This window comes from Ursus arctos, unplaced genomic scaffold, assembly GCF_023065955.2.
Source record: "Ursus arctos isolate Adak ecotype North America unplaced genomic scaffold, UrsArc2.0 scaffold_12, whole genome shotgun sequence".
Lineage (NCBI taxonomy): Eukaryota > Metazoa > Chordata > Mammalia > Carnivora > Ursidae > Ursus > Ursus arctos.
In genome coordinates, this window is record NW_026622786.1 from 20,274,708 (window position 1) to 20,346,796 (window position 72,089).

A 72,089-nucleotide genomic window follows, 5' to 3' on the forward strand; every position below is an offset into this window, starting at 1 on the left:
TTTCAGTGGATTTTACTCTCCCCTTCCAGTGACTCAGGACAAAGACTTGGGTCATCTTTGACTCCTCTCTTCCTCTCATACTCCATATCCAATTTTGTCATAAAATCCTGTTAGTTTAATCTACAAAAGTTATCCAGACTCTGACTGTTTCTCACCCCCAGCAGGGCCACATGCTGCTCTGAACCGTCATCATTTCTTACCTTGAATACGACTAATAGCTTCCTAATTGGAAGTTCCCCACTCACCTACCATTGCTCCCTTATAGTCCATTCTCGTGAGAAAAAATAAAGATATCCTTTGTTGTGATTTGATATTTGTATATATTGTGAAGTTATCGCCACAGTGAGTCTAGTTAACATCTGCCACCACATGTAGTTACAGAATTTTTTTCCTTGTGATGAGAATTTTTATGATTTATTCACTTTAACAACTTTCCAATGCACTACAGCCTTACTAACTGTAGTCACCATGCTGACATTATATACCCATGACTAATTTATTTTATAACTGGAAGTTTATACCTTTTGATGCCCTTCACCCATTTTGCCCATACCCATCCTCCACCTCTGGCAACCACCAATCTGTTCTCTGTATCTATGAAGTTGGTTTTGGCTTTTAATTTTTAGATTCTATACATAATTGAGATTATATGGTTCTTGTTTTTCTCAGTCTGACTTAACTTAGCATAATACCCACAAGGTCCATCCATGTTGTTGGAAGTGGCAAAATTTTGTTCTGTTTTAATAGCTGAATAATATTTCATTGTATGTATATATTACATTTTCTTTATCCATTCATCTGTCAATGTACACTTAGGTTGTTTCTATATTTTGGCTATTGTAAATAATGCAGCAATGAACATCGGAGTGCATACATTTTTTGAGTAGTGTTTTGTTTTCTTTGGACAAATACCTAGAAGAGGAATTACTGGGTTATATGTAATTCTATCTTTTAATGTTTTGAGGAATCTTCATACTGTTTTTTATAGTGGCTATACCAATTTAAATTCCCACTAACAGTGCACAGTGGTTCCTTTTTCTCCACATCCTCTCCAACACATGTTATTTCTTGTTGTTTTTATAATAACCATTTCAACAGGTGTGAGGTGGTATCTCATTGTGGTTTTGATTTGCATTTCCCTGATGATTGGTAATGTTGAGCATCTTTTCATGTACCTGTTGACCTTCTGTCTGTCTTCTTTGGAAAAATGTCTATTTAGATCCTCTGCCCGTTTCTTTAATCATATTGTTTGTTGTTGTGGGCTTTTTTATTTATTTGTTTTTGTTTTGTTTGCTATTGAGTTGTATGTGTTCTTTACATATTTTGGATATTAACCCTTTATCAGATATATATGATTGCAAATATTCTCTCCCATTAAGTTTATTGTCTTTTCATACGGCCGCTTCTGCTAAGCAGAGATGTCCTTTCAAAATATCATGTGACTTATCTGCTCAAAATCCTATTGTAGCTTCCCTTTCTTCAGCATAAAAACCAGAGGCTGCTGAATGACCTATATATTGGATTGAATAGAGTCCTCCAAAAAAATGTATGTCTATTTGGTGTTACAAAACATGACTTATTTAGAAAATGTCTTTGCAAATGAGATCGAGTTAAGATAAGGTTATAGTGAATGAGAGTGGGCCTTCATTCGATAATTGGTATCATAAGAAAAAGGAAATTTGAACACAAAGACATACAGGGAGAACACCATATGACTAGAGTGATACAGTTACAAGCCAAAGACTGTCAAGGACTGCTACCAATCACCAGAAGCTAGGAAGAGGCAGAGGATTCTTTCCTACAACCTTGAGAAAAAGCATGATTTTGCACTTCTACCTTCTAGAACTCTAAGAGATTAAATTTGGTGTTGTTTTAAGCCATCCAATTTGTGCTAATTTGTCAGAGCAGCCCTAGGAAACTAATACAACTTAGAGGCCCTATGTAATCTGCACTTCCTATCCCCCGACATTATTTCTTGCTGATTTTCTTCTTGATTACTCTGTTCTAGTTACCCAGCCTCTCTACTATTTCTTATATGCAACAGGCCTGATGGCACCTTAGGCCAATTGCACTGCCTGGAACATCTTTCTGGAATGCTTTGTGTTAGGTGTCTGCACAGCTAACTCCCTTGACTTACCTGTTTCAATCCATTGACCAACTAGAAGACCATGGAGCATACCTGATCACCCTATTTTAAATTGCAGTTATTCCCAAGTCACATAAAGCTAATTATCAAATTTCATTGATGGCTTTGGCTTATGATATTAGTCAAAAAATATTAAACACCTTCCAAGAGATTAACATATAAATAATGACTGCTATTTTTAAGTACTATGAAGACCTCTCTCTTGTGTACACCACAGAGTATACACACACAAAAATATTCGTAGCTCAAGTAGTAATCAAATAATGTGTCACTTCCTGATGAATAAGAATTCATAGAAAGGAAGATCTCAGCAGGAGCAGGATGAAGTCAAAAGATTGTTGGGATTGTGGGACTTTGATGGATTGCTTAAATTCTCTGGATATATATTCCTCATACTGAGAAAAAAAAAGGTGGAACCAGATGATCTCTAAAAAGTAACCCATCCCTAACAATTTATTATCAACTCTTTACCCACTTAAAAAATTTTTTTGCTTGTAGTAATAACTGTATTTTCTCCAGTAGCTCACATTTTGTGTTATTACAGTTACATATTCATGTCATAAATCCCTTCTATTAATTTAAGTTTAATTTCCCCATGAGTAGACATTGTTCTAAATGTTACCTTCACAATATAACGTTATGAAAACCACAAATCCCTTAACTGCTTAAAAAAAAGACCCTCACCATTCTTGACAAAATTATGTAAGTCTTTGACAACATTTTTGTTTTATAATCCCCAATTCAATTATAAAACTACCAAGAAAAAGGCAGTGAGGCATGGGGCAGTGAAGAATACAATATTCCACTGGGAAAAATAAGGCATAGTTGTTCTGTTGGAAGGGAGAAGACATTGAAGGAATGTTCAAATACTGAATAAAGTAGCTACTGAAATATATCAAATATATCAAATAATGTATTTGTTTACATGAAAAAACTAGAGAAAGCATGTATCAATAAGATTTTAAAATGACAAGTTGGAGTAGCAGTCTTAAGAAAAAAAGAAACCATTTGGAAAACCCAGGATAGCAACAGGAATCACCACCAAGAGCAATTTAAAATAAAATCATGTAGTTTGCCTAACTCAGATCCACTTTATCCTTCAATTAATTTCATGCTCTTCAAAATGATAAAATAATGATCTCAGAGTGCCCAAATAATTGAGTGCTCTTGAGTTATGTGGAATAAGATTACATTCTTTGTTCTTTTACCCTCTTCTGAAATTGGTGTAATGCTTGTGAAAAGATACTCACTTGACAGTTCTAAACATGTAAGCCCTCCATTAACCCAGAAAGCAAGCATGGAATGCAAAGGAGATTCCAACAACTTCGTATCAGCTGTGTGCATGCTAAACACTGCTCCTATTGGACTACTTGTAAAGTGAGAAGTACACACAGTTCAGAGGCCATTCAGCTCTTTCTTCGTTGTCGGTATATTCAGGGATGAAGCTAATTAACCATAGATTTGTAAAATTATTTCAGCTCAGAGAGAATCTCCAGAGATACATTCTTTGGTATAATGGTGAATTAGCTAAGGAATATTAACTTGCTTTATCCAAGTTAATAAAATTAATTGACCACTCTTTGGTCCAATATTATTTTATCTTAAATGACATGTCTCTGTTTCCATGATATACGACTTCATTACTCCTCTGGTCTATGAATTATCTAAATATATGGTATGGGAAAAAGAGGCACTCTAAGCTGAAAGCTACTGTTCAAGTAAATTGCATTTTTAAAATACATTTTTAAAGGTTTTACACTCAACATCCACGGGCTACCATTGAGACCTGCGAAATGCAAGAAATATTTGACAGTTATATCAAATAAAGATAACGTATGTCTTTGTAAACCTCATTTTTAAAATGATAGTTAATGTGAAAAAAAAATCACACAATTTAAAAAAGCTAAGTACAAAATCCATTATGCATAAGCATAATTCCCAGGCATAAGCAATATTCCCAGATACAAAAACATGTCCTTGAAATATAGTCCACACTACTTTAATAAGGCACAGACTGTGACAATTTTGTAAAACTTAGGGACAAAGCTCCACAGATAAGAAAAAGTCTCCATAGTATCAGCCTCCATTTGTCACTTAATCCATCCAACTTTCCAAAATATATTTGAGGTTCTAGCATATATTAGGCTCTAAGCAACACTATGTGGAATAAATTAATACATCTCTAACAAAATACAGGATGTCTGATAATTTATGACCAATAAACTGTTAAAGAAATTATCTTATATTCACTTCTACTAAAATTATTTTCATGATTTTTATTCAAAGCTCTGGGTTAATTAATAAAATGAAAAAAATGTAGAAACAGTATTTAACAATTCAAAAAAATTGTTAATCCCTGCCTTTACTGGGCTTACGGTCTGGTGATAGAGATAAACATTAAACAAATGAATAAGTTAATATGTAATAAATCAATACCAATTAGTACAAATAAATCTATGAAGAAACATAAATTAGGATAAAGGATAGAGAGAATGTATGAATGCTATTTTACATGGGATAGAGGAAAGACAATGGAGCAGATATTTAAATTAGAAGAAGGAGCCATAGACATATCGGGAGAAGAACATGACAGGCAGTCCTGAAATCAAGAGTAAATAAGCCTAATGTATACATATGTCTTAATTACAAAACTTCAGTTAATGTGCTGGTGGCCTTTTAGAGCCATATGTTAGTTAAATACAAACATTTTATGGTGAAAAAAAGAGTGCAAATTTGCTCATCACTGGTAAAAATCAACTATATATAGTATATACTCAGTAAACAGTACCAAACCTGAAATCTCTACACTGTTTTAGAGAATATAATGCTTTTACATATAAAGTGATTTCATCACTTACTGGGCATTTTGATATAATATACAGCCTTTAGGAGTTTTGAGTCAGGCAAATGTGAACTCAATCCAGGTTCCATTATGTGTCTTCGCATAATTTAGAGCAAGTAACTTAACTTAATATGGTTTCAGTTTCTTGGCCAGTAAGGGAAGGAAAATGATCTCTATCTTTAATCAGCTATTTGTTTGTTCATACATTCATTCATTTATACATTCATTTGTTCAATCATTCAACACATACCTATTAATTGCTTCCAACATGTCAAGCATCATTCTGGCCATGGGGATACAGTAGGAATGCTGGCATGGACTTTGGAAAAAGATCACAAGGAAATAATAATTAAACAAAGAAATTTGTAGTGTGTCAGGTGGTGATATGTGCTAAAAAGAAAAATAAAACGGAATAGGACAAAATATTTGGGGCATTCAAGTATTCAAGATAATGTTGTCAGGGAAGCCTGTCTGACTGAATGAGAGAAACCTAAAAGTAATGAGAGATCCACCTTTGTGGAACCATCTAAGGAAAAGTGTTCCAAGCACAAAGAAAGATATAAATGTAAAGTTTCTTATGATTAATCCAGCAAAGGGCAAGTGATAGGAGGTAAGAACAAATAGTCAATCTGGAGACAAATGATTCATAGACATGTAAACTATGATAAGAATTTTGGGTATAATTCTGAGTGAAACTGAAAACCATTATAAGATTGTAATCAGAAAAGTGATGTGATAAGTCTTCAATTTTAACAGGAACTCTCAAGTGGTGGATGAAAAACAAGCTTTAGCAGTGGCAAGCTTAGAAGGAGGGGTCTAGCTAGAAGTTTTGTTCTAATCCAGACAATAGTGATTTCTACAAGTTTGGGATCAGAAAAGGTGGTAAGAGATGGCCAGGTTATGGATATATTTCAAAAGAGGTATGTGCAGGATTTGCTGACGAATTGGCTATAGACTGTGAGACAGGAGTCAGGAATGACTCCAAGATTTATGGTCTGCTGTAGGCTAAATTAATGACCTCCTAAATATCTCCTAATCCCTGTGAATTAGGAAACTGTGAACTGTTACTTTATATGCCAAAAAGGACTTCACGGATGAGATTGAATTAATGATTTTGAGATGGGGGAATTACCACAAATTAATTGGGGAGGCCCAACGTATTCAGAAAGGTTCTTTGAAGAGAAACTCGGGAGGAGTCAAAGAGAGGATGAAGTACATGCAATGACGGAAGCAGAAGGAGAAAATGCTGTATAATACAGGACCAGGAGCCAAGGAATGAAGAGAAACTTTAGAAGGTGGAAAAGGCAAGGGAATGGCTTATCCCCTACGGCCTCCAGAAGAAAACAAAACAAAACAAAACAAAAACCTGCCAAACCTTTTCAGATTTTAAAAGTGTTGACTCATTTTCAGATCTGGAACTGGAATAGAATAAAAGTATGCTATTTTAAGCCAAAAAATATATAGTAATTTGATACAATGGCAATAGGAAACTAATATGTGGCCTAAGGAACTGACAGGCTAGAGAGGGTAGAAGACAAGAAGAATCAGGTTTAGAATCAGTGTTCGGAAATCACTGAGTCTGGATTTGAACATTTGTGATGACTTTTAGATATTAAAGTGGAGATGTCAAGTAAACTGCTAGTTTATATATATACAATACAGGAGAATTCTCCTTACTGAAGAAATAAATTAGGAAGTAATCAGTATATATGTCCCATAATTAATCTATAGGCTTGAGGAAAATCACCCGGGTTATGAGTATAATTGGAAAAAAATATCAAAACACTGAATCCAGAGATTCTTCAGTTTAGAGAAAGAAAATTCAGGGTAATTCAGAAAAGCGGTAGCCAAGGAGTAGGCAGAGAACAAAAGATCAGTGTTCCAAAGGCCAGATGGAGAAAATATTTCAAGGAAAAGTGAGCAATTAGCTGTGTTAAATGCTGCTAATAGACTATAAAGAAGGACTGAAAATTGACCAGTAAGTTTAGCAATATGGGAATCACTGATATATTTGATAAGCTCTAAAACGATGTCATTTTAAGACCTGTTTCGGTGAAGGTAAGGAGCAAAGCCAAATTGATTTGGGCTCAGGAAAAAATAGGTGGAGAGAAAATGGAGGTACTGGTCAGGATGCAGTATCCTGCGTATGCAAAATGGAATGGAATCCAGTGTACAAGTCAAAGAATGGACCTTAGGAAAGAATATGGGTAGTTTATATGTTATTGTAAGGATTAATAAGCTAATAAAATTAAAATGCCCATATGTTTATACAAAATAGCTGCCCAATGACATGTAGATATTATTATTAACATAAGAACTCCCTCCATAAGCAAATGAGTTGTGTTAATGTGGTGCCTGTTTTACAAAAAATAAAAAGAAAGAAGAAAGAAAGAAGAAAGAAAGAAAGAAAGAAAGGAAAGAAAGAAAGAAAGAAAGAAAGAAAGAAAGAAAGAAAGAAAGAAAGAAAGAAAGAAACTGACTTCCATTTAAATTAAATGAATGTCCCAGGTGTATTACACTAACTAAGTTTCCAATATACCTTATAGTATGGGCAGAGTAGCGTAATGGAAAAATTGTTGTTCATGAAAGAGATGACTTGGATTTGAGAAAAGTTTTTGTCATTTACTAATAATGTGGTGTTTAAAACTCAATTATTACTTCACTTCTTCATATATAAAATGGAGCTAATGATATCGCCACTACACAATGTTGCTAAGGTGATTAAATAAAATCCTGAATGTGAAAAATTTTATCCACTGCACAACAGTTCAAAAACAGTATCAAAAATCTGAAACAAATCTCTTCCTCAGTTGGAGAAATATTCTTAGAGGAAATGAGTCTGGAGTTTGACTTTTATTAAAGATTGACTATTGGAAGACAGATGAAGAAAGTGATTCAAATATAGGAGACAACGGGGGCGCCTGGGTGGCACAGTGGTTAATCGTCTGCCTTCGGCTCAGGGCGTGATCCCGGCATTATGGGATCGAGCCCCACATCAGGCTCCTCTGCTATGAGCCTGCTTCTTCCTCTCCCACTCCCCCTGCTTGTGTTCCCTCTCTAGCTGGCTGTCTCTCTCTCTCTGTCGAATAAATAAATAAAATCTTAAAAAAAAAAAAAGCTTTCAAATATAGGAGACATCATGAAAGCAATTGTTTGACACACTAGAGAAAACTGTGTATGAGCACCAAAGGTGAAAGGGAAAAGTAACAAAAAAGGCATGGAAAGTCAGACTGAGGTATTTACTTTGAATATTTGAGAAACACAGGGACAGAAGAGGAGACACAGCAGTTATAATCCAGACATCATTCCTGGAAGATCAGCTAATAATAGATTGAAGGAATAGAGGCCAGTGATGCATACATTAGATTACTACAGGTAAAAGGAGTGAAGGGCCATATGAGAGGGTAATAAATTTAAAAATGATGGGGTACATTATAGAGATTTAGTCAGCTATCCATCAAGCTGGCAATTCTTTAAATTCTCACTAGAAAATACTATTTCTTTTAGTTTCTTAATTAGCATTCTTCCTTTAGAGATTTCACTTCCTACAGAGTTTTCATTCAAGTGGGAAGAAGGAATGTGGATATTTGAAGCAGCTTCTCTGCACGGTTGAGTCCTGGAAGACACTTTTTGTAAAAAACAAAACAAAACAAAAAAGACAAAACCCACCTTAAATAAAATAAGCTAAATAAAAATTAAAAGTGCCCACAATCACAAGAAAAAGTCCCAAGTCCAGACAAGTGGAGCCCAGAACAATATAGACTAAATTCAGAGGATGGAGAAGAGGAAAGAGATTGTCTGAGGCTTTCCATTAGTTTAAGGCATTAATGGAATGAAGTAAGAACTCAGAAAGCAAAATATAAAAGCTAGCAATTTCTGGAGTTGTCTTTATTATTAACTTGCAGTATTGTGAAATTTAGATCAGACACATTCATATGCATTTCAAATAAAGGATGTTTGAACTGCATGTCTCCCGCTGAAGTTTGCATCATTATGCAAATCAATCACCAAGTAATTACTGCTCATGTTCTAAGGTCTCTGCACTGTTTTTCTTCACAATGATGAGTGTTCTAGGATTACTAATGTTAAGGGAAACAAAGACTAACATTTAAGGGCATTTTAAAATTAAATGTCAAGAATACTTAGTAATTTAAATTATTCTCAATGTATAGAGAGAAAAAATGACACACAATAAGCCTCTTCGCCCATCAAAAAAGAAAAAGAAAAAAAACTATCATTGTGCAACAGGAAGGGAATGCTGCTGTTCCAAAGGTCTAAATTAGACTTTCTACTAATGGCACCCACGCGTGGGTTATTGTGAGGATCAAACAGTAAGATCTGCATAAAGAAGCTTAGTATAGTATTTGTTCTATAGTAAGCACCCAATAAAGTTGATCATGACTGTTCTTATCAAGATATATTGTTTTCTTGTAACAGATTTTTATTTCCCTCAAAAATAATGATAGCTTTGTGTCCAGACATGTTTAATTAATATGAGAAGGAAATTTGATGTCTGTGTATTTCAATATTTTTTGGAGTTGATTGTTGTATATTTCCCTCCTTACTACCAATGAAAGCTTCATGTGTATCCATCTTTTGGTAACATGTTTTAAAGCTATAATGATCACATTGTGCAATAGGATAGGATGTTCCATAATATTAAGAATTCTGTATAGGCTATATAAGGTGAATATATTTCATTAACAGAGATTGTGCTAAATGATGGAAGGCTTGGATGCAAAAGTGAAGTCTTCTTTAAAAGAGTTAAACTTGGGGTGCCTGGGTGGTTCAGCCGTTGTCTGACTTTTGATTTTGGCTCAGGTCATGATCTCAGGGTCATGAGATTGAGCCCCTGGTCAGGCTCCATGCTCAGCCCGGAGCTCAGTTTGGGATTATCTCTCTCCTCTACCTCTATCCCTCCCCCAGTTTCCTCTTTCTCTCCCTCTCTCTCTAAAATAAATAAATAAAATCTTTTTTAAAAATGTTAAAAAGAGTTAATTGTTTCGATAGCTTATATTATTTCTGAGAGACTTACCTTAATTTGTTTATAGTAACTATAAAGTTTTTTTTCCCTTGATGTATTAACTATATCAAATGTGTTTCCCAGTGTATTATAAATAAAGGCTTTTCTTCTGGAAATCACCCTAGGAAGAGATTGAGCAATTCCCTTCAGCAGGAAAAAAAAATAAAATAAAACTGGTTAAATGATTAAAAACAAATTTAAGGATGCTGAGAAATGACTAAAAACATGTAGCAATTCAAAAAGAAAAAATTCCTCAGAAAAATACTCAGAAAAAAATTCCTGCTGCATTAGATAAAAAATGAGTCTCTGACATTTTAGCCTAGTGGTGCTCTCATCTCATCAGTTTGGTGAAATCCCACAGATTTACTTGTTGCAGGTCATGGATTCACACCAAAATGGCTAGAAGAGCAAGTAGGAATTCAGTGAGAATTTCTCTGGGAAGAAAGCCAGAGAAGAACTGAGATGATAAACTCTTCAAATATCCTTGGCTGTCAGCTAAACTAAGACTATGCAAGAAGGCCTTAGAGAACTCAGTGAAAATTGAAAGCCTGATGAGACTGTGAATTTACTGTACTGAATTTAACTTTGCATGTAATGCTCAATTCACACACGGCTGGAATTATAGAAGTGAAAACTTACCGGCTGGAGGTGTCTGGGCATAACCTCCGTTGGAATCATTGACTAATCTCTAAACTATGCAGACACAGGAAGACCACAAGGTAATCAATCCAAAAAACAAACAAACAAAACCAAACCACACAAAAAAACCTACAACTGAGCAGAGACATCAGTAGCTGCATAACACAATGAAGAATATTTTTCAATTGAGTATAGGTGAGATAATTGACTACTAAAACAAACAAACAAACAAACAAACAAACAAAAAACAGCCTCCATAGACCAAAAGAGAGTCCAGAATAGTCACAGTGTATTATTTACCATGCATAGTTATCAACCAAATTGCTCTTTATCAACTAGGCAAAGAAATAGGAAATTGTGAACAATAACCAGGGTTTAAAAATAGCCAATATGGAAACTGACTTCAAGCAGATTTAGGTGTTAGAGTTAGTGACTTTGAAGCAAATATTTTATACATATGTAGAATATATGTATTAATATATCAATATATGTTGAATATATATTGAACATACATATTCAAAGAATTAAAGGAACGCATATTCAAACAATCAAATATTTGTTAAATTATTCCTTTCAAATAATTAAAGGAAAATATGCTAAGAATAATCAAAACAATTATACCAATAAGGAATCTCAATAGAATCCTGCAAAGCACACACAAACACACACACACACACACACACACTCACACACAGCTTAATGGAAATTCTAGAACTGAATAGTATAATAGCTGAAATTAAAGTTTCTCTATTCAACAGCAGATTTGAGATGTCAGAAGAACTTGTAAACTTGGAGATGAAGCCATAGAAATGTTCAAATCTGGACAATAGAGTGGAAAAAAGATTGAAAAAATAACAGATATTTGGAAGTATGTGGGACAATAGCAAGTATTCCAACACATGCATAATTGGAGTTTCAGGAAGAAAAGAAAAATACAAAAAGGCAGAAAAATACTTGAAGTAATAGTGGCCCCAAACTCTCAAAATTTGTCAAGAAATATTAATTTACACATCCAACAATCTTAATGAATCCCCAATTAGTATAAATACAAAGAGAACCACACCTAGATACACAAGAGTCAAACATCTGAAAGCCAAAAATAGAGAAAAGTCTTGAAAGTATGTATCACATATATCGAAATGATACAGTTAATGGCTGACTTCTCATTAGAAACAATGGAGATGAAAAGACATTGAAATAACATTCAAGGTTCTAAGAGGGGAAAAAACTTCCAGTTAAGATTCAATATATACTGAAATTATGCTTTATAAATGGATGTAAAGTAAAGGTATTACCAATTAGCAAAAACTGAAAAAATTCAATGCCAACACAAGCGCACTGCAAGAAATATTAAAAGAAGTCCATCAGACTGCACATGATGTAATGAGCACTGTGTATTATATAAGACTAATGAATCACTGAAGTCAACCTCTGAAACTAATAATACACTATATATTAGTTAACTGAATTTAAATTAGAAAATAGGAAAAAAAGTCCATCAGACTGAAAAAAAAATGTTATCAATTTGTTTAAATTAGAAAATAGGAAAAAAAGTCCATCACACTGAAAAAAAAATGTTATCAATTTGTAATTCAAATCCAAAGGAAGGAATGAAGAGCACTAGAAATATAAGGGAAATATAAGATAAAGAAAAGATCTGTGTGTGTTTTCTCTTAATTTCTTTAATGACATTTATTGCTGAAGTCAAAATTTATTACGACCTATTGTTGAGTTTGCAACATATGGATATAATGTGTATGACAAAAATAGCACAAAGAGTGGGATACAGTACAAAATTTCTATATTTTACCAACAGCAAGTCAGTACAAACTTGAAGTGGTATTGATCAACACTAAAATAATATTGTAAAGAAATTGATTTTGGTGGTAGTTACATGACTGTAAGCATTTGTTAAAACTCAACTAACTGTACACTTAACAAGCTAGATTTTATTGTATGTAAATTATCTCCATGAAGCTGAGTTTAAAAAAAAAAAGTATGGGGTGCCTGGGTAGCGCAGTCGTTAAGGGTCTGCCTTCCGCTCAGGGCGTGATCCTGGCATTGCGGGATCGAGTCCCACATCGGGCTCCTCCGCTGGGAGCCTGCTTCTTCCTCTCCCACTCCCCCTGCTGTGTTCCCTCTCTCGCTGGCTGTCTGTCACATAAATAAATAAAATCTTAAAAAAAAAAAAAGTAAAACAAGCTTCCCCAGAGTTTTCTACAAACGAGGAAGTCTTCTTTGAATAAAAATAATCACAGGAAAAAAACTTCCTACAGCCTGGAAAAATTTAGAAAGCCGTGAGGTTAAACAATTTCAGAAGAGAAAAAAGAAAATATCTTCTTTCCATACTGAACTACATACCAAGAAACAGCAAGTTGAAGAAAGAGCATTTTTAAAAAAATGATGGGTAAACTTTGACAATCCAATCTAGGAAAATTTTAATAAAAATATCAGAATGCTCTGGAACTTCTATTTCTTACTGAGCACATGATTTATGTGAAATCTGATGGCAAAAGATTGTCAAAAGGCATTAAGAAGAGTGACAGTGTTAATGCTTTGACCTCAGCAACTGCACTAAAGATTTAATTTGAAACTACAGCTTTCACCTATAAATCTGAATTTAGCAACAGGACAGGTTCAATAATTTAGTAAATGTGATGCTTTTTAAACCCGCATTTCCCCAAAGCAGCACCCATGGCTTTGTTACAAGGAACCACCAAATGGTAAAAATGTCAAGTGCTTTTTCCATGAGTGCATCTTTCTTCAACCCAGTAGGTATTCATAGTACAGATTTTTTTTTCCAGAGGTATTTTATTGTTTTTCTACTTTTCATCAGGCTTGGGTTGCCATGGCAATAAAGTAGGCTATCTTGCTAGATTTCACCTTTGCTGTCTTGCTTCATACGGTTCTCTCTCCTCAGAGCAAACATGGTGGATGTTACACACATACAGATGTCGGATTTTGCATTTCCTTCCTGAGCGTGCTTGGCAGCTACTCTCCTGAGACAGCGGAAGCAGCCCTTTGCAAACTGGCATCCATCTTTCTCTCTAATGGCCACCATCGCATGTCTCACTTGCTTTGTGATCTCTCTTTTAAGAAGGACACAGCTCCTTTTGAAAGATGTCTTTCTCCCATTGAAAACATTGGACTTTCAGCATTTCAATTAACTTGGTTGTCAGATCAACTCTAAATGCGTGCACTGAGTGTTGTATGCAACTAATGAATCATCGAACTTTACATCAGAAACCAGGGATGTACTGTATGGTGACTAACATAATATAATAAAAAAACATTAAAATAAAAAAAAAGAAAAGAAAGCATGATACCATCACCATAACTTAACTACTATGTACACACTCTCATATTTATCTTTCAACCAGGGTTGTACTAACAATTTCATGTAATATCTCCTTACTGCTGCAGCTAAATGGTTCTTAACTGCAAACTCAAAACTGGCTCATTTAATTTGCAAACCCTGAACCGGTGCTTGGTATGTGCCAAACTCTGTGGAAGTCATTGAGCATTCAGAAATGAAAGATATGCCATTCATATTATCAAGAAAAAATAAATGCATGCCCTGTTTAATGTTATCTATCATGAAGCTGTAAAAGAAAAAAAAATCAAAAGAGCATATAGATTTACAATTACAGGTGAACTGATTTACTTGGTGCAGGGACACTTTTTAGCTTTCAGTCTCTTCTTACTCATATGTAGGGATCGCCAATTCTTCTAACAGTCTAAATGGAAGACCTTATTCCTGACAAAGGATAGATAAGTTTCTTAACTCTTAACAGAATTGCCTCCTGCCAAAAACAAACATCTTTTTTTCTTTTCATATTTCCTGCTTATTTGTGATTCCCCAAGTGCCATTTACTATATTTATTTGCATTCGATAGCCAGTGGTGTCCAGTAGTATTTGTTCATCAGATTATTTTGGTTTAGAATTCTATTTAAAGGAAATTTGTTAGTTCTAGTACTTACAGTTCAAAAATGACTTTTATACATAATTTATAATAGAGATTTTTATATTTGAGCAAAATTTGCAAGGCAAAACTTGGCAATAACTTTTTAAGATCTCATAATACTATTTTCTGATTATATTTAATTATATGACTGTAGTCAGCATTGTCTAGTTAGTAATTTCTACCACCTTATTGTTACGGGTCTTACACTTTAAATGTTTTTCTATCTTTAAAAAGGTAACCATTTTCAGAAAGAAAAAAAAAAAGGTAGCCATTTTCCTCCATCCAAGTGCATATTTTGATAGTTTTAGATAATCAGTAGTGTATTGTGGGATCACAAGGTTTTTTCTGCCTACATGATTTTCTTATCTTCCTTTACCTAGTTCCTTTGTAGAATCCCTCTACCCACTTCTATTTCTGAACTCTCTCTCCATTATGGTACCCATTCCCAACTCTAGGAAGAGTCCTATAACCCAGGTTGGCCAAAAATACCATCCCCTTGACCCCAATGATTGTTTCAGGAACGAGTGAGCGTATTACTCTTTCAGTACTAGGGAATTCTTAGGGGAAAGATATCTCTCTACAAAGAGAATGTGGAAATGAAGTAGCTACAGCCATCTTTCTCACATGGAGTGCTTTTCTATAGGCTAATGCCAGACAGAGATAAGCTGAGCCAAAAGAGAAAAACATAAAGACAGCTTTATGCATATCTGATACCAGCTTTATGCAGAAGTATTTTAGTTACATGTCCTAAGAAAAACCATTTTTCTTAAGTTCAGCTCAAATATCAGTTCTGCAGAGAGGATTTACTTTCCCACAGTAACTAAAGTACCATTTCTTTAACAACTTATCAGTTACTCTGTCACTGTACACTTTCATAATAAAAAATAACAATCTGAATTCTCTCATTTATGGATTTAATTGCTTATAGTCTCTTTCTCCCACAAGACTATAAGCCCCATTATGGCAGAATCTTTGTGTATTGCTCATTATAGTAGCCCCAGAGCCTAGTACTATGACTGGCTTTCAATAAATAGTCATAGAATGAATCAGTAAGTGATGAATGAATGAGTGAATTAATGAAGGTAGTCTGAGGAGAATTTTTGCCACTGGAAACTGAAAGAACCTGACTAATGCATATTTTATTTCTCCAGGTTATGGAAATAACATAAAAATCTAGTATTAAGAGGTGCCTGGGTGGCACAATTGGTTAAGTGCCCAACTCTTGGTTTCGTCTCAGGTCATGATCTCAGGGTTGTGAGACTGAGTCCCACATAGGGCTCTGCCCTCAGTGCAGAGTCTGCTTAAGATTCTCTCCCCCTCTTCCTCTGCCCTTCCCCCTCTCAAATAAATAAATAAACAAACTTTTAAATAAAATCTAGCTTTAGTGATTCTATTTTCTTAACGTTTTTTATAACTACCTTTTTCTTCACACTATCATGACTTCTGTCCTATTTTAGGCTCTCAAATGGGTTTTCAAAATACCCTACAAATAGAATTTCTTTTTCCTCAGCCTAACCCTTTGCTTCATTCTTCACACTGTCACCATAGTGATATTTAGGAGAAAAAGATTATGTTAAGTACATTCTCTGAGTGTCAACAGAGATCATCTAGTGCCAGGATGCTTCAGACAAGATCCCTTCACCCTAGCTTCTGCATATCCATGGGCAGAAGTAAAGAGGAATCCAAGAGCTCCATGTACTCTAATTAAAACTTTCCCTCCTACAAATTCCACATAATCATTGGCAAGAGTGAACCAGAGACCATGGAACTAACTCTATGATCCTTGCAAGATTCACTCCCTCCCATCCAATATCCACAGCTTCATCTCTACCTTATTTGAGGCCATCATTTCATTTTGTAATTTATTCACTTCAAGTCAAACATCACAAGACTTCCAGAACTCTTACATTTCACTGTCCAGGTTTTAAACAACATATCTATGTGGGCAGAGGGGCAACTCTCCCAACACAGCCCTAAGTCCAACATTTTTTAAATCAATTTCCTGCTTTATTTTACTTAACATCTATGTATATTATATATTCTCTTTCCCTATAAAAATGAATATAAAGTACTTTTTCTTCTCTTCTCAATTTCTGTAATCCTGCCACTACCCTTCTATAACAGGTATGGACATCAGTTTAACCAAACATGGCACCTTATCCTTCTTCTCATAAGAGATGGCCATGTGTGGAATGTAGTATAATGGTTTCCAAAAAATGCCTATTTTCCTAATTCCTGGAACCTGTGAGTGTGAATATGTTATAGTGTGTGACAGAGGGGAATTAAGGTAACAGATGGAATTAGCGTTGCTAATATAGAATTATTATCCTGGATTATCCAGGTGGGGCCAGTGTAAACACAAGGGGCCTTAAATATGGAAGCAGCAGATAGAAGAGTGAGAATGATGCAATATGAGAAATACTCAATTGGCCATTGCAAGCTTTGAAGATGAATAAAGGAGCCATGAGTCAAGAAATGCAGGTAGCCAGAAAAATCAAAACAAGTGATTCTTCTCTAGAGCTTCCAGAAAGGACTGTAGCCCAGCTGACAAGGAGATCGATTTCAAACCTCTGACCTCCCGAATTGTAATACATTTATGTTCACTATATCAGTACTATGTGATGATTTATTAAAGTAGCAATAGGAAACTAATACACCAGAGTTCCTTTAAAGTACTTGTTATATTGATAATGGGAGAAAGAAAAAAAAAAACTCTCTTGTAAGCCTGGAGCCACCAGGAAACTTCTTTCTACCATAAGAAGAGAATGAAGGTAGCAGATGGAATTCAGAATTCCAAGAATCTAATGAATACAAGAAGGTATATCCAAGAGAACAAACTCAGGGCATTATTTGTATCCTGGACTTTTCAGTTATGTGAGTCAGTGGATTCTTTTTTATCTTAAACTAGTTTGAGTTAGACTTTTGTCACCTTTAGCAGAAAGAATCCTTAATGAATACCACCTTACATTTCCTTGTCTATGCCTTTACCTCTGGAAAAATGTCTATACATATTTCAAAATTTAGCTCAACTCCTCTCACTTGTTAAGCTTTCCCTAACTCCCACAAGTAGAATTTTGCCACTTCTGCGCCTACTATAAAGTTACATTGCTAAACTTAGTATATCTTATCATTATTTGAGTGACATGGTGAGCTAAGATTTTCCTTATGCTTTCCATGTCCTCATCCCAGAGTCAGGAGAGAAGACTAAAATGATTCTTAATCACAAAAATGTTTTCTAACAGAGAGGATAAGTGCTGCTTTAACAGTATAAGGCCAGAATACTAGTTTATAAGAAATAAAGCCAAAGTCACATTGATCAGAGGAATATAAAATTTTCAGGGAAATAAAATGAGATGTTTGGGAAAGAATTCCATCCATCTTTGATCAGATATATCTGATTTTTGATGGATCAGAGTAAAAGTTACCTTGATATTAAATCAAATAACTCGTCTTTCTGGTCCCTTCTACAAACCTCTCCATCTGTGACACCGTAGCTTAGAGCATGTATACACATGCACACACACACACACACACACACACACACACACACACACCACTTTCCTGGGTAAGCCAGTAGACTGATTTCACATTCTGGGAGAATGTGAAAAGACATTGAGATATTTTTTTCTTCCAGAGTTTTTAGGGGCACCTGGCTCACTCAGTTAGTAGAGCATGTTACTCTTGATCTCAGGGTTATGAGTTCAAGCCCTACATTGGGCATGGAGTCTACTTAAAAAAACAAAACCAAAAACTTTCAGTATAGGAAAGAGGAGTTAGTGTTACAAAGGGATAGTGCTAGGAAGGTAGTGATAGAATAGGGAAGGTTGTTTCCTGAGTGGTCTCCATATCAAGCCCTCTAATATCATCAGGGATAGGCAGTGATGTTTGGTGTCTTTTGCATGAAGATAAAATAGAGAAGCTATCTCAGGTATATGTCACCCAATTCCCTACCACCTCTCAAATATCCATTCTGTGTAGTTTTTAAACTATCATCCAAATCCCGAATTCCTTTAATGAATAACTACTTAAACCTTTAAAAATATCAAGGGCACATTAATTTCAGAAAAAGGAGTTTGAAGCAATGTTAAATCAATAATGTTAAGTATATTCACATGGTTATGCAACAGAACTCCAGAGCTTTTCATCTTGCAAAACTGAAACTATAACCACTGAATGACAATTCCCATTTTCCTCTCCCCCCATCGCCTGGAAAGCACCATTCTACTTTCTCTTTCTATCAGTTTGATTACTTTAGATAGCTCATATTTAAAAATTAAAAAAACACATGATCTAATTTATATGTGGAATGTAAAATAGTCAAACTCATAGAAGCAGAGAATAGAATGATGGTTGCCAGGGGCTGGAGAGAAGGGGAAATGGAGAAGTTGGTCAAGTGGTGCAAAGTTTCAGTTATGTAAGATGATTAAGTTCTGGATACCTAATCTACAATAGTACGATTATAATTAACAATACTTTATCATATACTTGAAATTTGCTAAGAGGGTAAATCTTAAGTATTCTCAAGACACAAACACATAAACACACACACACACACACAAATGGAAAAGGTAATTATGTGGGATAATACATATGTTAATTACCTTGATTGTGATGATTATTTCACAATGTATACATATATCAAATCATCCAGTTGTATACCTTACTTATATACAATTTTATTTTTAATTGTCAATTAAGTCTCAACAAAGCTGGGGGAATAAAGGACAGTAGTGGAAGAGACCAGAGCTCTCTCTCTCTCTTCATAATGTGAGGATGCAGCTGCCTACAAGCCAGGAAAAGAGCCATCACCAGGGAACAGAATACACTGGTGTACTGATCTTGGACTTTCAGCCTCTAGAACTCTGAGAAATACATGTCCATCATAAATAAATATCTTAATTAATTAATTAGTTAATTAATTAATTTTAAAACCTGAGCAATGTTAGGAGAAGTAGAAGCCCTTTACCCTTGTAAAATCTATGAGTAGCAGCAACACCACCATCATTGTACAGTATAGGGCTTCAGCAGTGTCTGTGCTTAGCTGACTGGACATAAAGGGATGCCGTGTAGCTAACCTACTAATCAAGGAACAGCTGGAATATCGCTTGGTTCAGTGGGTTTTCCAACTCTTTTCCTCTCTATCCACAAAGAATATTTATAGAGAGATGGTAAGTTATGAAAAGGAAGAGTCCTAACACCCAGAGACATTGGCTTACATCTCCAACGCCCCAGACTATAAATTCCTCAAAAGAGAGACAAAACATAAAAAGACTGTGTTTATTTATCTAAGGCCTATGCATTTAGTACAGAATCATGAATAAATAAATGAATAAATAACTCTTCGATCCTTATTATTCCCTAAAATTCATCAAGCAATTTCACATACATTGCTATCTCATTTCAATCTACTGCAATCCTAAAAGATAGATAGGAATTAGAAATGGTAACAAGAGAAAAAACTCCAAAGATGTTTAGGGATTCCCCTTCTATTCCTCAGGTTAGTGAAGAGCATAGCTGGGCCTAGAACTCTAATTTATAGGTTCCTTGTCATAGCCACCTACTGTGGACTGTCTCTTTCCAAAATTTCATTTGGCAAGTCAATGAAAGATCTTCCTCTTTTATTTACTCTGTATTGAGACTTAAAATTTTAAATATTCTTATTTCCTTTCACTTTCCTTGTGAGTTCATATTTAATGTATGTAAGATTTTATTCATGTATGGGAAGGTAAACCATATCTCCTACGTTCTTCCTGTGCAATATTTAAATCTCTATTGTATTCTTATAGTTTCTACTTAAAATAATCTTTATATTCTGTGAAATTAATTTAATAAAATTACTAAATCTATATTTTGCAAACATCATTGCAACATTTATTATCTAATTATATTTCACATTTTATTGCTGTCTATAAATAAAGTAATTTAAATGAATTTATTCTTATTTTAAGAATATTTGTTTATATTTTACCCAACATACCCAAAATTCCTTGTATACTTTTCTATGAAGACACAAACTTTCATTAGGGGAAGGAGTAGTGATTATCTTACTAATCATGACAAAATACTTGTGGATAGAAAATTCATCTTGACAGAACAAAATATTGATATCCTTTTTTTAAAAAAATACATATATTTGAAAATTAACTTAGAAAAACAAATATGAATATTCTAAGAATAAAAATTAGTAGGATTTAGTCAGAAAATTTTGTAGTTTCTATAGTTAAATCACTCATCATAAAACACAGATAGATTAGTAAGTACAAAAAGCAAGAAAAAGATAAATGTATTCCAAAATAGCAGAGACAGAATTAAGATGATAGGCTTAACAAATGCTGTAACATCCCCACTCATTCAAGATTTTATGAAATAAGAGGAAAATATTTTAATGAGTTCATATACATGTATGTATTTTCTATACCCATACATATACATATGCATAATAGAGAATAAATCCAAAGTGGACAAGAACAAAATTAAAAGTGCCATAATGGTCCAGATTTGTGAGGAATGCCTGAAAGATAGAAAGTAAATCACATCAGATCCAAAGGAAAGCACAACAGGAGAAAAATGTACTCTAAAATAAATGCAAAAGCAGAGCATTGCAAAGATAAAAATATCTGAGGTTCTAAGGGATGAAATAAAATTAAGCAAGCAGACAGGAGTTTAAACTAAGCATATAATACATTCAGAATATTTAAGAGGATACTTCATCTACTAAAAAAATTCCCTAGAAGTGTCGGCAATTAAAAGTTGATCATTTAAATTGAAAACAAGAGTGTAAGTAGCAGGACGGATTTGGTTGAAGAATAAATTGCTGGGTTAGAAGTCTGCTAAGGGATTCTCTCAGAATTCAGAGCTAAATACAAATGAGAGGGGAAAATATGAGAGAAAAGTTAAAAGAAATTAAGGATAAATTCAGAGGTTCTAACATCTCTCAAAATGAGTTCCAGAATGAAAAAAGAAGCAAGTGAAATAGAGTAAATAGTAATAAATGTTTAATAAAAGTAACAATTCCACTGCCAAAAGAAGACACAAGTCTTCAGTTGAAAAACATCTGAGAGTATTATGCTAAGTGAAATAAGTCAGAGCAAGACAAAACCATATGATTTCACTCATGGGGAATTTAAAAAACAAAACAGATGAACATAGTGGGGAAGAAAAAGAGAGGCAAACCAAGAAACAGACTCTTAACTATAGAGAACAAACTGATGATTAGCAGAGGGGAGGTGGGCAGGGGGATGGGTGAAATAGGTGATGGGAATTTAGGAGTGCACTTGTGATGATGGTCCAGATTTGTGAGGCCAGCACTGGGTGTTGTATGTGAGGAATGAATCACTATATTCTACACCTGAAACTAATATTACACTGTATGTTAGCTAACTGGAATTTAAATAAAAAGTTGAAAAAAAAGTTACTACTAACAGGGTAAAAAAGAAAAACATGTAAAACAATCATGAAATTTGAGAACACAAATGTTGTTGCCTGAATTGTGTCCCCCCACTGGAAAAAAAAAATTCTATCTTGAGAGCTTACTCCTTAGTATCTCAAAATGTGGCTATATTTAGGTATTGGGCTTTTAAGCATTAAGTTATAAAGAGGTTTTTAGAGTGGGTCCTGATCCAATAGGACTGGTGTCCTTGTAGAAAGAGACATCAAGACTGCAAGTGCACAGAGGAAAGACCATGTGAGCACACAGCAAGAAGGCAACCATCTGCAAGACCTGTCTTTTTTTTTTTTTTTAAGCTCTCCAGGAGATTTTAATGATCTTAACATGTTTGAAAAACACCATACTAAGGAATGTTCCCTTGCCTCAGTTTAGAATCTATTTGCCCACATATTTACCTGGCTCTTCTCATTCAAGGAAGGCCAAATATCTGATCAAATGTCATCTGGTCAAGTGCCATCTCCTCAGAGAGCCTTTCTGACCATCATATATAAACCAGCTCCACCTCATTCCCCCCCCCACACTTTCACTCTCTAAACATCTACTCTACCTTTATTGCCTTGGTAGTACCTTTAATTATCTGACCTAATTTATTATCCTTTCTAATAGACTGTAAACACCAAAGAGAAACAGACTGTTTCTTACCCATCATTGTATTTCCAGTGACTGGTACACAGTAAAAATTCTAAACCAGCAAAATAATATTAACGTGGGACAGAGATAATTATATAGACACATCAAAAGTACAAAACAAGCAATGAAAACTTTTAAATCAGAACAGAAAGAAGATGAGGAAGCAACATGTCTACCATAGTAAAAGCTCTTGACGTAGCATCAGAAGACCTGGGTTCATATAATATCTCTGAGCCTTGGTGTCCTCAATGATAAATTGGAAATAATACCTTCTAAGCATTTTCATTAGATTGGTGTAGGGAAAATTTCTGGCACTTCAAGAACCATATAATGCTGTTCTTAACGAATTTAAAGTAAGAAATTTGTATTAGTCTGTTTGGATTGCCATACAAAATACCATACTGGGAGGTTTAAACAACAAAATTTATCTTGGTTCTGTTGGCTGGAAGTGCAATATCAATGTGATAGCAGTGTTGATTTCTGGTAGACCTTACTTCCTGGATTGCAGAAAGCTGCCTTCTCACTGTATCTTCACATGGTCATTCCTCTGTACTTGCAGGTGTCTCTGCCTCTTGCTATAAGGACACCAATCCTATTGGATAAGAGGATCACCTTTATGACCTGACTCGATCTTAATGACATCTTTAAAGGCCCTATTTACAAATATAGTCACATTAAAGGTTAAGCTTTCAACATATGCATGGGGGGGGGGGCATGACACAATTCAGTCCATAGTAAACTTCAATTAAAAGATGTTGAAAGTGTAAAAACTACCTTTAACTATGATGCTTAAAAAATGGTCAATAATGCCAGCTTTAGATTGACATTCAACAGATGTCTTTATTTTTTTATAACAGCTAATTTAACTTTTTTCATTTTATTTTTTCCACAAGAACATTTTTTACTTGGAGCATATTTCAGAATATACGGTTCTAAAAGATATAAAACATTCCATCCAAGAAAAATAGAACTCACATTTTCCTCAAGTACACACAGAAGATTCCCCTGGTTAAATCACATAAAAGACACATAACAAAAATTATAAATTTAAGAAGATTAAAATCATACCAAGTATATTTTATAACCACAATGGTACAAAACTAAAGATCAACATGAAGCAAAGTTGGAAAACTACAATGTAAATATTAAATATTTAATATGTATATATTAAACAGCACACTACTGCACAAGCAATGGGACAAATAAATCAAATGGGAAATCAAAATATGTCTTAAATCAAAAGAGAAAGAAAACAGAATATTCAAAACCTAGTGATTTGGGAAAGCAGATGTTAGAATGAAATTTATGCTATAAAAGTTTGTATTAAGAAAAAAAGTTCAAATAAACAACATTATATCACAAGGAACTAGAAAAAGAAGAAACTTAGCTGAGATTTAGTAGAAGAAAGAAATAACAAAGAACAATCAGAAGAAAAATAAAATAGAGACCAAAATTAACAGTAACATAACATTTAAAGTAATTACTAGCTTTTCTAAAAAATAAAGAAAATTGGCAATGCTTTAACTACATTAAGGAAAAAAAAAAAAGAGAGAAGACTCAAAACCCAAAATGAGAAATGGAAGACAAAACAATACAACAGATAACCATAGAAATACATAACATGGTAACAGATTACTATAAACAATATATACTAACAAATCAGATAACTTAGAAAAAAACAAAAAAAAAAAACCCAAAAAACAAAAAAACAAGTAATTCCTAAAAACACACTTTGCCAAGATTGAATCATGACTCTTGAATCTAATAGAAAATCTTCTTAGACAAATAACAAGAATGATAGTAGATTTAGGAATCAAAAATCTCCCAGCACAGAAAAGTCTAAGACTACATGGTATCATTGGTGAATACTACTTAATATTTAAAAAAGTAATTAATGACAATCTTTGTCAAAAGCTTATAAATAATGAGATAGAAAGATCACATTTAAAATGATTCTACGAGGCCAGTATTGCCTTCATACCAAAGCAAGATAAAAACAATATAAGAACCAAAAGGTCTAGTTTGTCCCATATAAGTATTGTTACTTTGGCTTTCTTTTCACAACCACTCACATGATAAATGTTTCTTCGCCTCCTCATTTTCAATCTGCATGTGTCTTTAAGTCTAAAATGAGACTCTTGTAGGCAGCATATAGATGGGTCTTGTGTTCTCTCTCTCTCTCTCTCTCTGTGTGTGTGTGTGTGTGTGTGTGTGTGTGTGTGTGTGTGTTTTAACCCATTCCAACTCCCTAGGTCTTTTAATTGGAGTGTTTAGTCTATTTACATTCAAAATAATTATCAATGGATATGTGTTTATTGCCATTTTATTACTTGTTTTGTCATTGTTTCTAGAAATTTTCTTTGATGCTTTCTTGTCTTTGTCACTTTTGGTGTCTCCTTTGCACTCAAAGAGTCCCCTTTAATATTTTTTGGAGGACTGGTTTAGTTGTCAGAACTCCTTTAGTTTTTGTCTGGGAAACTCTTTCTTTCTCCTTCTATTCTGTATGATAGCTTCACTGGATAGAGTATTCTTTGCTGTAGATTTTTCCCATTCAGCACCTTGAATATAACATGGCACTCCCCTCTGGCTTGCCAAATTTCTGTTGAGAGATCTCCAGCTAGCCTTATGGGTTTTCCCTTGTAAGTTAAAGACTTGTTTTGTTTTGCTGTTTTTTAAGATTTTTTTTCTTTATCACTATATTTTCCAAATTTATTTACAGTATGTCTTGGTGTTGACCTGTTTTTGTTGATTTTGATGGGAGCTCTCTGTGCCTCCTGGGTCTAGATGTCTGTTTCCTTACCCAGATTAGGGAAGCTTTCTACTATTATTTCTTGAAATAAATCTCCTGCCCCATTTTTTCTCTTTTCTTCTTCTGGGACTCCTCTAATATGAATGTTATTGTGTTTGATGGAGTCACTGAGTTACCTACGTCTATTGTCCTGTTGCAGAAATCTTTCTCTCTTTTGTTCACTTCATTTTTTCCATTATTTCATCTTCTAGGTTACTAATTCATTCCTCTGCTTCTTCCACCCTGCTATTCATTGCATCAAGGCTATCTCCAATCTTGTTTATTGCATTCTTCATCTCTGACTAGTTCTTTTTTTTAACCCTTAATTCTGTGATAGAGGTCTCACTGAGACAGTAGTGGAGTAAGGAGGACCCTAGGCTTATCCCATCCCACAAACACAACTAGATAACCATCAAATCACCCTAAATACCCCAGAAGTTGACCTGAAGACTGACAGAACAAACTCCACAAATAAAGAGAGAGAAGAGGCAAAAGTGAAGATAGGAAGTGCAGAGATGTGGTATAGGGGAGAAATGGATCATGAGTGCTGTGGAGGGGAGGGAGACATTGTTGTGGAGTAGGGTGAGAGAGAGAGGAGCATACAGGAGAAAACACAAGGAGAATGTTTCCCCAAAGCCATCAGCTTAGAAAACGAGAGGAGCTGAATTTCGTGAGTTCTTGAAACCAGCTGGGTTTAAAATGGAATTTTAAAGGTAAGCAGGGTAGGCTCGGATAGAGCCTGGAGGGCACTGCCCTGCTCCTAGAGAGAAGGCAGGCAAGCAACCTGAAGGCAGAATGCATGGAAATAGCCATCTGAAGAATGCCTGGGTCTCACTGTAGAGATAATTCCCTATTCTTGGAATGCTTTCCTGAGAGGCAGCATTCACGGAGACATCTCTCTGGGAACAAAGGAGCTGGTTGGCACCATTTCCTGTCCCCACCCCTCAGTATAAACATAAAGCCACCTGCAGGAAGCATTGCAGCACCAACTCTGGCTGTGTAACTTGCTTACACCAAGCACCATCCCCCTGCATTCCAGTGGATATGCCCTCCTCAGTCACATTTGCCTCAGTTCCAGTGCAGTGAGCCCTTTTCCCAGAAGACCAGCACAAGCCCCTGCCCACACTCTATCTCCTAACCAGAGAGGTCTGCGGGGGCTCAATTCTGGTGGAGGTGGTGTCAGGTCTCATTTCACAAGCAGACCAGACCATACCTAGTTAAAACTCACCACTTCAGGCCAGGGACCAAACACTGTTCATAGCAGGCAAGGAGAGCCTCTGTAGACAACTGGTCCAAAGGATAGAGCTGCCAAAACGCAATAGCAGAGCACACACTGGAGACATTTCCTGAAGCACCAGGCCCTGGGCACTACACGACTTCTTCATAAAGCCATACTTTCAGGAGCAGGAGACCTAACTGGTTTTTCTAACACAGAGAAGGCAGAGACTTAAACAAAATGCCAAGAGGGAGGGATTTAGCCTAATGAAAGAATAAGATAAAACCATGGCCAAAGATCTAAGTGAAACAGATAGAAGTAGCATGCCTGATGGAGAATTTAAAGAAACAATCATCAGAACTCATTGGGTTCGAGACAAAGAATAGACAACAGATGTTTTTAAATGTCAGATATTTTCTAGTTCACTAATTTTTGGCAGTGTTGAGTAAAGCAATGTGCTAGTCACTTTTAGTTGAAACCTGGTTAGAAAATTTATGTATGAGACAGAATTTGAAAAGCTGAAATATTTCACAAGCAGAACCATGTCATAGGAATTAGCAAATGTAAAGCAGACACTACCACCTTGATGAAAGAAAATATCCAGAAGAAAACGGAAGATTTTGGAGTTTAAGAAAAGTCAATTCAATACCTTTTTCTGATGAATAGACAAGAACAACTCTGCTGAGTTAGTTTCTTTTTAATACCAATTGAGAAATTATGATAGATTCTTATTCATACATATATCATAGTGAGTGACAATCAAAAAGGCCTTATGAAGAAAGAATCATAAATAATTGTGTTTTCAACTACAAAAATGACAAGCCATGATCTTGTAAGTAGTCACTCTAAAAATTTTTTTATATTACTTTCTACTAAATTGGAACTAAATTATGTTGATTCATGTTAATCAATATAGATGCATGTAATGTTATTATTGCAAGATTGTATTGATTAAATAAGTTGCATATTGATATCTGCAGACTGAATTTTGCCCACTATAAACACCAAGACAATAAGAGTATTTGTCTGTTTTTATTTTATTTTGTTTCATTGCTATATCTATAGCACCTAAATTACCAGCTGACATATTTAAGTGCTTAGTAAATATTTGTTCAATGGAATATGTATTTAATTCGTGCACAAGTACAACCAGCACTAAGATTTTATCATGTTGTAAAACATCATCTCAAAGGAAATTAGTTGGACATCAAACAATGGTGGAGTAGGTGATTTGGCACATGTCAATTAAAAAAAAAAGAATGGGTGGAAAAAAGAAAAGACAAATGATAAAATTGAGGGAAAATGCAAAAAAAATCAGGGGCATTGAATAATGAAATGGAAAATTCCTTGTAAAAATTAAAACGTGTGCAAGGTAAGGTGGAGGTAGGGAGTGGGAAAACAACCGGATGTTGTGACAGATCTCTACCCAGGATGGTTCTTGCGGCTTGTTTTAGTTATTAGTTTCCATCTTGATGAAAATTTTGTAAGATTTTCCTCTGCTCTAAAACAAATAGAAAAATAACAATTCACATATAGCATTTTGCTGGAGTGTAACATCCAGAGGAAAAGTAGTAAGAAGTGTCATTGAAGAAGTGAGGGGAAAATGATGCTTTTTTGGATAAGACTCAACGAAATAAACCAGTCAATGCAAGCCACAGACATACCTCAAAGTTATTGTGGGTTCAGTTCAGACCACCACAATAAAGCAAATATTGCAATAAAGTGAGTCGAATGAATTCTTTGGTGTCCCAATACATTTAAAAGTTATACTTACATTATACTCTAGTTTATTAAGTGTGAAATAGCATTATATCTAAAGGAAAGTATTACCTTAATTAAAAATACTTTATTGCTAAAAAATGTTAACCATCACCTGAACTTTCAGTGAGTTATAATCACTGATCACAGACTATCATAACAAATTTGATAATAATGAAAACATTTGAAATATTACCAGAATTATCCAAATGTAACACAGAGACACAAAGTGAACATTTCTAATACTAGTAGAAAAATGGCAGTGACAGACTTGTTTGACTGAGTTGCCCCAAACCTTCAGTTTGTAAAATTAAATTTTAAGTTTAATGTTACAGATACATGTTGCTATTTTATATTTTGTTACCTAAGGCAGTAAACATATTTGTCTTATGCTAGTATTACAATTATTATTAATAATCAAAATATGCTACACTGAAGATAAATTGCAGACTTACTGAGTGTCTAGCAAATCCCAGATTCCTCCACGATTCATCTTGCACCATGCATTATGTTCCATAATAATGTCACCCTGCTCAGTTGCCCGTTGGAACTAGAATATTCCCTAATGTGGTAATCATGTCTATTTTGTCCCCACTGAGAAACTTGTTCCTAGAAAAGTGATGGACATAAATTAGGTGCTTAATTATTATGCAAAAAGGAATTGACTGACTATTTGAGAATTCTGCTTAATGGGCATGCTATAGTGACTGTCAATGACCAAACCAATAATACCTTTTTTGGAGGGGTATTTGTAAGTCACAGAGAATCAATTGTGTGGTTGAAAGCATAAAAAAAAAGAGTCAGAATATTAGAATATGAAATATGGATGCCATTGTCTTTACAGAAGGACAAAAACATGAGTTGTTATCAGGTTATTAGAATTATTAATACATCATAAGTCATGTTCTGCTCTTCTTGCTGTGCAGCTTACTGACATAAAAGTGTATCTTACTTCCCTTTGTATTCTTAAATAATTCACCATTTGCTGAGATAATATGAGTGTGCCTCTGGTCCATATAACTCAAAAGACCTTAACTAGCAATTAAGATTAATAAATATGAGTAACATGTTTTATGTAGTTTATTTTATTATAACATATTTTATTTGATGCCCTCTTAAGCTGTATGTGTCTGCTCTGGACGTACATGCTTATTCTATCATAGATACATACCTTGAGACTGCTTTACACTGTAATTAAATAGTTCTTGCTCTCTTATATAAATAACATGATATGTTTCTATTGGTGGACTTTAGATATTGAAGTTTATTCTAATGCCATTAAACATAAGGATTGTGCTTTGGGATTGACCAATGGAAGTGTCATTTTCATCTCAAGATACTCCAGTAACTCACCCACCCCATGGCTTGGAGTAGAGGTTTCCTACATTTCACAATATACTAAACAATATAACAGAAAATATCTTGAGTAATTTCAGACTATGCAGTTCTTACAGACTGACTTTTAATTATCAGTGACTAAAACTTATTAAATTTATATATATTATATGATATCTTCTTAAATATAATAAATTTCAATATGAAAATAACAGCATGTGTTTTTATTAGTTACTGTGTATATTAATATGTGTTTATCTCATTTGATTTGCACATATACTAAAAGGAGCTGCTGATGGCCCCATAATAGAGACATAGTAATACATTCTTAGAGAACAAAGCCATACCTTTAGTTAGTGATGAACTGGAATTCAGATGCACCTGACTCCAAACTCTGGTTCTTAATCATTCTTACATACTATCCATCTGAAAGCTTTTAAAAATAATCTAGGGTTTATAAAAAGAAGAGCTCTGTATTAAATCCCTTTAAAAAAGTATTGCCACTTGGGATTTTTCTATCTGGAGTTTTCATAAAGCAGAGATTACGCCTATAATTCAAACCATTTAGATGTTAGCTTCTAACTAGCTGTTTCCCAATGTAATAGATTCAGTTTCATATTCTGCAAAACACTAGCTTTTTAAGAATCTTCTCAAAAACAGTCCTGAAATCTAGAAATTTGAAAAATATTTTGATAATATACCACTTCCTAAAGATTCACAGTGCACATAACATTTTTTTTTACAATCAAAGATCCTACAGTAAGAATACAATTAATTTTGTTTATCTCAGAACTTCCGATTTTACCTGTTTTTTAAAAACATTTATTAAAGCTCTTAGGTAATATTTTCTCAGATACGCAATAGCAAATTATTTGAGGATAAAAAGGAAAAGGAAGAAAGGCCCAAAGTAATTTCCCACTTAAGATGTAATTCTCTAAAACCACATAGTTTTACTTCCAATTAGATACACAGGACAGAAAAAAAAATAGATGTCCTTTAAAATATTTTTTTATTGAAAACATCAAAACATTAAAAATAATAAGAAATGAAACACACACACCAAAAAACCCTCACTCAGATTCTACATAAGAGAAATTTCTACGTGCAGGGTCAGCTTTCAGTTTATTTAAGAGTACAGCTACCTATTTTCAAGTGGCAACGTATATAAATTTTCTATTAAAGCTTCATGGGATGAATGATTTATACATACAAAGTAGTCATTTCTCCCCTTTTAAAACCATATTTTCTCCTCCTTATCTAAAATGACATGGATGTGAGGTGGCCACATGAATTAAATTACCAAAGGCACTATATACTATAAGTGGAATAGAATGTTATTAAACAAATCCATAGGATATTTTCTTCTGCAGTCTCTTGCCAGCTCCATCAACACTCTCTGTTGCTTCTCCCTTTTTTGCCCTTTCTCAAATCAATTCATTTCTATGCAAATGCTTGCATCTCGGTAAGGAGGATATGTGATAAGAAACCAGACTTTTTCTATAGACAGGCTGCTTATTGAGTAATTCATCCATCATTTGCTCAAACAGAAAATCTATGACTATCATCACTTATTCATTCGCATGGGTGTTTTCCCACCTGAAGCAAAGACTCCATTTTAATTTTGCTTTACAGCTTGTGGACATATATCTACTCTATTACGATCAACAGCCCCACTTTGCATGTATGTTCCAGAAGCAATCTTCCTTCTAAGCCTTCTAAATATTCTTTTGTGACAGAGTGTCATTCATCTTCCATGTTCTCTGACTTACCCAATCCAAGCCATCTTTCTGATGATGCTGCGTCCCGGGCTGTTGCAGGCCACTTTTTTTCTGTTAATTTATATCATATAAACTAACACTTAAATGGTTCACCTTTTTCTTGTAATACCCCTGAAACAGAGGATAAACACCTTGAACACAAATACTACCTCTAAAGTGCATTCTCTTTTCAACACTACAATATTGTAAACCATAACGGATACCCATTAGAGATTCGCTGAACTGGAATTTCTGGAGTTATTAAGAGAGACAAATTGCAGTGGGAGGAGGGTTACTTTAGTGAGAAGAAAGAGCCAAAGTAAAATAGTAAAGATTTATTAAGTTTATGAAGTTCCATTAGCACATAAATGTATGTCTTCAAAGAGTGTGAGAGTTTCTGGTTACACATTCTATTATGAGCCTAGAAAGTTGCTAAAAAAAAGAGGCTCAGATGAATTAGCAAGACTTATTGCATTTCGGTCACACAATTCTGTGTTTTACAAAAAAACAACATTGATTTAGTTTAGTTTTGTTTTTGTTTGGTATCTCAAATATCACTGTTGTTAATTCTGCTTTCAAATCAATTATTTTAAAAATGTTCACAACCTAATTCTATCCAGAGTATCAGTTTTATCATCTGGTTAAATGGCATATTTAAAATATCTCTTCTTTGCTGTGTACCCTCAAGCTCGACCTATAGAGATAAATGAAGTACTTACCAATGCAGTTTAGCAAGCGTTATTATTTTTTCCTTCTACATATATTGAGGTAGGCACTGGGCATGAAGAAGTAACCACAGAGATATAGTCCTTCCCTTCTATAGATTATAATTCTGTGGAGAATGTGTGTGATAAATAACCAATCAAAGAAAAAAGGAGAAGAAGAGCAAGAAGGAATATGGAGAGTGAGGTGCTAAGAGATTAATAGGGGAACCTGTTTTGAATTACGCTGCTTTTAGATAATTATTTTAAGAAGTGACATTTATGCTGAGTTAAAAGGTGAGAAAGAATCACTCACTATATGAATTAAAGAACGTTCCAGATAGAAAGAAAAAAAATGTGAAAGAGAAAGTCAGGAAAGGACTTTTAGTATAAGAAGCAAAGGGGAATAACGAACAAGATAAGGATGGAGAAATTGTCAAGGGCCAAGTTATAAGAAGATAATAGGCTACGATAATTTCAATGGGAGCCATTAAAGACTTCCAAGCATGGAAGGAACAATATTAGTTTAAGTTTTAAAAAGATAAGCTGCTATGTGGAAAATACTACAAGGGAACAAGTATGGAACATACTTCATTCTCTTGAAGGATTTCTCCACGAGATGGGGAAGGTGCCCAGTGACAGTCGTAAACCAATATATTTCAGATTCTGTATTAATAAATCAAGTTTTCAGAGAAGAGCCAATTAACTACTCTCAGTTTTTGTTTTTGTTTTTTTTTAAGATTTTATTTATGAGAGAGAGCGAGAGAGCACAAGCAGAGGAAGCTGCAGAGGGAGAGGCAGAAGCAGGCTCCCCGCTGAGCAGGAAGCCTGATGCAGGACTTGATCCCAGCACCCCAGGATCATGACCTGAGCTGAAGGCAGATACTTAACCAACTGAGTCACCCAGGAACCCCACCATTTCCAGTTCTACCTCTGCTTAGCAGACAACTGATAACCTCCACAATGCCATATGAATTAGAGCAACAGAGGAATTGAACTGTTTGTTTTTCCCCCTAATTTTATTCTTTCTTGATTTTCATAATATCACCCGTTCGTCAATTCTCTTCATACTTCTATATATTCCTATTCTTTATCCTCTGAGTGTCCTTTTCCAAAACCTTAAATATTGATGTTCTTCCACTTCAACCCACACTGTCATGCTCATTTTTAGTGTCTTTCTCTGAGTGTGCACGTCTATTTTCACAACTTTAGATGTTCTCATATTTAGTCAATAAATATTCACTGGATACTACTAAGTTCCATGCACTATTCTAGGCACTACGGATATAGTTAACCAAATATTCATTTAAGTCTATCATCTAGGGACAACTGGGTGGCTCAGTCAGTTAAGCATCTGCCTTGGGCTCAGGTCATGATCCCTGGGTCCTGCTGAGCAGGGAGCCTGCTTCTCCCTCTGCCTCTGCCTGCCACTTTGCTTGCTTGTGCTCTCTGTCTGTCAAAATCTTTCCTAAAAGTCTATCATCTCTCTCTCTCTCGATCATCTCTCATCTTTTTTCTATTGATGCTTCTCAAATCTAGATCTCGAACCTAAAACTCTCTCAGAAGAGGTAGTTTTCTGGGCTTGAGACTTATGTATCCAATTTCTTGCTATTCTGTCTGCCTAAACATCGTAAAGCCACTGCTTAACTCAAAATACCCAAACAAAAATTCTATTTTCCCTTAAACTTGTTCTTCCTCATCATTTTCCATCTCAGCAGTACAACCATCCATTCAGATACCAGGAAACAGTTTTCTTTCCTCCCTCTTTTTCATTTTCCACCCTTCAATCAGTGACCAATATTTTAAATTCAAATTAATTTTTTAGTTAATTCAAGCACCCATCATCTATTGCTGGTCTACTGCTATAAACGCCAGACTTGTCTCCCTGGTCCCAGTCTCCTTTCCTTCAAATCAAACTTCTGCCAGAAGGTTCCACCTAAAGGGCAAATCTGGTCACCCTACCCCCTCTCTTATAGCCATTATGTCCTCATAATAATTCAAGCAACTTAACATGGCATACGTCATCTGACCACCATCTTCTGTTCCTCTCTACCTCTAGCCTCGTTTCTTGTCAATACCTCTCAAGCATTTTATGTTCAACATTTTTCTCTTGACATTGCCTGAGCTTCGGATTTCTTAGTTTCTGTTGTTCTTTCTTTATCTGAAGAACAACTTATTATTCTTTAAGACAGATCCTTCCGAGAAAGCTTTTTTTGAAACTTTTGAGTTGGGATTAGAGGTTTCTCTTCTGTGCATTTGATCACTCATTCACTTAAAACATGCTTTGCTTACTCTTCTGTTTATACCTGCCACATGCCACGTATTGTTTTTTTGATAGGACTTGTGAGCCATGATAGAAAAGAAATCTTATTTATTTTCCTCTCTCCAGAACTAATTCAGTGCCTTACACAACAGATGTTCATTGAGTAAGTGAATAATTTACTTCTCCTTCAAGCCTAAATGTTTCAATATATACTACCATGCACACTCTTTATTATAATGATAATATGTATTTGAATAGTGCTTTAAATTGATGAAATATTTTCACTTTTATGCCATGTTTGATCCAAATCATTCTTTAAGAGAACATTAATAGGTTTTGGTTTTTTTTCATTTTTATAACAGGGAAAGTTGAGGTTCGGAGTGATTTATTCAAGGTCAAACAGCTATTGACGGAACTGTAATTCTGGACATAATTTTTTCAACAGACCACACTGCCTACTACTCACTAGAGTGGGGGCCCAGCCTCCTTGACCCCCTCTTTCTGAAACATGCCAGATATATTTCCTAACTAAGAGAGCCTAGCCTGCGGCAGCAGACAGCTCTGTTTAAGGGGACCTGATCTTTTCCCCTTAGCTCCAGACCTGTATTTCTAGCAAACAGCTTAATATATACCTCCTCAGATGTGCCACGGCACTTCAAAAGCAACATGTCTAAAATAAAATACATCTTTGCTCTACTCCCATCCCCTCTGCCTCTCACCCAAACTAGTTTGTCCTCTAAATTTTATGATTTCTAGCAATGCTATTTTGTCTTGGGGATTTGGAAATTAATGTTACAACTGTATCTAGCTATTCATCTCTTGAAAATAAACCTCTTTACTGATAAATTGTCATTATTTTTTGAAAACCTGCCAGGCTATCATTCATCCCTTCAGGGCCTTACTGAACAAAGACATTTTAGAGAATTAAATGTGGCATACTGAAAGTAGTACTCTCCCCTTTGCATAATTGGATTTAGGCATAAAAATATTTCAGTAACAACCTAAACTGATAAAAGGTAAAAATCTCTAACAATGAAGAGATTACTTTCATTACTTTAATAACTTTTTTCAGTGAAGAATGTTATTACTATCTTTCATCTTGTTTTATTTCAGTAATTTTTTATAATGAGAAGGGTAATAATGCCATCTGTTTTATTTCTATTTATTCCTGTTTTTGTGCCATGCCACTCAGTCATTTGGCCGCATTAACGGAACCACGGCAAAAGAGATTCCCTTTTGGATTCACCAAGTTTTGTAGTGTTGAGGTCAGCTTTTCCTTCATTCTAACAGCTTTCTGGTTATTTTAATGTCTGTTTGAAACCATTCACTGGACTAAGTGCAATTGTTAAAATAATATTATTTTTAGAAGACCGGAAAGTTCAAAATAAGTTCAAAATATAAATTACTTAACCTACTTCGTAAAGCACATATATTATTATGTAAATAAGGCAGGGACTATATGAATTAAATTGTTGTTCTTAATTGGTCTTTGACTTAGATTTTAGAAATGACATCAGAAAATTACTTCAGTGGGGGCGCCTGGGTAGTGCAGTCGTTAAGCGTCTGCCTTCGGCTCAGGGCATGATACCGGCGTTCCCGGATCGAGTCCCACATCGGGCTCCTCCGTTGGGAGCCTGCTTCTTCCTCTCCCACTCCCCCTGCTTGTGTTCCCTCTCTCACTGGCTGCTCTGTCAAATAAATAAATAAAGTCTTTAAAAAATTACTTCAGGGGCTAAAATTGAAGGGAGAAAGCTGAAGATTCTTGGGCTGGGCTTCTCATAAGCTGGGTGTGATGGACACTGTGATGTATCACCCAGATCCTGTTCATGGAAGAACTTGCTGCCCCAGCTGCTGGGAATGCTATCATCGAAAAGCTTTAGTCACTGCAGAGATCTCCGCTGCATGGTGGTCTATGTCCACTGCTTCTTGGGTAACTCCCATTCAACGACAGATCCATACAGGAAGGCCCAGCTCCTGACAAGCTCCTGGCTATGATTGCTCCCATATGATTTCGATTGTCTAAGGCTTTTTTGGCTCTGTGTCACAGCTCAGCTTCTCCCTCTGCCCGATCTTGCTTCCTCACCTTCCTTTTCATAGGTATTGCTACCTAACAAATATCCTGCATGCTAAACTGTCTCAGAGTTGGGTTCTTCTAATCCTAATCCAACCTGGAATATAGGGCTTTGAGGAATCTGTGAAACCTCTAAACTTACAGGCATGTATTTATAAGTATACGTGAATTTTCCTGGTAGAGATTTTTCTTAGGTGAGCTTTGTATCAAAAAGTGCAAGTATCATTGTCTTAGTGTGTTGAAGATCATCCCATTCCTGAAAAAAAAGATGAAGACAAAGTGTGGATAATTTTAGCCTTTGAGTTAATTAGAACAAATTCTGCACAATGACTCACGCATACATATTAACCATTCAATATCTATCACATCATGAATGGACAAAAATGAAACTAAATCAATGAATGCTTACAAGGCAAAGAGCACCCTGCTAAAGTAAAAAAAAAAAAAAAAACCAACAAAACAGAAATGATAAGCCTTTAAAAAAAGGTGACTATTCTTTGTAGTCAGGAGACTGTTTCAGACCATCCTTTTCATTTTTATAATTTTTTAAAAAAGGACACATGAAAATACACCAAGGTAATGATACCCCTGAAAAATTTTTAAAAGATTGTGATGCACTTTTGAAATTGTGTGCTTGAGCTCTTGGCTAGAACCCTGCTGAATCTTTTTTCAAATTCATAAAGAGAGTCCCTCAGGATATTTCACAGTGTGAGAATACACAGCCTCCTTTCCTGACAGGTCATTATTGCATATCATGCTGGGATTGAGTACAGGACTGGAGAGTGGCTGCTCTCTGCTTCTTCTGTAAATGTATGTGGGACTTGGGCTTTGGAATCTTAAATGTCCACGAGAGCTCAAAGGGTACCTGATGATTGATTTGCACTACAGGACAGGGCTGACACAAGAACTGCAGTTGAGTTCAGCAGGATTGCAATCAGAGTCCTTGGCAAAAGTCACATTGCATGAGGTTGACTATCATGTGGCTTTGACCACCTGCTGCAAGTTTTTTATTAGTGCTGGATAAGAGGTTTTTTTCTTTTTGTTTCCCTTTTTAAATGTTGTAATTAAAAGCAGTTTCTTCAAAAGGAAAAGTTTAACAGCAAAAGAACATGTCTACCAAGTTCTGACTGAAGAATGGAAACCGATATAGGGGAAGTGAAACCATAGGGAGGCGTATGCTGTGTGTCTGATGAGTCTACAGCCTTCGAAGTTGAGATACATCACAGTTGAGATTGAGCTTGGAGCAAAGCTCCTTCCTTTCTTTAAAAATGATACACTTCACAATCATTAAAATATTAAAGTCCTAGAAAATGTTACACCACATGGTGTTACACCAATTCATGGTTTCACTTTATATAGTTAAGAAGTCTCTCAGGGGAAAAAAAGCATATTTTAAAATCCACGTTATGCTTTAATAACTTTTTCCTCCTGTTATGCTCATTGAAAGAAAAATAAAAATACACAAAAATATAAAGAAATGAATGAAACTCAGTCAGAACTGCACTACATAAGACAGCACAACCCAAACTCTACTAAAAATGTACTACCAAACCCCCAGGGAGCCTAAATCCACTAAAAATACTACAAAATGTCGAAGAAATTTTCAGTTGTTGAAAACTAACACAAATTTAAGTTGACTAATTGTTCAAGTAAATTAACCTTTTGTTTCCAATTACCTCAAATTATTTTTTGTTTGTTTAATTAAATTGCAGCAAGCACATGTAAGCACATAGCTGCTTTTGAGAATTGATTTGAACAGAAGTCAAAAGCTAATCTTAAAGTAACTCAAATGATTCTAAAGGCTTTGGTGTTCACATTCAAATTTAAAATAAAACTCTATTGACATTTTAGTCATATTAGAAGTTTATTAAGATCTTCATGGGCATCTTTACCTATTCCAGTAATATTTCTTGCCAAGCTTTGATTCCTAGTGTTGGTCTGGACAGGGAAGAATATGAGGACTCTGAGCCCCTGGCTGAAGCCCTTAAGTCTTGAAAAGTGACGTCCAAATGCTTACTTTATTCCAGATGGCTACGTACTTTGTTCCTTGTATTAAAGGGGGGTTGTGGGGTTTTTGGTTCTTTTGTTTTTGCTTTTTACCTTCAGGATGGTTATTTTTAGAAATGGATATTCAGAGGCTTACTTTAATGTTTAAAAAATCAACTGGTTAAATTTACAATTATAAAAGCTTAAAGTTCATTTTACACTCAGTTTACTTACCTTGTTCTATTTGTAGCTCTAGCAAATTCTCCAATTATTTTAAGGAATTTTCAGTAATTTCTAGTCTCATTTACAAGTTTAGTTATAAACGTTTAAACATTTTAAACCACATTTTACATTTTTAAAATTTATTTTCTTATATATATTTTCAGTTTTGTGACTTCAATTTTCCAACTGCTAAATTTCTCTTAAAGCTAATAAATTAAATTTATAAAATAGAACTAGAATTAACTTAACTATTATTTAAAAACCAGTGAGATTTCAACAACAAAAAAAACATAAGCCTAAAATGGTTTCATAATTGTCTTAATTTGATATTAAGGGGATTTAAAAATGGAATCACACAGTCGACCTCCTGTGATTCCAGTTGTCCAATCCTCTTCAACATTAAAGGCACCAGTAGTAAATATGCAACTATTCTTTACTAAAGAATATTAATGCTATAAGTTTGAATCTCTTAAATGTTTCTATATTCGATTTTAAATATTTCTGGGATTGAAAAATTATTTGTCTTCCTCTCCCACTAAGGAAGTATTATATTATTCTTCAAGTTTACAGGGTTAACTTTCCAAATCTACCATGTTTACAAATTAACTACATTTATCCACGTCCCTGAATTTATCTATATCTACTCAGGGAGGTCTACAGCTCTCACCCAGTTCAACTGGATTTTGCATTTCTCTTGCCTTTGAAGGATGGATTGCAAACCTTGGTCTGCGTGGTCACAGGATGCTAAAGGAACCCAAGTTGGGCAGCATAGAAGGGCCTGTTCCTGGGTCCACGTCAAACTAGAGAAAGGAATCTGTGGGCCCTACCAGCGTCTTGCTAGGTTGAGGAAGTGGCGCCCAGCCCTGCATGTGGTAGGCCAGCTCTTAGCACCCTCTTGCCCACAGACAACCACTGCTGGGAAAAATTCTTATTAGAGTTCCACAAGCGGGGAAAACAAACGAACAAACAAAAAACCTTACTTTTGGAGATAAATAAACATATTTGCTTGTTCACGCTAAAAGATTTTTCTCTTTGAACGGAAACTGCATCATTTCATATATTTTTTAAGGCTGTGCAACACTTTGGGATATTAAAATTATATTAGGCTCAATTTGAGATATTTCTTTGTACTCTATTAGGTCCAATGTATAATGTAGTAACTCAGGAACCAACATTTCCCATTTCTCTGGTATTGATGATGTAGGAAGAGGGATAACAAAAGATAACTGTCAGGATAACCTTGTCCAGAACAGTCCGTGCTGTTTCTCTCCTGCATGAACAGTATAAAATTCAACTCAGGTAGCTGCTAGCAGAGAGGTGGGCTCAAAGAGAATAACAGCCTACCTTTTTAAATTAGGATTTGAGATTCTCAAAATTTGGGGTGGCTAATTTCTGGGAACTTTTTGATCCTGCATTGTGGTAAGTTGTCCTGAGGATTACACGTGGTATTGGCTACTGCGGCAGCAACACCAGCAGAAAGCATAAAACTAGGCTTGTACAGCTTTTGGAAATGGCTTCTGAATATCATTATCTTCTATTATAGCATCTCAGTTGCAAATTAAAAGAGAAATCGTCTTCATAAATATGCTTTCTCCCATTTTTCTTGAAACATGCCTTTTTGTATAGCTTTCATTTGCCTATTTTTTTAAGATTTTATTTTTACGTAATCTCTACACCCTACATGGGGCTCAAACTCACAACCTTAAGATCAAGAGTCACATGCTGCACTGACTAAGCCAGCCAGGCACCCCTGTCTATTTTTGATAGAGTACAGAGAAATATTTCTCTTCTTACAGAGAATAACAAATAGTTCATGCTTGATGATAAATGGCAACTGACAATCCACCTCTGGGTAAGGGAGACAAAGGGACTTAGTGAGGTGTGGACTAACTTGGGAAGTATACATCATTTTTAACAAAGGACCCACCCCACAGCGCCAGACAGGTCTTATAGTATTGGAATACAGACTAGACATTGCCAGAAATTTGCATTTTTATATGAAATTGCCCTATTTGAAATTATTAGTTTAAATTTTTAAAGAACATTATTCAGGCTAAAGCAAACATATCAGTAAAATTTATTAGGTCTCACGCAGCTAGTTTCCCATTGAGTGCCCTTTAATTCAATGTGCTACAGGCTGTCTAACATGCATTATCTCAATGCCAGAAGGTCCACCTGCCTCAGTTTGCAAAATTCTGTAATAGTCATTTTAGTAATAGTCAATTCTGTGAAAGTTGGGATTTCAGTTTTCATGCTTTTTGTGCTGGAATTCAAATTCCTTTCCCTCAGCTAGTATAATAAATTATTTTAAGCTAATATAATCTTGTACCTCATTATCAATAATTGAAATGTTCCTCCCTCATTCTCTAATTGACTAATTTTATTTTCCCAACCGTCAATGTCCAGATCAAATGTCGCCTCCTCTGTGAAGGGTTCCTAACATCAAAAGTCAATATTTTTCTCTTTCCCTTCAGACTCAATAGCACTTTCTGTAGCACCTTAACTACGGCATAGTGCCATGAAATTAACATGCCCGGGTCAGCCTACTAGTCCAAGGAGAAAAAAACATGTGGAGCATACCTGGACCCAACCTCAACTTGGAGCCAAACCAAGCTGAATTCAGGCAAAATGAGCTTATTCCTGCCAATCTGCAAAAAGGTGACTAAAGAAAAAATATTTTACATTTTTGGGTTATTTGTTATGTAGCGGTATTATGGAAATAACTAACCAGTTTAACTTATAATGGTTAAAGGGTCTTTCTAGAGCTCTGTGTTCCTGGATATTGGAACACTAAAAGTTTAAGTTTTCAGAGAAGAAAAAGAGAAGCAAAAATACTTCCTTCAGTAATTTTACTTGAAACTAGTCTGTGAGAAGAAATATCTGCTCATTTTAGCATATATATATATATATATATACATATATATATATAAAATCCTTGAAGTCCATGAGGTTAATTAATTATTCCTCTGAAATGAGTTTTTGTGATTAGAAAAAAATCTGATAATCATTACTCACTTTCCAGTTTAAACACACACACTTTTAGAAGTATGTAATTCCATTTATTTAACACACATTTTTGAGCCCCTTACTAAATACTAAATATAAAATGAAGTAAAGATATCCAGAAATATGTGGCTGTGGGATGAGGAGGAGATCATGAGTTCAGTTAAGAAATGTCTATGAATAGATTTTGAGTAAGCTTTGGTTATATGACTCTAGAGCACAGAATGTGACTAGGTATCTTCAGTGGTCAAGTAGCCCTGAAGGCATGGGTTGGGTATCATCACCCATGAAGAATCTATAGAGGAAAGAAGGAGAAATCTGAGGATAGAACTCTGGATAACACTAATATTTATTTATTTATTTATTTATTTATTTATTTATTTATTTATTTATGTGACAGAGAGACAGCCAGCGAGAGAGGGAACACAGCAGGGGGAGTGGGAGAGGAAGAAGCAGGCTCACAGCGGAAGAGCCTGATGTGGGACTCGATCCCGGATCGCCAGGATCACGCCCTGAGCCGAAGGCAGACGCTTTAACGACTGCGCCACCCAGGCGCCCCTGGATAACACTAATATTTAAATGTAGGGCAAAGACCAGCCATAGAACTAAAAGGGAATTTTGGAATAATTAGTCATAAAAGCCAAAGTGGGAGAGAATTTCGTTAGTTAGTCAACAGTTTCAAATGTTTAATAGAGCATGGCTATAACAAGGGCAGATTTTCATTAGAATTGGCAATTAGGAATTCACAGATGATTTCAATTATTGAAATTTCAGGAAGAAGAAAGGCAACAGGCCATGTTACCACGGAATGAGGACTGAATGGACTATTATTTAACAGAGAAAATGTTCAATCGAGACAGCTTTTCTATAAGCTTGATTGTGAATGAAACTGGGTTTCAAACACATCTGTCTGACTTCTACTTTGCTCTCACTTTTTTCATAAGTATTCTGAGTTTTTTTTCTAAAAATATCTTGATACATATGTAACACTTTTAATTTTCCTTTTATTCTTATACAATATTTTTAAAGAGTATTTTTCTATAAGTTCTTTTGATAATTCCTATAGTTATCAGAATCACTCCATATTGTGTCATATCTAAAGAACCTTGTTGAAATTCCTGGGTCCACACTTAGTAAATGTATGTTCTTAGATAAGTTATATAAACTTTCTTAGCCTCCATGTCCTTAGATGGAAAATAGGGCTAATATTATTTATCTCATTAAGTAGATGTCAGGATTAGATAAAACATGAAATTCTCATAGGGACTAGCACAAAGTAGACACTATATTGACTGTCATTATCTTATTATTAATATTGCTATAGTGCAAAGAATATTATGTAACATTGCTTATATTTCAAAGTCTTAGGGTGAATGATTTTGCTAAGAGTAGCAGTTGAAATTATAGTCACCTAGACCAAAAGTACAGTTTATTGTTTTTACATAGACAAAAGAGTAGGAAAACATAATTTAATGAATAAAATAATTCTTTATTTTGGATAAAAGCAGAACAAGTAAACATTTAATTTTATTTATTGATTTATTCAATGGGAATGCAAATTAACAGCATCTTTTCTTGTTAAAATTATTTATTAATTGAAAATCTTTCTAAATTTTATTTTATCATAGTAACAACATTTAGCAAGAGACTTACCATTGTAACAAGTTTTCAAATGACAATACAGTATCGTTAATTATAGGGACAAGGTTTTACAGCAAATATCTAGAACTGATTTGTCTTGAATAATTAAGACTTATTCTGTTGATTAGTAACTTTCCCAATTTCTTATCCTCCCAGCCTTTGGCGAGCACCATTCTACTTCCTGATTCTCTATAAGTTAACCTATATTAAACACTCTGGAATGAGGGCGTATTTGCCTTTCTCAAACTGGTTTATTTTTCTTAGCCAACTGTCCTCAAGATTTATCCGTGCTGTTGCATGTTGCAGGATTTCCTTCATTTTAAGGCTGAATAATATTCCATTGCATGTATATACCTCATTTTCTCTATTCATCCATCAATGGATATTTAGTTTGTGAAACCATCATTGTGGTTTTGATTTGAATTCTCCTGATTAATGACACAAAATATCTTTTCATATACCTGTTGGCCATTTGGATGTCTTCTTTGGAGAAATCTCTACTCAAGTCATAATCCATTCTTTAGTCGGGTCATTTTTTTTTTCTATTTGTTGAAAATTCTGTCCTTTACCCACTGTATCTTTTGGCACTCTTGTCAAAGATCAGTTGATCATATACTCATGGACTGATTTCTGGACTCTGTATTCAGTTCCACTAGTTTACATGACCTTTCTCTATGCAAGCGCTGTATTATTTTATTGTAGCTTTTTTATATAGTTTGAAACCAGGAAGTGTGATACCTCCAGCTTTGTTCTTCAAAACTTTCTGGCTATTCAGTCTTTGTGGTTCCATATGAATTTTAGAATTTTTTTTTCTATTTCTGTAAAAAAAAAAAAAAAGCCATTGAGTTTTTGGTAGGGATTGCATTAAATCTGGATTTTGGATGGTATGGACATGTTTAGCAATAATAAGTCATAAAATCAATGAATACAGGTTGTCTTTCTATTTGTTTTTGTCTTCTTTATCTCTTTCATCAGTGTTTTGTAGTTTTGATTATACAAGTCTTTCACTTCCTTAGTTAACTTTATTCCTAAGTATTTTTTTCCTTTTGGTCCTATTATAAATGAGATAGTTTTCCTAATTTCCTTTTCAGATAGTTGATTTTTAGTATAGAAATACAACTGATTTTTGTGTGTTGATTTTGTATCCTGCAACTTTATGGAGTTAGTTTACTAGTTCTTACAATTTTTTTATGCAGTCTTTAGGTTTTCTATGCATAAGACCATGTCATCTGCAAACAGGGACAACTTTATTTCTTCTTTTCCAACTTGGATGCCTCTTATTTCTTTTTCTTGCCTAATTGATATAGCTAGGACTTTTGGTACTACATTCAATGGAAGTGTCAAGAGTGGTCACCCTTGCCTTGTTCCTGATCTTAGAGGAAAATTTTTCAGTTTTTCACTATTGAGTATAATATTAGCTGTGGGTTTTTCATATATGGCCTTTATTGTTTGAGCATTTTTAAAGCACATTTAGGTAATACTTAGAACAAAGAAAAAAACGAGGTTCTCCCAAATTACTTTCTGATTATTACTCTTACAAACAACTTCTATCCATTTTTAACCTAAAAATGGTACCATTTTACTGATTTTTTCCCCAAAAGCTAAAGCCAGACTTTAATAGGCAGAGAAGAGAGGATTCAGCCCCAATTTAACTAGAGATGGAAATGAAAGATGTACTCTGAGAAAAGGCTTAGATTTTAAAGTTGAGCAGATATGAGAGCAAGCAGTTTTCTGACATCATTCATTTCAATTCAATACCATATATTCGATAAATATCTTTTTATAATCTTTTAAGTAGCATTTTCTTGTTATAAGCATGAATGCCTGTACTAGATTTCCACTGCTGTATAACAAATTACCATAGATTTAACAGCTTAAAATAACACATATTTAAAAAAATAACACACACTTATTATCTTACAGTTATCATGGACAGTAGTCTGGGCACAGCTCAATTAGGTCCTCTGCTCAGGCCCCTAGTGAGCTACGATCTAAGTATCAAGAAGGGTTGCAGTCTCATCAGAGACTCAACTGTAAGTCTAAGTTTTCCAACATATCTACAAAGATTAAATCATATTATTTTTGATTGGTTAGGATTTTCAAGAATTTATACAAATTTTTCATAAATTAAAAATATTACAAGTATTTTTTTATTAATGAAAGAAAACAACAAAATTATCACTTTCAAATCACCTAACTCTGATTTGTCTTTCTTTCTTTCTTTTATCATCTTGTTCTTTGGTTACTTGGCCACTTTATATTCTCAGTCTGATTTCCTACTTTACTTTGAGATTTTACAAGGGACAGTTTCCACTACTTCTTGGGAAGCTATTTGGCACTGTAATAGACCTTTCCTTATTCTGTCTAGTTTTCCCTTTGCTCTGTCTCATCTCATTACTTCTCCATTTTTCTTGCAATATCACATTGAAGGCTTTCATCTGATTTTCAATACACTGTCACCTGCTCATCTTTTTTCGTTTTGTTGCTTATCAAGCAGTTCTTTCTTATAGAATCACTTTGCTTTGGAAACTATGTGCCAGGTGTATGATACTAACTTGCAATGCTGCCAGATGAATCTTGTTTAATTTTCTTTTTAACTTTGCTTTAAATTTATAGAACAGCACATGTTCAAAATGCATTGAATGTCAGGAGTAAAACACATTTTTTGGTAGAGAAAAATGGAGAAGAATGTATATACAGCTTATTTTATTGATATGTAAACATAGTGCTGCTCTTCTACGGGTGGCTGTGTGTGCAGGTGATTATGAACAGGAAGGCACTAGAAAGTAATGGAAATTAGTACACTCAGCGCAGCAGGAAACACTTAGTCTTTTAGATATACTTTGGAAAGAATTTCTCAATGGATGGGCTTGCAAAGTGTGATTCTGAACACCAAAGCAAAAAATAGCATTATTGGCATTAAGTCAATGTCCCACTTCAGGCGTCCAAATGCTAAAGTCTAACAGACATAACTATAACTCTTAAAGCCACAAAATGCCTTTTATAAGTTTCTAAACATAAGAGTATTCTCTGGAAAAATAAGAAACTTTTCTTTGTTTTCATCTGAAACTTATTTTATTCAATATTAGCCTTACAAAATACCTTATGCATATACATTCTGAACATTTTATTAATTAACTTAATAAATAGCTATCTGATATCATTCCTTTTTTGTTTAAAACCTAAATATTTTTAAAGTTGGCAATAATAAGAAAAACAAGTTATATCTTATTTGTTATAAAGACAAAAGTTTAATGTAACACCTGGTGCTAAAAATTAGGTAAACTATCAAAAAGATATGTATATATAGTGTGTGTTTGCTCCAGTGCAAGGCACTAATTTTATATTCAAAAACATTATAACCAATTTAATTAAGGATATGTTATAATAAGTAGAATCTAATACATTTCTAGCCAAGAAAACAAATGTCCTCTGTTATGACTACTTAAATACTTCCAGTGATACAGATTCCTTTATTTCACACTGTCTTCTACGGGGTTGAGTTGTTCTATTTTTATATCTTATAAAAGTTTTACTTTCATAAAAAATAAACCTGTTTCGTTAGACCACCCATTCATTGACCCTAGTTTCACCTTAGAACCATCCATTATAAATCTGCTTCTTACACATTAACTTCCTGCGAATGTTTAAAATTTCTTTTTAGCTTAAGACATTTAGCTTAAGACATTTAGCTTACTCAAAACTAAACCAAAGCCATGGCATTTCCAGGTATGTCTAGAGTTTTTTTCAATAATTTCCAATGTGGCTTTTCTGCACATAATCTCGTTGGCCATTACCCTGATTGTATGAGTGAACTTAAAATGTTTCACAGTTGCATAGGCTAAGATTACAACAGACTTTTTCTTTAATGTTTTCTTTGTTCTGTCAACTAATACCCTATTTTATTTTCTAATATAAAGTTCTCAAGATAGGTCTTTTGAGTTCCAAGATTTATATTTGCTGTTTTTTATAAGCTTTGTGCTGAATTTGTTTAGTTTTTGATACATAACTGTGAGTGATAAACATTACCCCAGGTGCTGGAGATGGATTGCTGAGCACAGATTGATCACAATGGCCGTACAGTCTCTACAAAGGATCAGACAATCAAATAATCACAGGAATAAATATACAATCATAAACTGAGGTAAATGCTCAAAAGAGAACAGTCCAGTTTATTACATATATTTATAGTTTTTTTAATTCAATTTTCTCTTGTTAGATTTGTCTTATGCACCTACTTTGGGGATGTTTTTGAATCCTGCATTATTTTATCCAACATGTTATTCCTTTGAGGTTTATATCATCTGGAAGATTAATAGGCATAAGCAATCCTATATGTTCTTAAACAATTCACTTACCCCTTTGAAAATAATTTTCCATCTCTAGTTAAAGATAACTACATTGTCCAGCCTTTAGCATAAGGCTATGATGGGGATCAAATGAGATATTTTACCTTAAAGCTCTCTGTGAACTACCAAATGCTATACAATGTCAGACATTATTACTCTTCCAAATTAATACATCATAAACCAAAGAGTCTTGTTTGTGTAATTAAAGCTCTCATTTATCAATTAATCAACAATCATTAGGTATATTTGTCTTGTCCAACCAGTTACAATGTACTCAATTGTGTGTTCATATTTCACCCATGTTTCTCTGTTTTATTCATAAAGATATTGTGGCAGACAGTCAAAGCCTTACTGAAATCAAGGTATAAAATGTATATATTTTCCTGAATTTTCCATATTATTCTTTTGTCATTTATTCAATTATTTGGTAATCAAAGCAAATAAACATCATTTGGTCCTCTTCTTTCTCACTCTGCCCAACAATATCACTACTCATCAAAGAATTGAGGGGAAATCACCTGCCAGCTTTTTACTTATGTAATCTTATGTAAAATTTTAGATTTGTTATGCAAATAGATATGCACAGTGACATGTTTCTCCTTTTCCACTCTTTGAATTTTATTTCCAATTTCAAAGGTAACTCTTCTTTTTTTTTCTTTCATTTATTACTGACTGCAGGTGGATTCTTCTTAACAAGCAAGAGGTGTAGTATCACACTGAGAAGATATGAGGACTGAACACAGCTTTTAAATAAAATTTTATCCATCTAGTTTTTTCCTTTTGGATAAAGTGAGTTATAAAAAGGTGATTTTCTCAATTTTAATAACAATTTATGATTTCTAATGTATCCTGGAGCACATATCACAATAATTAATCCTCAAAAATTTATACTCTTTGTTAATTACCATCCCTTGAACAGCAACAGGTATTTAAAAAAAAATTGGCATGTGTTTTGATAAGTGTAGAAGTTCTAGTTTTCATTGTCTTACTGAAAACTAAACCAAAGCCATGGCATTAATTAGAAATTAGAATGCACATGCTCTTTTAGCTAGAGAGTATCAAACTGGTCTGGATGGGTGGACAAATCAATCAAGACTTTGTAAACTAACAACCAATTCCTTATTCTGTATTTTATCTAAATTGATGTTTATTGAATTTTTACTGTAGTGTGGATTATTCACACACACTCTCATATTTAATGTTTTCAGCTGTAATTTTATCACCAGTTTAAAAATTCAGTCATTCACAGGGCACCTGGGTTGGCTTAGTGGGTTAAGTGTCTAACGCCTTGTTTCTGCTCAGGTCATGATCTTAGGGGTGCAGGATTGAACCCCAGACTGGGCTTCATGCTCAGTATGGAGTTTACTTGAGTTTCTATCCCTCTCCCTTCCCCCTCCCTGTTCTTCCCCCTGCTCATGCTCTCTCTCTCTAATTAATTAATTAATTCACTATCAAGTAATGCTTATTGATTGCCTGTGATGCTTCAGGTACTATTTGAAGTACTTGATATTCAGCACTAAACAAACTAGCAAACGAATAGATAAATCTTCCTGCCCTGACAGAGCTTACATTTCAGCAGAGAGAGCAACATAATACTACATTGAGATAAATCAGAAAAAATATATTAAAAATGATAAATTCTATGAAGAAAAATAGAGCATGTTGGGTTGGTGGAAAGTTTTTGAAAAGGGGTATGTTGTAATTTTAGTTGTGGCAGGATAAGGAAGGTTACACTAGACCTTTCATTAAGAAAGTGCCATTTGAGCAAAACTTTGAAGGAGGTAAGGGAGTTAGCTGTGTGGATGCCAGGGGGAGGAAGCAGCTAGAGCATAGGTCCTAAGGTGGGAGCATCCATGGAGGAAGACTAGTATGACAAGAGCCAAGTAGGGGAGGAGCAGTGGAGGTGAGGTCAAAGACTTGTGGGGAGCAAGATCATTGATGGGCTTTTAGGACATTGAAAGAATAGGGCTTTTACTCTGATGGACATGGGGAGTCAGGGCAGAGTTATAAGCTAAGCTGGGATTCATTTTTATTTCTATTGCAAAGGATTACTTTGCCTGCAAACTAAGTGTATGCTGCTAGATACAGGAGCACAGTATTACAGGCTATTGTAATAATCCCAGTGAGATATAATGATGACTTATATTAGGAAAAAGCAGTATAGGGGTCAGAAATAATCACTCTGAGTGTTTTAAAATAGTTTTTATTATGATAATTTTAAAACATTGTACAAAGTAAAAATCATAGGATTATGACTCCCATACCCATTACTCATAAAGGAGAATTATCAGGATTTTGTCGTATTTGCTTTATCCCTCTTTATTATGTCATTTCTTACAAAGTATCTCAAGGGAATCCCTAAATTTCCCCCCAATTGCTTTATTATGAATTCCCAATGCTACATAATCATCATGGTCAATTAAAGTGATGATATTCCATAGTATCCTCTAATATTATAATCAAATTTCCACAAATTTCTTTCAGTTCTTTTAAAATGTACTCATACAGTTGCTTTCATGGAATGGAATCCAAACTGATTTCTTACATAGATTTTTGTTTCATTGTACCTCTTAAATCTCTTTATTGTAAAACAGATGCCACTTAAGTCTTTTCAAGTGAATCTCTAGTAGACAATTTATAAGTAGATCATATTTTTTAAAAATCTGGTTTGCCAATTTCTGCCTTTTAATTGGAAAATTCAATCCATTTAAATGTGAAGTAACTAGTGATAAGGAAAAATTTCTGCCATTTTGCTCTTTGTTTTGTGTATTATTTACTTTCTTATTTCCTTTATTACTCCCGTATTTGTAATTATTTGATTCTTTACAGTGTACAATTTTTATTCTGTTCTCATTTCCTTTTCTGTATATTTTTTAGTTATTTTCTTAGTGGTTTCCCTGGGGATTACAATTAACCTCTTAAACTTGTAACAACCTATTTTGTACTAATACCACCTTAACTTCAGTAGTATACAAAAATCTCAGCTCCTATACAGCTCTGTCCCTCTCCCTTTATATTGTTGTCACAAATTACATCTGTATACACTGTTGCCCATTAACATAGATTTTTAATTAATGCTTTATGAGTTTGTCTTTTAAATCATATAGGGAAAGAGAAGAGGAGTTACAGACCAAAAATACAATAATACCAGTTTTGTATTTACCTATGTAGTTACGTATACAGTGTTCTTTATTCTTCATATAGTTTCATGTGATTGTCCAGTATCTTTTATTTCAGCCTAAAAAATTTCCTTTAATATTTCCTGTAAGCAAGTCTACCAGCGACAAACACCTTCAGCTTTTGTTCTTCTGAGAATGCTTTAATTTCTCTTTCATTTTTTAAGAATGGTTTGCCCAATAGATGATACTTGGTTGACTTTTTTTTTCTTTCAGCATTTTATATGTTATTCCATTGTTTTCTGACTTCCATGGTTTTTGAGGATTGTTTTTTAAGCTTATCAAGATTTCTTGTATATAATAAACTTCTTCTCTTTAGCTATTTTCAAGATTTCTCTGTCTTTGTCTTTCAACAGTTTGATTGTCTTAATAAGGGTCTCTTTGTGTTTATACTTCTTGGAATTTGTTGAACTCTTGGGTGTTTAGATTCATGTCTTCTATCAAAAATGTGAAGTTTTAGGCCATTATTTTTTCAAATATTCCTTCTTCCCCTTTTTCTCTCTTTTCTCCTTTTCTGGGATTCCCATTAGGTGGTATACTTGGTGGTGTTGCACAGATCTCTTAAGCTCTGCTAATTTTTCTTCATTCTTTTTTCTTTCTCCTCCTCAGAATGGATAAGTTCAGTCCTTATGTTTGCTAACTCTATTCTGCCTGCTCAAATATGCCATTGGAAAATACGCCCAAGTGATTTCTCTATTTTAGTTATTGTACTTGTTAGCTCTAAAATGTGTTTTTTTTTTCTTCCTTTGTATAATTTCTATCTCTGTATTGATATTCTCTATTCATTAAGGCATCTTTCCCATGGTTTCTTTCAGTTCTTGGTCCATGGTTCCTTTAGTTCTTTGACTTTAACTTTATCTAGTAAGTTCAGTGTCTCTGCTCCCTCAGGAATGGTTTCTATTAAATTCTTCTGTGATTGGGCCATACTTTCTTGCTTCTTTCCATATTTCATAATTTTTTTTGTTGAAAACTAACATTTTGAAATATGATAATGTAATAACTCTGGAAATCATATTCTCCTCCTCCTCATGTTGTTTCTGCTGATTGTATGGGTTATAGCTCTTTGTTCAATGACTTTTCTATACTATTTTTGTACAAGTCATATTCTTTATCATGTGTGGTCTCTGAGATCTCTGATCCTTTAGTTTGGGTTTAGCTATTGTTTTTAACAGATTTTCCTTAAATACCTGGAGGGGGAAAAAAAAAACTTCTTCTGGTCTTTGCAAACTGGTTCTATGCTGGGGTCTTCTTTAATACTTGTCTATGCTGTTTACAACTATGCTTTAGCCTTCACTTCTTGTTTTTGCTGAAGCTAAAGATCAGGCAGAGATGAAAGCTTAAGTTCTTCTCAAGGTCTTTTTTGAGCATGATTCCAGCTGTGGGCATGTGCATTGCTTTCTAAATCCCCCCACATATACAGAAACTCTCAATGCCCTAATTCAAAAAAAAAAAAAAAAAAAAAAAGCCTTTCCAGTTTTTCTCTTTTGCCCCATAGAGAAACAGGTTATTTTCTTTTCAGTGTTTTTGAGAAATGTCATCTGTGTAGCCACTTTTCTGTCACAAGGAAGTTCTAGTTAGGAAAAACAAAGACCAGCTTCTTGTGTCAGTTCTTCAGGTAACCCTCAGATCAGACAGAGAAACACAATCCTTTAAGAACAAAGTCTGCCATGCTCTTTCTGGAATCAGGAAGCAGGTTTCCATGCTGGGAACATGAACTCTCATTTTTAAAATCACAGTGGAGCCAAGGAGGGAGGTGGTGCAAAGAAAAGTAAACATGACACAAAATTCTGCTATTTTTGGTTGTCTCTTTCTTGATTCAGCATTTACTTAGTTGCTATAGGCCTTTGCCTATTTTTCTAGAATTCTATTAATATTTATTCTGACAGCTTTCACTCATATTTCTTTTGTGTGTTTCTGTGGAAAGATATGCCTTTGGAGATACCTACCTACTCCACCATTTTTGCTGATGTCACTTCATTTGTTTAAATTTTAATGTCTCTTATTATGCATAAAATTGAACATCTCTTTGTATATCTGAGAGCCATTTTTATATTCTATAAGCTGTTCATAATTTTTGCCCATTTCTCTATCAGTATGAATATATTTTGAAGAAGAGTGTGGCAAAAAACATCAATTGTCCCCAGCCAGTGTCCAATCTTTCCTTCTCTGTCATAGTACAAGACTCCCCAATTTTTATTTTCTTTTTATCAGTTTTTAATTTTATTCTATGAATGTACCCATATAGTCAAAACATACTTTTTATTTTATTTGAGAGACAGACAGACAAAGTGTGGGGGGGGACAGAGAGAGAGATTCTTCAAACAGACTCCCCACTGAGTACAGTGCCTGGGGAAGGGGGTTCAGTCTCATGACCCATGAGATCATGACCTAAGCTGAAACCAAAAGTCAGACTCTTAACCAACTGAGCCACCCAGATACCCCTAGTCAAAACATAGTTTTAATATTTTACTAAAATTTGTTATTTCTCAATTAGCCATGCCTTTTTGTAGAAAGCAAATATATTAACATAAGCAAAAAGAAGAAAATAAAAATCATCTACGACCACAGAATTTAGAGGTAACAACTATAAGCCTGTAGGTAAATAGTACTGTACACTTTTGGTGTGAAATAGAAAAAAAAAAACATACTTGTACAGAATTTTAAAAAAACATGACATATATAGAAAAATATGACCATACATATATTTTAATAGAGAATTGTTTTTAAAAGATTGTCATGTTTAATTGAACCAAAAAGCTTAAATAAAATCTATGTATAAAAACAATATAGGCATTTCAGGGGCGCCTGGGTAGCACAGTCCTTAGGCGTCTGCCTTCGGCTCAGGGCATGATCCCAGCATTCCAGGATCCCGCTGGGAGACTGCTTCTTCTTCTCCCACTCCCCCTGCTTGTGTTCCCTCTCCACTGGCTGTCTATCTCTGTCAAATAAATAAATCTTTCAAAAAAAGTATAGGCATTTCAGCAAATGATGCTGGAACAATTAGATATCCATAAACCCCAAAAGTACCCCATATATGTCATCATATGAAAAAATTAACTCAAAATGTATCACAGACTTAAACGTAAAACCTAAAACTGTACAATTCCTAGAAGAAAAGACAAAATAAAATCTTTGTGACTTGGTCTTAGGCAAATTCTTTTTCTCACAATTTTTGTATTGTGGCAAAATACACTTAACGTTTACCATCTTCACCATTTTAAAGTATACAGTAACTAGACCAATGGCCTACTAGAATAAAGTCTGTACCTTCCAGCCTCTCTTGCAGCTAAGTGTAGAGTAATGATCATATCCCGGCCAATGTGATGTTTGCAAAAGTAATGGGAGCTACTCTAAATTTTGCCATGTGAGGGAAAAGGTATGCATTTCTTGTTCCATTCTTTCCACCATTCCATTGCCTGGAATGTGAGTGTGATGGTGATACATTTGGGACCATATAAGAAAAAGGCAATTTTCTATCACAAAGCAACAACATAGTAAATGCTAAGTTCCTAGAAAATTTCATGGAACATACCTGTCAAAGCAGTTCTTAGCCTCTATTTGCATTTCGTTACCTGAGAGGGAAAGCTGTTTCTATTTCATTTAAGCCACTGTTATTTTTTTTTTCATACAGTATCCTATATCCCAAGAAATACAAATATTTACTAATATTTACACTAGAAGATCAAGTAGGCTTGACAGCTAAAGAATTCAATAAGGACAATACACTAAATGAATATATAACCATTTATACTTTAAACAAGCATGAATCATTGAACATTGCATTAAAAACTAAGGATGTACTATACAGTGGCTAACTGAACATAATAATAAAAAAAAGGTAAGTTGAATAATCAAAAAAAAAAAGGAAATGGAAGGAAAAATATTAAAAAAAATTCTTGTGATAAGGGCAATCTGCTTTTTATTTAAAATACATAGATTTTAAGAAATATGAATTATTTTTATTACTGAGGTGGCATAGTGGATATTAGGATATAATAGTAAAGAAACAAAGTTAAAGCTAAATTGTTTGTTACTGAAAAAAAAAAAAAGAAAGATATCAGTAGCAGAGAAGGTTGAAGACAATAAGGTTTGGAGACAGAGTAGGGAAAAGAACAAGAAAGAAATGGCTAACCAAGAAGTTACTCTGGGAAGAATGGCTACTGAAGATTTTTGGAGAAAAACTGATACATACTATATGATGTAAACTCTACCTTCCTACTTAATCAGTAAAATCTAAATGGCTCACTAGCATTATGGAAATCACAATTTCCTTTTAGTAACTCAAAAACATATCGAATTCTACTTTAATGTTGATATAGATTCAGTCAAAACAGATTGTCTCTAGAGAGGCTCAATATATGAATTACATATTATGTCACATGCAGTTATAAGCACTGCATATACAAATATAAACAAGTTAAAATCCCCATCCTCCAAGAGTTCACAATCTAAAAAGTAATGAAGTACGTGGAGCAAAAAGTGACAAAACAACGTTACAAATTTTGGGTACCGGAATATGTAGCATGCTAAGACAGTGCAAAGAGAGAAAGACTAAATCTAGTGATAGGGTAGGGAAGGAGGAAATGCCTTTTGTGGATGCAGATTGGGATTTTTCATGGAGTGAAGGGAAAAGAATCTTCGGTAAAGGGAACAAATATGTAAAATGTAAAGAGCTATGAATAAGTCAGTATGCTACTTCAATGACCTACAAGTGGTTTGGAATTGTGAGTTCAGGATGTGTAAGGGGGCCTGAAAATAGATGCACTGGGAGAGTTGTACAATTTTTCAAGCCATCTTAAAGACTTCTGAATTCTCCCTTCATGTAGTAGAATTAAAATAACAGATTCACTTACTCACTAAATAGCATTTTTTAAAAACACCTATTTGTGCCAGATACTGTTTTAGATACTAATATATGGAAGGAGCAACCTCTATGCTAATGGGAAGAGAAAATGTTTTTAAAAATATAAAGAATAATTAATATAATATAATATAATATAATATAATATAATATAAAAATGTATTGAAAACATATAGAAGAAATCAGATGCTTTGTTTCTGGGGGGAGAATGAATTAGTTTTATAGAGAACATAGTGTGGGCAGGGAGGAGAGAGAGAGAGAGATTTGTTCTAGCTTGACTGGTCATGGAATCCTCTGAAGAAGTGACATTTATTGAGACTTGAATAAAGAGAGAGCCTTGTAAACATCCGTTGGAAAAAGTTTCAAAGCAGAATAAACAACCATGGCACAGAAACGGGAATCAGCTTAAAGATTGGAGGAGTAGGAAAAAAAGCTAATGGTATAGACTGAATGATTGTGTCCCTTGCCCAAAATCCATGTGTTTAACTCTAATCCCCAATGTGATGGTCTTTGAGGGTGGAGCTTCTGAGAGGTGATAAGGTCATGAGATTAGAGCCTTCATGAATGGGTATTAGTGCTCATACAAAAGAGATCTCAGGGATTTCCCTTGCCCCTCCTGCCATGTAAGGACAAAGTGAGAAGACAGCAATCTATGAACATGAAAGTGGGGCCACCAAATCTGCCAGCATCTTAATCTTGGATTTCTCAACCTCCAGAAATGTGAGAAAGAAATTTCTGTTGTCAAGACAGACTGGTAGACAAGTCACCCAGTGTATTGTATTCTGTAATGGCATCCCAAACAAACAAAGACAACCAATAAGAAATGAACATAGTATATAAAAAGTAAGAATGAGTTTGGGGAGTCAGGTAGGGGTCAAATTATACAGAAATACATAAACTAGGTAGATGAATGTGAATATAAGTTTGATTTCAATGGAAATCTATTGGACTCTTCTATGCATGAAATGGCATGATCTGATTTACATTTTAGAAAGATACTTCTGGTTTCTATATGGAGGATAAACTATTTAAGCAAGAATGAAGAAAAGAATTCTAGTTAGGAGTTATTTCACAATCTCAGATAAGTGTATTATGGAAATGCAGTGAGAAATGGAAAAAGAAATGGCAAGAAATATTTGGTTTTGGAATGTATTTTGGCAGAGGAGATGTAACAGGCTATCCAAAAGGAATAGGTGTGAAATATGAGGAAATACGACTCATATTTTGCTCTGAGCCATAGAGTAGATAACTATCCCAATACCTGGCTGGGATGGGGAAAATTTGGGAAGAGTGAATTTGAGCAGGAACAGATTGAGAAAAGATGAGAATTATTAGTTCTGCTTTGGCCTTGTTAGCTTATATATGTCTACTAAACAGGGAGTGGAAACGTTGAATAACCAATGGAACATAATAGTCTGGAACCAAGAGAGGTCAGGTCTAGAAATATAAACTTTCTGTCATGATCATATGCTGATACTTAAATCATGGGACTGGAAAGATCATCTTAGAAGAAAAACTAGAAAGAGAAAAGACAGGGGGCTAGTGGCCAAAAATGAGAGTCCTTTAGCACTAAGAAATCTGTCAAAGGAGGCAGAGTCATAAAGAAGACTTCAAAGGAACCACCGGGGAAGCAGAGAGAAGGAGAAAAAAATTAACAACAATCATAGTCAAATGTTATGTCGCTGTGGACTTAGAAGAAATATTCTAAGAATGGAGCCAGTGGTCAGTTGTGTCAAATGTTATTGAGAAGTCAAACAATATAATTACAATGAAACACTGGTTCCATCAAAATACAGATCATCATTGACTTTGAAAGAGTCAATTCGGTAGACTAGTAGATACTAAAAATTTATTGGGGTGGTTTGAGAAAAGAATGGGGGTGAGGTAAAAGTGTTTATAAAAAACTATTTTAAGGGATATTACCATGAAAAGGAGCAGAGAAAGTTTTGATGAATGGATAAGTTAAGGGTGAAGGGAGGATCTTAATTTAAGGTTTTATTTTAAACCAAGTTATGCATTCACATAATTTAAAAAGTTAAATAATTCTGAAAAGCTTTTACACATGTAATTTTCTCTTCTTAGATCACACACATACTCCCCCTTTGCTCAATCCTCAGAAATCTTAGAACTCAGAAATCCTTCAACTATTTTAGCTGTTGTCTTGTTTCCTCTTGCTTTTGTATCTGCATTTGCTTACTTTGTGTATGTCAGACTTTCCCTCTCCACTATTTTTCTTTTGTTTTCTTCACTCCTTTTTTCTTCCCTTTTATTTCTGTTTCCAACTCTCCTTTAATCCTATTCTTACTACTTTCCTTTTTCTAACTTAACTCTACTTTTTTATTTTATTCTTTTCCTTTTCCTTCTCCTCTTTGTCTTCATCCTCTTCCTTGTTTCCCTGACATATCTTTATTCTCTCCCTCTGACATGACTACCCAGTGCACTAAAATGTCACATACATTGGCACTTCTTAAATAAAGACTTTTAGTCCATATTCTTAAATTTGAGTCAAATTGGCCAAACAATTGTCATTCCTTCTCCAAGAAGGAAAAACAGGTTTTTCAAATGTCACATTAACTTTATTTTTTTTCAGCATCAGTATTATTCAATAGAAATAATAAATAAATGATACACATTGAATATATTTCTAATAAGTTCAAAGATTTCTGAGAATAGAAAGCCTCTTTCACTCAATTGGTATATCCTTAACATCATCTACTTTGTCTTATTCCTCTAACCCTAGCTCGCACCTAATACGGTGCCTGGTAGGTAGTAGCTGTTCGAAACTTTCATGTAAACTGTATTAGTAATCTCCCTAGTAAGCAGAATACACTGTTAGCATATTGATAAAATTTGGTCGTGTCAACATAAACACAATTACAGCATGGCTTGTTTGGACTGACTATCTTTCATGCCAAACCTTGATCTTTAAAGTTAAGTTACATTTAACAAAAAACCCATACCACCATTAAACTATATGGCAGATTTTGTTCATATGCTCTATTGCTTACCTGATATGGCATTTGCATTTACTCAGTAATATGTGCCAGATCCTTATGCTACCCTTGAGGGCTAGAAGGACTGGTTACAAAATAATGTGATAAATGCTATAAAACAGTAGTTAGAAACAAAGGAGAAAGCTATTGATTTTCTTTGTGAGTCTGGGTAGGTTCCGGAGAGGTAGTAACTTGATCTGAGTCTGAAAGTGTGAGTGGTGAGAGCCATGTCAATGCAATCTTTATAACAAACGGTTGCAAGATGCAATTTTAGTGAAAAAAAATAATATATACATTTTTAAACACTTCCTACTTTCTTCGAGTAGGGCATGTAAAGAAATATGGGCAGCAGGAAACGTGCTATCTAGAGACAAGAGCAATTTAAACTGAGCCCACTCAGTGCGGAAGCATTTAATTCAGAATCTTCACATAATTTCATTTTATTTAAAGCTTTATTAAGAAATATCCTCCAGCTTATCACATGTGAATTTTAAGCCTCAGTGGTATTAGGTTTGACACAGACAGAGCACTTCTGGGATTATATTAATTTAGGCAGTAGTACCTGTTAGTAAGCATTTGAGTGCCCACAATACAGAAGGATTTAATCATGTTATTGATTTGTTGGCAAATATTGGGTGAAATCCCCTGATATTGTTGGTAGTTGTGCATTCCAAGTTTTATTGGATTTGTGAGTCATTTTCCTTTGTGTTTAAACTTGTGATATCTTCCTATAAATAGAAAAACCCAGGTGTTAACTGCAAAAGAGCATTCGCTGCTATGCAGCTGTACCCTAGGCTTGTGTCTCTGATGCTCAGTTATAACAAGTGGTTTGACTCCTTTTCAATTTTATTTTTGTTTTGTCATTTCTAAATCATTCAATAGAAGAGAAAGTATGAAACAATTATATGAGTCATCTAAGCAAAGATAATTCCTTCAGGAGGTGTTCTAAAGACCAAAAGACTAACTGGCATAATTAGATATTTTTGGCTAAATTATAAAATTTCCTTTATAAACACATTGCCCTAGATTTGTCTTCAAAAACAAGGAAACTGGATTAAAACTTATTATATATTTAATTTCAAACAAAAACGTGTATGTATATATCTTTTCCATATCATAGTATACTTAGGCCAATTCTACTTCTAGAACCAGCCAAGTCCTCATAAAACCTGTTTTGGCAAATCTTATACCATAGATTTTCATAGCCCATTGCTAAGGTGTAACATGTGATATTTCACAGTGGTGATAGAACCTCTATTCAAAAGTAAAAGTGCCCAAAATTGTCAAAACCTAAGGCTCCTAACATTTAAATTTGGTAATCATGGTATTAGAAATAGAATTTACTTAACCTTTGCAGTGTCCGTGAACATGTAGGTTAAGTCCACAGAATTGTCGACTGGCTGGACCTCATGAGAGAGCACAACCTAGGGTGAAAGAGTAACTGGGAAAAGGAAAGAAAATAAACTATAACCACAACACAATAACAAAGAGTTTCTTCTTAGTCTTTCTAAGGAAAATGATATATGTTTTTTACATTAGGTTTTACATTAGGTTACATAGTATTGAGGTAGGTTGGATTTAAACCTAGGCAATCTGATTCAATAATTCATAGGTTTTACGTTAAGTTTCTCATGACATGGTTTTTTTCTTTTTAAAGATTTTATTTATTTATTTGACAGAGAGACAGCGAGAGAGGGAACACAAGCAGAGGGAGTGGGAGAAGGAGAAGCAGGCTCTCTGCTCAGCAGGGCTGAGGACGCAGGGCTCCATCCCAGGACCCTTGGATCATGACCGGAGCCGAAGGCAGACGCTTAATGACTGAGCCACCCAGGCGCCCCTCTAATGACATGTTTTAATAGCTAATGGTTGTAGTGGTAATTTTTCCCCAGCCCAGATTTCTTTTCTTGTTTCACTCCTTTTTCCTTTAGGCATTAGAAGAAACCTGGGAAATTTGGGAATGAGAGGTGTATCTAGCAAGGGAAATGACTTCAGAGATCACTGGGAAAGTAGAAACTTGAGTATTTGAGATCATGGACTCAGAAAATAACCACCCAAGAATGAAAGACAAGAAATGAGATTTAACCATAACTTCACACCTCTGTATATTTTTCAACCATATTTCTAGACACATATACTTCGAATGGTATCTATGCAATTAACTTTCCCCTGATTCTGTTTAAAGTAAAAGAAAGCACTGGATTAAATTCTTATCCCAGTTCTACCACCAATAAGCTGTGTGAATTTTGACAAGTGATTAAACTTCTCTGACCCTCAGGTTATTTAGGCTCAATTCAACTTGGTGAATATGGATTGTTCTCATATTAGGTACTAGTCCTTGTGTTCAAATCTGGGAGTCCAAAAATGAGAATTACTTCTACTTGAGTTGCTGTGGTTCCCAATTCCAGTCTCACTCCGCACAATGATTTCTAAGTTGTCCACATTGCTCCAAAGTGATCTCTTAATAATGGAAATATTCTCAAAGGTACTTAAATGCTGCAGCCTGCATTAAAATGTACACACACACACACACACACACACACACCTTTAATTCCCTAGAACTGTATACCTGACTCTTTGTGGTCAGTCCCTCTTTGCCTCTCTTTATCTATTTTTCACCCCTTTTCACTAAGCCTCGTAATAATCTCCATGCTATCTCAGCAATGCTATCTATTTTTTCTTTTGCTCCTTTGTGGTATGTGTACTTCTTTCCACCTAAAACAGTATCTTTCATCACTCCCGTTTATCCCTAACTTGTGCTAATCCTTTGTACCTCAGTACCTAAGTCTCTCTTCAGACCTAAACCTCCTCTGATCCTGCCAATTAATGTGTTGTAGAATTTATCAAGTAGTATCATAAATCTCTTTATGAATCTGTTCACCAACTATATTAGAGATCTGAGAGTATTGATTAAGAGTATGAATTATTGAATCAGATTGCCTACTTTCGAATTTAACCTACTTCAATACTATGTAACTTTGGGCAAGTTATTTAACCTCTTCCATCTTCTGATGCTTTGTGTGTAAAATGGGAAGTGATAGTTAGTACCTAGCTCTTAAGAATGTTATAAGGATTAGAAAACAAACAAATATAAAACCAACCAAACAAAAAAAAATGAAAATCAAATCAAAGCATGTAAAATGCTGTACACAGAGCCTGACACATCAGTGCTTAATAAATGTAATTTATCATTTTATTTTTGCTAGGGATGTCTCATCTCTATATCTCAAGTATCTTACATATTTCCTGACCTGACACTTTACTAATTCATGAATTACGAGGATATCTGTTGTGCGCCTCTGTGCCAAATATGTAATTGCAGAACATACAAATATAAAGGGTAGGTATGAAAAATGAATGTAGGAATGAGTGAAAGAATGAACAGAGACAAGTTCTATCCCTATCCGTGGCAAGCGTTTGCTGTCAAATAGGGGAAAAGGCAAGCAAGTGAGGAATGTAACGAGGAGCATGTATCCGTTCTGGTTTAGTACAGGAGGTAAAATCTTTTCAAAGTATGTCAAGCAGAAAGGAATTCTAATTCGGGGCATTGTAACTGAGAATATTGTTGACCAGGCTAGGAATGGAAGTCAGGATCAGCCACTAGATTCCTAAATTTAATGGCCCATCACGAAGGTTGTAATCCAGGAAACATCAGGCTGCTCCTGTGGCCAAAACGGCCTCTCATCCGCATGATGCTGGTCGCTAACGGCTGGGAAGCTGGGTGTGGGGTTCCTCAAATGCCTTTATGCTCTCCAACGTCCGTGGCTTTGCTTGCCATGACACCTAAGTTTCACTGTCCAAATCATGCGAGAATGTATCTAGTTAGACCCTCGTGAGCAAGTCCGTGAAAGGCAGTTTTTTACTTCCCAACCTCTTCAAAACCGAAGTGGCCATGTAATTTGTAGGAAAATATTTTACTTTTAAAAGTCTCTACCTTAAAAATCTATTTTGAGGATTCTCATTAAAAAAAAATAAATAAAGCCTACCATTTCAAACTCAGAAGCAGTCACTTTACAGGCTCATACATAAAAGTATTATTTTAGATCTACCTGGTAGCCCAAGAGTTACATCCTCAGCATCTCATGAAGCAAGGGCAGGAGCATTAAACCAGCTGAGGGTGGGGGTTGTAAGTTCAGGAGGACTTTATCAAAGAAGAGATCTGTGGGAAAGAAAGCAAGGAAGCAGTTAAAATAATATTAATGTGGTCCTCCATTCAAGAGTTCCCTTACGAGGAGACATCTCCCTGCTGAGGATGTTCCTTTATTTGAAAAGGACGTATATATGAAATACTATTAACAAAGTATCAGTTTAGGAAGCCAGGTGAAGGATATAGAATAATTTAGTCTCCTCCTACCCCCAAATACTTACTGAAGCTGATTAGATTTCTATGCATTGAGGTCATATTGCCTAAGACCACTAAACATTTGCGAACAGATGATTGTGTCTGCCACAGTCACCGAGTACTACCGTATGGAAAGATTTGGTATTTTATTAATGCAGGCTTTCCTCAATTACGCTTTCTGTTGAACTATGCTCAAACAAAACCAAAAACTAGAAATGAGAACTTGACAGTATTGTTGTTTTCTTTCATTTCTTATTACAAAAGCAAAGCAAATTTTCATCATGGGAAAATTATTTTGTTTTTCAGAGGAGGCAACTTTGGGAAGATAAACCTCCTTAAATTCATTTGATTTTTGTAACATATGTTACTGTTGGTTTTATTGAGAAAGGAGACAACCACTTAAAAATGTTACTTTCATTCACATTCCACATAATAATATTATTAATTGGCGTTCCATAGGCTCCAAAGGGCTGAGAAATCAGTTTTAATTTACCATAACTGTAGGTCTTTGTACTAGAGCTGTGGCTTAGCTTAGAAAACAGGTAGGTAATTCATGAAAAGCCACTTTACCATAAAAAGCAACAAATGAATTTTCAAACAAATGCTTAGCATTATATCCTATATGATAAATCTCATGACTAATCTTGACTTTTGCAACTCCTGAATTTTATTATCTCCTCAGCCACAGTGAAAGATATGTAAGTTATTAGAACTTACCTCCTAGTGGGGCACCTTGGTGACAGTCAGTTAAGCATCCGACTCTCGGTTTCGGCTAGGGTCATGATCTCAGGTTGTGATCTGGGTTGTTATCTGGGTTGTGATCTCAGGGTCCTGAGATTGAGCCCCCTTTGGGCTCTGCACTGAACATGGAGTCTGCTAAGGTTTCTATTCCCCTCTTCCTCTCTCTCCCCCCAGGGTGAGCTCACATGTGCTCTCTCTCTCTCTCTCAAATAAATAAAAATAAATAAATAAATGAATAAATCTTTTTTTAAAAGAAATTATTAAAAGATATTAAAAGATCTAATTGATCTTATTTAACTACATTGAGAGTGGGGTTTTTTTGAATTAGCATTGAAAAATGTGATAGTTATATCATTTTTTAAATTCTCGTCAAATCACATTTTTTTTGGTTTGTTTGTTTTAGTTTTTGGGTTGGGGTTTTTATTTCGTCTTGGTTTGGTTTTTTGCTCCTCTCTGAACTTCTAGATTTACAGAAGGTGAGAAGTAACTTATTACCTTACATCTCTTTATTTGCTAGTATTAAAAATGTCCCTTATGCTTTCATGGGGAATTGTATACGAGTGCCCTTTCACCACTTTTTAAAGGAAATATAAACTATGAAAGTAATACTATTTTATACCATGCAGATTATAAAATATTTTCACTTTCATGATAAACTGTCATAAATATCTCTGCCTACCACATTGTACTGACTCTATAATAAATAGGAAATTTTAGAACTGTTCTCTGGATTTAAATAAAACTTTAGCAGACTACTGGATGAAAGTCAAACATACAAAAAATTTTCAAGATTTGCAATATTTCTTAGACTTTAAAAAGTAATTCATCTTATCATATCATAATAGCAGTAGTAGGCAATATTAGCGCAGACATGTTGGTTGAATAGCACCCATGACGTTTAGGAAACTGACTTGAGCTTAAGGGGTGAGCCTCATTGGTTGAACTGAAAAACATCAGCCTTGTCAGTAATTGGCTGAAGATTCATTATGTGGCCAAACTTTGGCTTTGAAACACAAAAAGAGGACTTTTGGAATCCCTGCTCTTCATTGAGAGAGAATTTCTACCATCCTTGAGAAAGAGCCCTTTCTGTTATTGGCAATCATTCTGCAATCATGAGTGGTGATGTGAATCATAGATGACAGAAGAATAGGAAAGAACATTGTTCCTCAATAACATAATTGAGCCAGTGAGTCAATCAACCCAGAAGCCTAGTTTCTTTCTAGCTTTCATGTTCAATGAGCTAAAAAATTCCCTTATTGCTTAAGCAAATTTTTATTGTTTTCTGTCACTTGTATCTGAAAACCCTGATTGATAAAAAGCAGGAAGTGAAAGTCTCTCCTTCCACCTCCTTCACATACAACCCTAAGGTGATCGTTGTTATCTATTGTATATGAAATCTTTCACATCTTGTCTCTATTCATACAAAAATAGATTTGCCTCTCTCACTGTATATATACATATACACACGCACATAGAGTGAGAGAGATCTTTTGATGTAATGATTACTATTATTAATTTAACAAATGGGATGATAGTGTACACCATGATATGTATGCATCAAGCTTTTTTTTTCACTTAACAATGTAAGTTGGGCAACTTTCATATCACTATACATAATAGGAAACACATTCTTTGTAATGACTGCATACTATATCATTATGTGAGGGATCTTTTAAGCCCTTTAGCAATTGCCCTAATAATAGAAATTCAAATTGTTTTGAATTTTTTGCTATTTTGAACAGCATAATAAGTACTTCTATACATGTCTTTGAGTAAGTATGAAAGTACTTCTTAGGATAGATTCGTCACAATAAAAGTGATGACTCTCCATTTTGATTGTTTTGTTTATTCTGCTCAATAGTGGAGACTATACTGAGGTACAGGGAGTTAAATAATTTGCTATCACAGAGTTGGTAAATATCAATATCAGTATTTTGCTCAGGCTATTTGATTTTAGTCAGCACTCTTTTTTTTTAAGATATATTTATTTATTTTAGAGTAAGAGAGAGAGAGAAAGTGCACATAAGCAGGGGAAGGGACAAAGGGAGAAGAAGAGAGAGAATCTCAACAGACTGCTCACTGTGTATGGGGCCTGATGTGGGGTTCAATCTCATGACCCTGAGATCATGACCTGAGTCAAAATCAAGAGTTGGACACTTAACTGACTGAGCCACCCAGGCATCCCTAGAGCTAACACTCTTATGCATTATATTATGCCACCTCCTCTTTAGGATTTTCTTTGGATTACTTTTTTTTTTTTTTTTTTTTTTTTAGATTTTATGTATTAATTTGACAGAGAGAGAGAGTATAAGCAGGGGGAGCAGAGAGGGAGAGGAAGAAGCAGGCTCCCTGCTGAGTAGGGAGCTCAAAGGGGAACTTGATCCCAGGACCCTGGGATCATGACCTGAGCTGAAGGCAGACACTTAACCAACTAAGCCACCCAGACACACCGGGAATTACTTTAGATTTAGATAAATTTGGGAAGATTTATCTATTTCATATCTTCATTTTGGTTTTCCAGAAAAAATATTGGGTTTTTTTTTCCATGTAGGCAAGACATTTCTCATTAAAAATAATCCTGGGTCTTTTGCACTTTATATTAGAACTTTTTAATACAAGGATGTTTGAAATAGATGTTTTTAACAGGGGCCTCAAGAAAAAAAAAAAGGATAAAGGGGCAATCTTCCTAAAGCATCAATCTAACTTATGGAGAAAAATCTAAAGCATTATTTTATATTGAAATGGGATATATTATATAAAAACAGAGTTTACACAGTGTCCATAAAATATAAGGCAAAGGTATTTTGTGTCCATATATTAGTTAGCTATTGGTACAAAGCAAATTAAATCTTGGAACTTAAAGTGACAAGCACATACTACCTTACACAGTTTCTGAGGTCAAGATTCTGATGAAGCTTAACAGGACAGTTCAATTTTGGGTCTCTCATAGGCTGCAGTCATTTAGGGGTAAAGGATCTGCTTCCCAGTTCGCTCACTCACATAGGTGTTGACAGGAGGTTTCAGTCCCTACTGCACAGCCCTGTAGGCTGATAAAGCTACTCAGCTACAAGCAAAAGCAATTTTCTTTTTTAACTGAAAAAGAGGGCAGAATGGAGTGCAGCAAGCTGAGCCAAGGGTCATGGGAGCCACTACCAAAGAGAAGAACTGAGTTTAATCAAGAAACATTCCTTGTAGGGGAACTGGCTGCATGAGCTTGACTGGATTTTAGAATTTCCATGTGTCTCTTCTTCTTCTCCTCCTTTCTGAGTGACAATGTCTAGTGTGATTATCTTCTGTGTTACCATTGCATGGACTGTGTGTAAAGGGCTGGTAATTTACCTTTCTGGTTTATAGGCCTCTACACCCAACAACTGAGCCCAAGTAACTGCACCTCAGGGATCACACTAAGAATTATACAGATGTGGGCTCTTAAACTTCAAGCTTAGGCCTGATGACACAATGAGATGAGACTGGTGGAGCCTTGGAAATGACATGAATTTATTTTGTATGTGGGAGGGGTGGATCATCATGGACCAGAAGAGATCATGGTAAAATGTTAAAGAAGCCTAACTCCCAGTACCAGCCCTTGTGTAATCCCCTCCCATATTGCGCTTGGGCTTGGTCCTATGACTTGATTTGGCCAATGCAACATTTGCAAATTGATGCAAGCAGAGAATTGATAAGCATTTGCATTTTGGAGCTTGTCCTTTTGGAATGCTCCTACTAGGAGCTTAGTCATCTAGCTGTAAGGTAGTATAGACCAGCTGAATCATTAGAGGTCAGATGGGGATAAACCCTGAAGCACTAGAAACCATCTGAGACCTTCTAGCCCAGAGAAAATCCAGCTGAATGCAGCCACATGAGTCATTTTAGCTATATCATATGCAGAGTAAAACCACCCAGATGAGACCATGTAACACACCGAATGATCAGAAATAATTAATAAGTATTCAGTCTCTAAATTTTGCAGTGGCTTGTTAAACAGCAATAGATAACTGAAACTTATTTTGAAAAACTCCTTACATGGAAGTTTTCTTAGTTTCCTAAACTACTTAAATAAGTGAAATTAGGCAAATTCTTTTTGATTTTCCTACTAAGGTATAACAGAGTGCAAGTGCAATTCCTAATGATCTACGCAGAATTTTCCCAAGCTCTCTACATAAAGAAATTCATTGATAAATGGAGGATCTGACCTTTTTTAAAAAAAAAATTTGCTTGATATGCAATGAATTGTGACCTATTTACTTAATTAAGAGAGGTGATCATCCCACTACTGGCAGTTGTGAAGCAACTAACTAACAAAACATGTTAGGCATCTTGCCAAAATAAAAGTGCCTGGCTAATAATTTTGATCATTTTCAGTTGCATCATCACCTTATGAAATCTCATTAGAAATTTGTCATTAAATATGTAGATTGCTTTGAGTAGTATAGACATTTTTAAACAGCGTTTGTTCTTCTAATCCATGATCATGAAATGTTTTTCTGTTTCTTTGATGCAATCCCTATCAAAACAACACCAGCATTTTTCACAAGGTAGAACAAACAATCTTAAAATTTATATGGAACCACAAAAGAGCCCAAATAGCCAAAGCAATCTTGAAAAGGAAAAGCAAAGCTGGAGGCATCACAATTCTGGACTTCAAGTTATATTACAAAGCTGTAGTGATCAAGACAGTATGGTATACTGGCACAAAAATAGACACATAGATTAGTGGAACAGAATAGAAAACCCATGAACCCACACCTACATGGTCAACCAATCTTCAACAAAGCAGGAAAGAATATCCAAGGGGAGAAAAGAGACATTCTCTCAACAAATGGTATTGGTAAAATAGGACAGCAACATGCAAAAGAATGAGACTGGACCACTTCCTTACATCATACACAAAAATAGACTCAAAATGGATGAAAGACCTAAATGTAAGAGAGGAAACCATCAAAATCCTAGAGGAGAACACAGGCAGTAACCTTTTTGACATCAGCTGAAGCAGCTTCTTACTAGGCACGTCTCCTGAGGCAAGGGAAACAAACAAACAAACAAAACTACTGAGACTTCATCAAAATAAAAAGCTTCACAGTGAAGGAAACAATCAACAAAACTAAAAGGCAACTTTCAGAGTGGGAGAAGATATTTGCAAATGACATATCTGATAAAAGGCTAGTATCTGAAATATATAAAAAACATAAAATTCAACACCCAAAAAAATGAATAATCCAGTTTTAAAAAAATGGGCAGAAGACAGGAATAGACATTTTTCCAAAGAAGACATCCAGAAGGCTAAAAGACACATGAAAAGATACTCAACATCACTCATCATCAGAGAGATACAAATCAAAACTACAATGAGATACCACCTCACACCTGTCAGAATAGCTAAAATGAACAGCACAGAAAACAATAGGTGTTGGTTAGGATGCAGAAAAAGGAGAACCCTGTTACACTGTTGGTGGGAATGCAAACTGGTACAGCCACTCTGGAAAACAGCATGGAGATTTTCCAGAAAGTTAAAACAGAACTACCCTATGATCCAGTAATTGCACTACTAGGTATTTACATAAAGGATACAAAACCACTGAATTGAAGGGATATATGCACCCCAATGTTTATAGCACAATAGACAAATAATAGAAAGAGCCCAAATGTCCATTGACTGATGAATGGATAAAGAAGAAGTGGTATGTTGGGGTTAATGTAGAGCATGAAATCAGCCATAGTACCTGGCTTGCTATAATGTAACACGGAGGCTGTTGGGGGGGGATGGAAGGTTTCAGAGAAGGGTGTAGGTCATTTCAAAGACATACTCATGCCACGGGGACCACTCTGCCATTGCAATGCGGTGAGGAGTTGCCTTCCCTGAAGCTTTCTTAGCCCAAACAGCCACCTGTGATCAAAGAGATGTATGCATTGCCCCTTGGGCTATGTTTAGGAGAATTGATAGAACATGCAGATTAGCATTTGTATCTTTCCCATAAACAGATCCTCCCAGTTTCAGTAAGACCCCTTGTCACACATCATGTGCTTGAGAAACAGTGATAAGGATTCGTGATTATCCTGAAGGACCAATAAAAGCTGGAACAAAGAAAAGCAAAGGGTCTTAGTCTCTGAGCATTGACCCCCTTGCCTTCTCCTCTCTTTCATGGTGAAGTTTGGAGTAATCTTTCATCTGTCAGTACAGGGATTGCTGGACATTCCCGGCAGTGGTATATACATATACAAGTGGAATATTACTCAGCTACCAAAAAGACTAAAATCTTGTCATTTGCAACATGGATGGAGCTAGAAAGTATTATGCTAAACGAAATAAGTCAGTCAGAGAAAGACAAATACCATATGATTTCACTCATACATGGAATTTAAGAAACAAAAGAGATGAACACAGGGGGAAAGAAAGAAAGATAAACCATAAAACAGACTCTTTACTATAGAGAACAGATGGTTACTAGAAGGGAGGTGGGCACGGGGATGAGTTAGTGGTTGATGGGTATTAAGGAGGCACTTGTGATGAGCACTGGGTGTTGTATGTAAGTGATGAATCACTAAATTCTACACCTGAAACTAATATTACACTGTATGTTAACCAACTGGAATTTAAATAAAAACTTAAAAAAATAAATTTATCAAACATTTCTTATTTTTAAATGTATTTCTTCAGTATTGGTTGTGATCTTTCCTCTTTCATTCATGATTTTATTTGGTTCCTTTTTCTTTTCTCTTTAATAAGTCTTTAATAATAAGTTTTCTTTTCTTTATCAATCTTAATTCTCTCAAAGAACCAGCTCCTAGTTTCGTTGCTCTGTTCTACTGTTGTTGTTGTTTTTTTATTTCTGTATCATTGATTTCTGCTCTAATCTTTATTATTTCTTTTCTCCAGCTGGATTTAGGCTTTATTTGTTCTTTTTCCAGCTCCTTTAGGTGTAATATTAAGTTGTATATTTGAGAGTTCTCCTATTTCTTGAAGAAGGACTGTATTGCTATATACTTCCATCTTAGGACAGCCTTTGCTGCATCCTAAAGCTTTTACACTGTAGTGTTTTCATTTTCATTTGCTTCCATGTATTTTTTTAAAATTCTTCTTTAATTTACTGGTTGACCCATTCATTCTTCAGTAGGATGTTCTTTAACCTCCATTTATTTGTGATCCTTCCAAATTTTTTCTTGTAGTTGACTTGAAGTTTCATAAAATTTTGGCCTGAAAATATGCATGGTATGATATCAATCTTTTTGTACTGGTTGAGACCTGATTTGTGACCTAGAATGTGATCTATTCTGGAGAATGTTCCATGTGGACTTGAGAAGAATGTGTATGAAATGCTCTGAATATATCTGTGAAGTCCCTCTGGTCCAGTGTGTCATTCAAAGCCCTTGTTTCCGGGGTGCCTGGGTGGCACAGCGGTTAAGCGTCTGCCTTCGGCTCAGGGCGTGATCCCAGCGATCTAGGATCAAGCCCCACATCAGGCTCTTCTGCTATGAGCCTGCTTCTTCCTCTCCCACTCCCCCTGCTTGTGTTCCCTCTCTCGCTGGCTGTCTCTATCTCTGTCGAATAAATAAATAAATAATCTTTAAAAAAAAAAAAAAAAAGCCCTTGTTTCCTTGTTGATCTTCTGCTTAGATGATCTGTCCATTGCTGTGAGTGGGATGTTAAAGTCCCCTACTATTATTGTGTTATTATCAATGAGTTTTTTAAATTTTGTTATTAATTGGCTGTCAAGAAATTTTTTGTTTGAAAATTTTAAGTGTAGCATAAGTCAATGTTGAAAATAATATTAAAAAGTCAGAGAAATTGCATGTTTTAGTTTTTATATTAATTTTATTCTAAGGATATAAAAACTGATATTTACTATGATCTTATATTATAAAGTTGACATTTGTTTCCATAAATTCAGTTTTAACAGAAAAGTTATTTGAGCTGTTCTACTTTATTTTTTGGTCTAATTGAGTAACGCTGCCTAGAAAAAAAGAAAATCCAGGAAATATATATCAGCTCAGCAAAAAATCCTTACAAAGTTTCATTTCATAAATGTATGAAATAATGTGATCATTCACTACAGGAGATTCAGAGACTATTTGGTACACATTGCAAAATGTAAATCTCTAAGGTTTCTAGTAAATACTTGTTTAAATAAAAATATATTCAATATTTACTATTTCAAGTTAGCCTATATAAAAACATAATTGTTTTACACTATTAATTGAG